Here is a 72089-nt window from a genome sequence, read left to right as displayed (position 1 = left end):
TTACAATAGTCAATTCATTTTTTGGCTTCAGGGTTGTTGCCCTCGAAAAATCCCCGTGGGGCATTTCCCCTTGACCCCACCTTGTACTATGATAGGAAGTGCACTTGGGGTGCTACCCCAAGACCCTGCAAGGGGCACTGCCCCCAAACCCCCATAGTAATAATCTGGGGAGAAACCACACTAATTAAAATGAGAGAAATCAACCTTCGAGTCTAATTAGGCTTCACATCACAACAGTCTATACCTTCTTATTATGAGTATCCTTTGCATACCAATCTTGCTTTATTTCTTACAACCTCATCTTGTTTCTGAAAACCCATTTAGTTCCTATAACATTCTTGTCTTTAGGTCTAGGAATAAATTCCCATGTCTCATTCTTCACAATTTGATCAAATTCTTTCTTCATTGCTTGAATCCACTGATCATCCCTACATGCCTCATCTGTACTCTTTGTTTCAACTTGACAAATCAAACACAATTCTTCATGTACTTTATTTCTTGTCATAAATCATTTTTCTTTGTTTCCAATAATTTGATTTTTAGGGTGATTCTTTGTCAAAATCTTGTTAGATGTAGGCATTACTATCTCAACTCTTACTTCTTCTCTAAGCTCAAATCTTGGTTCTTCTCTCTATTCAACAACATGAACATCATTCTACAAATCACTGTTAGTCTTAAAGAAAACTTCAACATTTTCTATAACAAGTTTAGGATTATCTTCTTCTTCATCAGATTTATAATCTAACATTATTTCTTTAATTCTAAACTTTTCGTTCACTTTTACATTTACACACTCAATAATAGTTTTAGCTATCTAATTAAAACACCTATAATCTTTTATTTTCAATGAATCACCAAGGAACATACCTCAATCACTTCTTTCATCAAAATTACCAATATCATCATCTCCTTTTATGTAATACTTAGTTCCAAAAAAATTTAAATACTTTGTTGAGGGTGCATGTCAAAACCATAATTTATAAGGGGATTTGTTTGTACCTTTTATGATTTTTACTTTGTTCATTGTGTTGTGTTTACTTCTTCTCTCCAAAATTTCTTTGATAGATCATTCTCAAATATCATGGCTCTTCTCGCTTCTATTACAGAATTATTTCTTCTTTCAGCAATCTCATTTTTCTCAGGAGTCTTAGGTGTTGATAGTTGTCTCTTGATGACATTCACTTCACAAATAGAGTTAAACTCACTCCAGGTAAACTCTCCACCTATATCTAATCTCAAACATTTTATTTTTAGTCCAGATTCATTCTCAACTCTATTCTTAAACAACTTAAGCTTTTTAAATGCCTCAGACTTTTCTTTAAGAAATTCTACCCACATCATCCTAGTGAAATCATCAAAAAAAATCATCAGGTACCTTTCACTTTATAATCCTCTTGTTCAGGTAGGGCCACTCAAATATGTATGAACAATCTCCAATTTCACTGTGGTAATGAACTTCTTGCTAGAAAATAAAACTTTCTTATGCTTATCCATGAAACATTCTTTACACATAATGTTAGTAGGATTCACAATTTTAGGTAAATATTTGACAGAAAATTTACTACTACCCTTCACAATATTATCAAAGTTTATATGAAAAAATATTGTATGGTGTAGCCAACTGTTATCCACCTTTTCAACTAAAAATGTCATCTTTATACAATTAAATTGAAAAACTTTACCTCTGGATTTTGTACCAGTGTCAATCAACTTACCATATTTATCCTTGTAATGCATGTATTTTTTGTGAATTATAATTTATAACCTTTATCAACCAACTATCCAACACTCAATTGGTTATGCTTTAATCCATCAACATTATAGACATCAACAATAGTATTATTTCCATCAAGAGTAATAGATCATATTCCCTTAATATGACAAGTTGCATTGTTACCAAGTCTAACATTCCCTCCATCATGACTACTAAACTTAAAAAACTTATTCATGTCTCCACTCATATGATGCAAACAACCACTATCTATAAACCAATCATATTTCTTTTCAACTTGCAAAACTATGGATTTCTCTACTCTGACTTCTTTTTCAAGATTTTCTTCTTATATAACTACAAATCCTAATTCATCATCACTTTCAATCTGAACTCTTTCTTTAGACTCATCATCTTCATTTACACAAAAAAAATCTCTAGGCCTTCTAGACTTGAAATTCTTCTTATACTTTTTCTCTCTTTTAGGACACTTAGGAGCATAATGACCAAATTCATTTCAATTCCAACATTTAAAGATTTTCTTAGCATCTAGTTTTATTCTTACAAGTAGGGAAATTCCTTCTTCAATTATTCTATCCTCTTCAGATCTAGATCTGTTGTTGCTAGCATAGTCTCCACTAGTACTTGCACTTCTTGATAAAGAAGGGTTAACATTTAATGCACTAAAAGTTATTTCCACTCTAGAAAAATCTCTATAGTGTATCAAGCTCACTTCTGTTGCTTCCAATCTTCCAAGTAGAGTCTCTCTGGTAAACTTCTCAGTGCAGGGTATCACTAACTCAATCATCTACGTCATTTTCTTGAATGTTGGAGTCAAATTTTTCAAGATCTTCCAAATAATTGTATCTTCAATTTTAGATCTATTGCAAGACGTAATTCTTGCAACAATTTTTGATATTCTACCAATACAACTTCTTACAAATTCACCTTCCATCATTTTAGCATCTTGAAACAACATATCCAATTATGTAATTTGATTCTTTTAGCATGCATATCACCTTCAAATGTAGCTTCTACGGCTTTCCAAATTCTATGAGATGTTTCTAAGGATTTTATTTGACTGTATTTGTTCTCAAGAAGAGCCAAAAATAATGCTTTTCTGGCAAGCATATTGCACATAAATAGATCTCGTTTAGCTTCACTGCAAGCCTCAAGTTTTCTTTCTTCCACAATATGCTTTCCATTTTTTTCATCAGTCAATAGCCTAGACCCATACATAGAAAATGATTCTTCATCTTCTCCTTCCAGTTGTCATAGTTAACTCCATCGAATTTAGGAATTTCTTTTTTGAAGTGACTTGTCATTGATCTCCTTAAGTTGTTAAGATTTTCCTTCAAGAACATGATGCTCTAATACCAATTGTTATAAATTAAAGTAAACCAAGATAAGTGAGAGGGGGGTGAATTAGTTATCCAACTATTAAAACATTTATCAACCTTATTAATCCTTAACTATGTGAACAATATTACTAGCAACCATAAGAAGATACACATACACAATAACACCAAATATCTTAACTAGGGAAACCCTTGATCGAAGAGGAAACCCTACTAGGGATGGTACTCACAAAATGATGTACTAATATAGAAGCTCCTTGTAAGTGGATGGACTCTGTTAGAAGCTAGTGAAATACATTTATTACATATCATTCCCTATTAGGAGATTTTGAATCCATGTTAGGAGATTTCAACCCTATTAGGAGTTGTAGAAGGCAAAAGGACCCACTGCCCAAATAGATTCAGAGGCAAGACCACCAAATACATTGTCCAACTAATCTCTATATTATTCCTTGCAGAATAATAGAAATAAATAATCTTGAACTCCTTTTTCCTCTTGACTCGAGTGATCCTCTTCTAATCTCAATACCATATCTTTGAACTTTGCATCCAATTAATCCCTTGGATCGCTTGTGCACATTTACCAACTTCGCATATCACTTGTACAATTTTCACTTGCATAATCATTCGCTCACCTCATTTCTTGCACATGTAACCACAAGGAAAAGAACCTTCCTTTATACCATATCCTCAAAATAATTCCTTGAGTCATCCTTAAGGCTTTCCCAACGATTTATAATAGGACCTCATTAAGATATTACAATCATTTTATAATTATACAACATTGTCGAATCATAGTCTTTAAAACTTCTCACGCATGTGATATTTAACCTTGCACACTTGCTAATTTCATCATCAAGTCTTCTACTATCACTATCTAACTTCACTTATCATGATTTATTCTTGTTAAGATATGCAATCCAAACATCATAAACCACTTATCGGGTACTTTGTTTGCACATTATCCTATGTAATTCAAGAATAACTCTCACATGTCTTCAACTCTCTGTATGTGCACTTGTCCACTTCATCAAGACATAGTGTAGAACATATCCTTAACTACGCACAATCTCATCATCAATACATAGTTTATATGACCTTTTTCTCTATCTTCTACTCTTCTTGTTGACATCAATGACAAACATAGTCATGAATGCAACATGTCAATCATGCTAACCACCTCTCCAATGCTTAGGATACTCCCCTAAAGGAATACCATCAGTATTCATGCTAACAATAATTAGTGAGACAAATAATCCGTCAAGTCCCCAAGGGATTGATCCTTTGCTAACTCTTAGATCATAATAAGATATAAATCATTGATTGAAAGAAGCAAAGAGAGAAGGGGTGTGATTAATTCTCTAATGAGAGATGTGCATCCATTGTGAATCACATTAATAAAAAAATTGTGTTACATGTGTATGGTACTTATCATGTTATTCTTGAATGTGTTTCCTATATATGAGATTTAGAAAATTCTTATGTGTTACCCATATATTAGATTTAGCATATGTGTATGGATATATTACCCATGTATGGAACTTAGCAAGTTATTATGTGTTACCCACACACAAGATGTAGCATATGTGTGTGAAAAGGAGAGAGAGAGACTCCATGTCAAGGATGTTCACTTCCTAAATTGAAGGTGTGCATGGACAATTCATTCTTAAGGATTGTGCATAATCCATAAAGGGATTCACGAGATTTGTGTAAAAAGAAACAGATGAAGTAGAAATGCATAGATTTGAGGATAACATAGGAAGAATACCAAGAATCCATGGACAAAGTACCCTAAGCCATACTTATAATATGTATTTACTACCTGATGATTGAAAGAAGAATGAGAAGAATGTATGCCCCCATACTAAATTCATCGTTAACACTTTAACAAAAATAATAGCTTTAATGAAGTATACGTACATCTATTGAGAGATGTTTCCACTAGGAAATTCCCTCAAGGGAAGATAAATCACTAAAAATGAGCACATAACATATATAGAAAGCACAAATAGATCTACTAATTATGGATCAATATGGTCATATGATAACATGTAAATATTATATCAAGTATGAAGTATCACCATTCCCCAATGGAAGTAGAGCTACAACACAATGGAAGAAAGACATGTAAGAGTTACAAAGAAGAGTATTTTTAGATCACCATCATGGAGACCAAATATAATTGGTGATACCATGTTGAAAATCTAAGAAGACAACACAAGGATGCAGGTAAGAACATTGGCACATATACCACATAACATATAAAAACATATAGAAGAAGTGAGATACAAATAGAAGAATGATATGACATTTTACTTTCTTTATCACCTTGTATCAATGGAGAAACAAAGGTGATCTAAATGAATCTAAACAAACATATAGCAAACACAAGTATGGGAGAAACATATCAGAACATGAAAATATGCAAAAATATACTATGTTAGAGAACTCACTCAAGTGCATTTCCCTCCTCCCTTATCTCAATCAATAGTATGTGGAGAAGGTGGATAACTTGAAATATGAGCATCATCTGACATAGTAGGAACAATAGACAAGTCTAAAGGACTCCCTTGAGGGTCACTATGCTCAAGACTAGATATAAGTGTAAGTTGCATACAAAGCATGTTAGGAAAATCAACATCAAGATCAATAATCTTATGCTCATCATCATCTAATGTATCATCTTCATCAAGATTAATATCAATAGAATCCAAAATATGAATATCACATTCATCTATCTCATTAGTATGATTAACGTCATCTACATACATAAGCTAATGAGATTCATGCATATGAGATTTAGCACAAGCCTAGTGATTATTTTATGGTCATGAGTATGTCAATTACACTTAGTCTTACCAAAAAATTGTTGAGAAGAAGAAGGATTAACAACCATAGATTATTTACCATCCTTATATGGGTTAATAGGAGAAACAACAATAGGTTGAGAACTAGGAGGAACTACACTAGAAGTAGGAACCAGACTAGAAGGAGGATTAGAGAGGTATGGAATGGGTTACAATTAGACATGGTATTAGAAATACGATTAGGGTTAGCATTATGATTAGAGTTAGGAAGACAATAAGTTAGTTATTAAGGTGTTAGGTAGGATTATATTTAGGGTTAGGGTTTGAAAGAGGGGTTACAAGTAGGGTTTTAGAAAGAGTTACAATTAGAACCAACATTATGAATATGGTTAGGATTACAAATGGGATTAGTGTTATGGCTATAATTATTCTTAGGATTATTATTTAGGTTTAGACTCAAAGGTATGGTTAGGCTTAGGAATTGTGATTCAGAAAAGGGTTACATTTAGGAGTATGGTTATGACTAGAGTAAGACTTCTTATTACGAGTAGGTTTAGGGTTAGGATTGGGAATAGATATAGGATAAGTGAATGGTTAGACATATGATTAAGTTAGTACCAAGATTTATCATTGAGATATGGTTATATATAGAGTTATAGTTAGGGGCACACTTAAAACAGGACAACTATTAAGATTAGAATTAATGTTACACTTAGGATTAGACTATGGGTTAGGATTTTTAACTTAGATAAATGAAGGGTTGGGAATAAGATTAGGATTAATAATGATTGCATTAGAGTTAGATTTAGGGTTTAAAAGTTACGATTAGGGAAATATTTACATTTAGTAGTAGGGTTAGGGTAAGGGTTAGGCTTAGGATTAGGGTTGGGAACTATTATTAGAAAAAGGGTTGCATTTAGTATTATGGTTAGGGTTAGAGTTAGCCTTATTATTAGGATTATGGATAGGGTTATAGTAATTATTAGGATAAGTAAAGTGTTAGACATAGAATTAGGGTTAGTACAAATATTACGAATTGATTTAGGGTTATATATAAAGTTATGGTTACAAACACACTTATGATAGGGCAGTTGTTAGGATTATAATTAGCAGTTGTTAGGATTATAATTAGTGTTGCACTAATCCTTAATATGCTATTATAAAACCTATGATTAGTGTTAATGTTATTGTTACACGTAAGATTGGTCTTAGGGGAGCTATTAGGTTTCATTATTCTTATTATAATCTCAGCCAAAAGGCCTTTAGAAGCATCTATATCAACAAGAATATGTATATAGGTAGAATGAAACATATCTGAAGACTCTAAATCCACCATTAATAAATCATCTAAAGCCTCTCCAAATTCCACAAGAACATAATCTAGCCAAAGATGAAGAGTAAGGTTAGAAAGACATACCCAGATATACATTTTGCAAAACAATTCAGTGGAAGGGTTAAAATCCTTGTGTTAAGGTTTAACTATCAAATAGAAACAATTTTCCCATATAAAGAAATGATCACATAGGATAGCTGTGAAGAATTAAAGGTGACTGAATAGTGTAGTGAATATTTATTTTAGATTAGTCATAGTGAGGTGATCAGATGTTGGAAAGAGAATATATATGTTATTAGCAATCGATGCAAATTGAAGGATTAAGGTATTGTTACATTCTAATCAGTGTATCAGGTGAATCTCTTAATAGAGTGGTCCTAATAGACCTATTATAAATCTCCTAACAGAGTACTCACTTAATTATGAAGTTAAATTCTTTTGTAAAGGTAGACTTAACAAGCTTATATGCTTTTAACAGAGAATATCCCTCATAAGGTAGATCATCAAAAGTGATCAAATTATAGCTCTAACAGGCACTTTTTTACTGCAATAGTGAATATTTTGTGGGTTGCTAGGATTAACCTCAGATAGAAATAATAGTTACATGCAAATATAACCAATATTAAAAAATAATAGATCGCACAAAAGAGAACAAAAGACACCAAGATTTAACATGGTTCACCCAATCCCTAGGCTACATCCACCAACAGCAAGTCCAATATTATTATTATCTAACAATTACAATCCACAATCCCTTACATCGCAATACCACTACAAGAAGCTATAATATCACCATTACATTATGAAATCCCTAACCCTAACCCTTTTTATACAATTTTTTTTTGCTTACAAAATTACGGTTAGAATAGGTCGTCCAATGGGAAAAATAGCAGTTGACGCCTTTTACAATATAAGGTCATTTTTGGCTTCAGGGGCACTGCCCCCAAAAACCCTTGTGGGGGTGTTGCCCCTCAACCCCACCTTGTACTATGACAGGGAGCACACTTGAGGTGCTGCCCCTGGACCCCACAGGGGCACTACCCCTTGACCCCATCGTAGGGGCGCTGCCTCCAAACTGTAGTAACAAAGTGCCTATTATATCAGTGAGTTGTGAAGGACTAAAGGCGACCAAGTAGTGTAGTGAGGAGTTATTTTAGATCAGTCACAGTGAGGTGATCAAATATTGGAAAGAGAAGATTTGTTATCAGCAATCAATACAAACTGAAGGATCGAGGTATTCTTACATTCTAATTCATGTATCAGGTGAATCTCTTAATAGGGTGGTCCTTATTGACCTATTTTAAATCTCCTAATAGAGTACTCACTTAATTCTGAAGTTAAATCATTTTGTAAAGGTAGACTTAACAGCCTTATACGCTTTTAACAAAGTAGACCCCTCATAGGGTAGATCATCAAAAGTGATTAATTGTAGCCCCAATAGGTACTTTGTTACTATAGTAATGAAGATTTTGTGGGTGTCATCCCAACTACCATTTTACCTTCACCTTGGAGGGTTTCTGTGTTACCAAATTTTGTGTCAAGTATTATTTACTTTTCTTTTCTTTTTTGTTCATGATAGTAGATATTACATTCATTATTGTTGGATTTGAGTAAATATACAAATCAAATCCATGAAGCCCAAGAATAACTGCATGCAGAAAACCTATCACAGAGAAGAAAAAGACAAGAAGAGGCAAGGGTTTGATCTGAAAACATAAAAATTGTATATTCAAAAGAAGAAGATATTATTCAAGAGATCAATCCTTATAAAAGGAGATTGAAACCCAAAAAGGGTAACCTAATAAGTTACAAAGGGTAACCTAAAGGTGAAACCTATTTAATAATTATTAAATAGAGAAAGCTAAAAAATGCATAAAGCGAAATCTTAAAAAGGGAGAAAAAGTAATTTAATAAATTAAATTAAATTATCATTTTTCTCTAACACCTCCCCTTAAGATGAGCAACAATGCAGCTACAAACAATGTCAAAAGCAAACTTGGGTCTCGGCAACAAGGCCTAATGAGGTACCCAATCACAAAAAAATCTATGTGAAACGGAGAAATAGAGAAAACCCAGTGGGAAAAACTCTACTCCAAAAAAAGATAGCAGAAAACCTAGTGAAGGACTATGGAAGCCTCCAACTAGAGGAATGTTCTAGAAAATAGGAACAAAGAGTGATCATGAAGAAAACCACTAAAGCATGAAGAAGCCGCAACTCTATCAAAAAGACATTGCTGATCTATAGAACCTCCTCTGAAAATGAAAAGAAGAGTATCTATATGGTAGATGATCCATCTCACCGAAATGCATAGGTATCCAACCACTGTAATTGCTTAGTACATAGGATCAAATACTAAATACATAGCTCACTCCAATGAACCAAGGAAGCATTAGGAACAATAGAAGAACCCCCCCCCCCTAATGCACACTAGGGTGAGGTGATAGGCAACTAAGAAAGTGGGCCAAAAAATCTCCTGCAAAACATAAAGAACCAGGCACATCAAGAGTGGGGTATAGACACCTATAAAGGCACATGTCACCGACACATCATGTGGCTAATGTCATGGAAGAGACACTCACTTGACAAAGGAAGAGGTCACTAAATGGCTATCAACTATCCTCCCATGGCACTTTATAATATAGTCCAAGTACAACAAATCACAATGATGAAAAGGATCCCAAAAAGCAAGGAGCAACACTTTATATCAGTGTGTTTGCATAAAAATGCTTACAAATGATATCAACGATGATCAGAAAGGAAAAAAATGCTTATACAAAAGATAGTACAGCCCACAAGAAGAGATCCCATGCCATGAAAAAGATCCCCGGACCTGAAACAACCAAGATATCCACCATAGAGAAAAAAAACCAAAAACATGATAGAAAGAGCATGGAGAAAAATCTAGAAGAAATTACATCATTTCTTAAAAGTAGACAAAACCAACTTTCCAAAAATATAACATTTTCAAAAAATGGAGATGGGACGCTCAAGATATGCTCTCCGGAGTGAAAAATTGAACATCTAGCTTTGACTGCCAAAACAAGCAACCAAACTGCATCAAAACTCAAAACTCCTACACCAATGTCTTTGTCTCAAAACTAGCTTTCTGACACATTTTTTGGATCAAAAAAAGGTGTTTGTATGCTCTAGTTACGGCAAAAAATAGACAGGGCCTCTAGAAATGCATTAAAAAAAATTATTATTTTTAAAAAAATAATAATTAAAAAAACTCAAAAAAATGAGCCACCAATAGGGCTAGACGCAAGCAGACGTCAGTGGCAGAGTCGCTGGTGGCGGTGGTGGGTAGGTGGCACCGCTGGCAACAGCCACACATGGGAGGCGGTAGTGAAGCTATAGTGGCCACCAAGCTGCAGTGGTCTATGGGACTGCCAGCAATTTACCACAGCCGCTAGCGATCTCAGTGATCATTGGCGATTTTCTTAAACTGCAAAGGTAAAAAATTGTTTTTAAATTTTTTTGCATTTTTTTATGATTTTTTCACCTCAAACTACGTGTAGAGGCTGTACGGCCTTAGAGGGAAAAAAAATTTCCTCCCAGATCAACGTTGTCCAAAATGGACAAATTTTATATGGAAACAAGAGTTTTGACGCCTTCTAAATCCATCTGTCCGTTTGGCCTCAAACTGCTCCAAAAATTGGTGACCCCCTATTTTCTCAAGAAATGCCTAAAAAATACCTGATTTATTCTGTCAAACCCTCGTTCTTTCTTTTTTTTCAAATATTGAACAAGCTACAACAAATTTGGCTCTGATACCATGTTGGATTTGAACAAATATGCAAATCAAATCCACGAAGCCCAACAATAACTACATGCAGAAAACCTGTCACGGAGAAGAAAAATACAAGAAGAGACAAGGGTTTGATCTAAAAACATGAAAATTGTATATTCAGAAGAAGAAGAGATTAGTTAAGAAATCAATCTTTATAAAAGGAGATTGAAACCCAAAAAAGGTAACCTAATAAGTTACAAAGGATAACCTAAAGGTGAAAGCTATGTAATAAGTTATAAAGGATAACCTAAAGGTGAAAGCTATTTAATAATTATTAAATAGAGAAAGCTAAAAAATGCATAAAGTGAAATCTTAAGAAGGGAGAAAAGGTAATTTAATAATTAAAATTAAATTATCATTTTTCTCTAACACCCCCTTTTAAGATGAATAACAATGCAACTACAAACAATGTTGAAAGCAAACTTGGGTCCTAGCAATAAGCCTGATGAGGTACCCAATCACAAAAAAATCTCTATGAAATGGAAAAATATAGAAAATCTAATGGGAAAAACTCTACTCCAAAAAGAGATAGCATAAAGCCTAGTGAAGGACTGTAGAAGCCTCCAACTAGAGGAATGTTCTAAAAAATAAGAACAAAGAGTGATCATGAAGAAAACCACTGAAGCATGAAGAAGTTGCAACTCTATCAAAAAGAAACTGATGATCTATAGAACCTCCTCTAAAAATTAAAACAAGAGTATCTATATGGTAGATGATCCATCTCACCGAAATGCATAGGTATTTAACCACTGCAATCACCTAGTACATAGGATCAAATACTAAATACATAGCTCACTCCAAAAAACCAAGGAAGCATTCGGAACAACTGAAGAACCCCCCCCCCCTTATACACACCAGGGTGAGGTGACAGGCAACTAAGAAAGTGGGCCAACAAATCTCCTGCAAAACATAAAGAACTAGGCACATCGAGAGTGGGTTACAGACACCTATAAAGGCACGTTTCATTGACACATCATGGGGTTAATGTCATGGAAGAGACACTCACTTGACAAAGGAAGAGGGCACTAAATGGCTATCAACTATCCCCCCATGGGATTTTATAATATAGTGCGAGTACAATAAATCACAATGATGAAAAGGATCCTGAAAAGTAAGGAGTAGCACTTTATCTCAATGTGTTTGCATAAAAATGCTTACAAATGATATCAACAATGATTAGAAAGGGAAAAAAGCTGATACAAAAGATAGTATAGCCCAAAAGAAGAGATCTCATGCCATGAAAGTGATCCCCAAACTTGAAACAGCCAAGATATCGACCATAGAGCACAAAAACCAAAAACATGATAGAAAGAGCATGGACTAGGATCTAGAAGAAATTACATCATTTCTGAAAAGTAGATGTAATGTCCCCTTTTTAGCATTCATAGCATGATGTTTTCGTTAGCCTATTTCCCCACGGTCTTGTAGGCTAACCAAGACATCAAAAGGGCTTAGAGGCCATTTGGCCTAGATAGTTTCAGTTGCAGGTCTTTCTGAGGGGTTTTGAGGCAACTTTGGGCATACTTACTATTTATAGTAAGTCATCTTGGGCATGGGTGGACATCCAGTGGTAGCGGTATGTCGATGGTAATTGTTTAAAATTGGCAAGAAGACTTGTTTATCATTGATAAGATTTTTTTTGCATTGATAAAGCTATTTTATAAAGTTAAATTTAAATATTTAACTTTATTAATACATTGACTATAGTTTGTGGGAAATATTTAAATTAAAAGAGTCTCTTTTATTTTATAACACATTGGAGGCATAAGTTACATAAAGGGAGTTATGTTTTATCCCACATTGAGAAAATGAAGGATGGAGCTCTTGTGAGAACACTATAAAAGAAATGGAAGAGCTTCTTTTAAGCATGGTTGGAAATATCAAAGAAATTAGAGAATTTTCTAGAGGTTATGTCTCAATAGTTTGAAGGACGAAATCCCTTCAAGCTAAAAATCTTGACGCCATTGAAAGATATGGTCTTGAGATTCAACAGGGTAGCAATCCGAAAAAGCAGAAATAAAAAAGCAATCTGAAAAAGCGGAACCGAAAAAGAAGGCAGAAAAAATGGAATCAAAAAAGCAAGCGAAAAAAGCGGAACTGAAAAAGCAAGCGAAAAAAGCAGAATCGAAAAAGCAGGCGAAAAAAGCGGAACCAAAAAAGCAGGCCGAAAAAGCAGTTCGAAAAAGTAAAGCAGAAGGGGTAGCATTGAAGGAAAATTATTACAGCCATCTACAACTAGGTTCCCTTGTTAGTATTATTTTTTTTAGGGTATTATAAGTTTTAGCTGTAAGTGTGCATTATACCAGCATTTTCATTTTGGTAATCCATGTAAATGCAAAAGTCTTGGCCATATTTCATGATCATTGTATTAGAAATTTGATTGCAATCAAAAGATAATAGTTTCTAGTGTCATTTAAGCAATTCAATCTCATTATTTATTAGCTAGATAGTTTGCATACCAACTGTTTGCAAAAATGCCAGTTGGCTGTAGGTGTTCTTTTCTCATGCTTAGATCATAATATATGCACTGAATATTGTCAAAACTAGGAGCACACTCATGTTAGGTCATTGTGTAGTTCATTTTAATCTTCTATCACTAGATTCTCATTGATGCAAATTTGAAAAAGTCATTTAAAGCAAGCTAAAATACTATATCAGTCATATGTCTCTTGCATGTGAATTGTTTGACAAAATTCTTTAAGCCTTCAATCAGCATCTTTGAGAGCAGATTTGAGGAGGGTTATTACAGTGGTATCAGAGCTTGCTTGCAAAGTGTTTGACAAAATGTCAAACAACTAAAGTATAAAGATTTTTGGTGTTTGAAGAAGTTATAACCTGTTGGGGTCATTACAGTGGTATCAGAGCTATAAGTCTTGCCATCCTGTGGAGGTCTTATAGGGAATTTGGATTAGCCAGAGAGAGAAATTTTTTTGACAAAATGAATGCCGGTCTAGATCAGGGAAAGGAAAGATTCTTACACTTATTAGACACCTTAGCACAGGGACAGTGATCAGTAGAGCAAAGAGCACAGGAACAGAGTCAGAGATTTGAGCTTATGATGCAGGTGATGGCTCGTCAAATGGGGTTGAATGCTAATGTGGTTGGAGGAAATAATCAGAATGGTAATAATCAGGATGGGGCAATAATGGAGGTGAACAAGTTGAGAACAATTTCGGTCATGCACTCCAACAAACTAGGACAGTGAGTTCAAGGCCCATGGTTCCAACATTTCCTCCTAGAGCTCTAGAGTAGCCCGTACCAGAGCCCCAAATCACTGATACACAGGACCAGTTGAGGAGAGATTGGGAAGCCAGAGGTCTAGATTTTATAGCTGCAATTACCTTTAGGGAGTATATAGATGTGCGGATGAAGCATATGCCACGTGGACATGACAAGAACCAGAGCTATGAGCTACGGAAGAAAGTAGGGAAACTTCAGTTACCATATTATGATGGCTCGGGGAAGTCTACAGCAAGAGCTTGGGTTCAAAAGCTTGACACATATTTTCAAATGAACCCTATGCCTGAGGAAGAAGCTATTAAGTATGCAAAAATTCACCTGGATGGGTTAGCACACAAGTGGTGGCATCATGGTATGGTCACTATGGGTCATGTACACATTACCTCCTATGTGGAGTTTAAGGAGAGACTGACTGAATGTTTTGATAGGCCTAAGGATCGTACCTTCCCTATGATAGGCAGAAATTTGTATGAGGAGTTTTAAAAACATGCTGATTCAATACAGGGAGACATTAGCACATCTTCAGGTAATGGTTTATTTGCATCATCTTCACAGGTAGAAGGGGTGACAGACGTTGTGCAAGTTGAGTCAGAAAGTGATATCACAGGCACACCGGATTGTGCGATTGACACAGATAGTGATTCCAGTACAGTTGGGCTAGATGAAGTTACAGCAGTTGAGGATACTATCATGTTTGAGGATAGTACAATTGATCAAAAAGTGAGCATTCATGACTTTGCAAAAAATGAGTATCAAGCACAGTTGGATGCTTCTTCACATGAGATAGAGGAGAGACAGAAAGGAGTCACAATAGGTTCTTCTTGTGACGACTTACAACAGATCAAGGAAGATGCAGTGAAGAAGGAGGAGAAGGAGGTTGACTGGCTTTTTCATGAGCTGGAGGATACTCAAAATTCCTTGGTGTGTACTTGGTTGGCTCTCCAAGATTCTAAGAGACACGTGGACGAGCTTTGTCTTGAGGTGATTTCAGTTTGGGAGTTAGCGCATATAGCAGGGACTCAGTTTTCTTTTACAGTGGAGTCACATGATGATGATATGAGTATGTCTAGCATTCACACTCTGGATTCAAAGATTGTAGACAGGTGCGTGAAGTCAGTTGGTATTGTTCACATTACTCAAGTGAGAAGTTTACTTGAATTGCCAGCTAATTTTCGTTCATGGATTAGATGTTGGGATCCTTCTCTTAGTACTTGGGATCATTTTGACCAGAGATATCTATCATTCCTTGGTAGTAGTATCTATTGCACCATCATGGACTTGATTAGTAGTTTTCCAGGTGTAGTTCTCATCCATGTCAGCAACTTGTTTGATGCTGGATTTAGTTTTTACACACCTGTGTTGGGCATTGTTCATAAATCCAGTCAACCATTCTTGTTGGAATGGGTTGATGATCTCTCAGATATGATAGAGTCTACAGAAGAGTCCCAAGATCTGAGTATTACAAATGATAGCTATTTTGAGGTTACTCCTTTGGATAGTGTACTAAGGATAGAGTATAGAAGTTTGACCAGTCGGCACAATCATGTGTCTAGTTAGCTGAGAGTTGGCGAGCGAGACATTTCTATCACTTGCGAGCATTTCGATGCTACTCATCAGTTGTTAGCAATTTATGGATGGGGTTCTCCTACTAGTGATGAGCAGGGAGGCAATTATCTTTCCTTGACAGAGATCCACTCTTTATGGGAGGCTATTCGAATTTTGAGACAAAATTATATGCAGTTGTTAGCCGACAAAGATTATCTTATGGAGTGGGGGAGTACAGCATACGATGCATTATTGGCCAAGGAAGATGAGGTGAGTGAGCTTACTCAGCAGCTCGAGGTGACTTCTGAGATTCTTGAGAGTACACAGTTGGCTTTCGAGGAGTCACAGTTTCATTTAGCTAAGGTGACCATGGAGTTAGAGCGACTTCAGTCTTTACCAGATTCTGTACAATCATGGACTGTGGTGTCTAGTGATCCACAGATGTCCATGGTTGAGGTTGATAGAGGTAGTGGAGATGAGGATATATCTGTCCATGACACTACTATTGGCATATTTGGTCCATTTCCACTGGAGGCAGGTTCAACTGAGTTGGGCGCTGCAGCTAAGCATTGTGATATGTTTTTGGAGGGCACAGAGACTAGTGATGTTGTTGTTGATTTTGCACTCTTGGCTATATCATCCTCTGACTTAGTTGATGATCAGTCATAGTTGGTCATATCACATCTGCAAGATGAGTCTTTGACTAAGATTGGTTCTTTTTACTGGCATTATACTAAAGGATATGTTCATCAATTTTCTTTTGATCCATGTGTTGGGGAGTTGATGGCAAACAGGTTTGGACTGGGCTCTCATTTTTGCTATCTACCATCTAATGACTATTCACCATCAGCAGTGCATGGGTGTTATGGTTATGAGACAGTGGTCGATAATCTGCAGAGTTGTGTTAACTACAGCAGATGTACAGTGTGTGGATTCTCTGTATTTGGTGCAGTTTCATGTGGTAGTGGTCACTATTGTAGCAGAGTTGGAGTGTGCATTGCACATAACACGGTGGGTTGTGTGGATGGTGTTTATTATGTTGACAGTTTGGGTGATCTACTCTACTTGAGGTCTAATATTTTGAGAGTTTGTGCCTCATGGGTTCCTGACTGTGGTAGTAGTGGATTTGGAGTTCAGTTGCACTGTGATTAATGATTCATTTATGGATTCCTCTTGGTTAATGTTCACAGGTTGTTGTAGGAGCCTATGTTGACTGATAGCACTATAGTTCATGACTACATTTGGGATCCAGGTGGATTGATTGGGTTGTTGTTCGACCATTGCTTGGAGACAAGCAATTTTGGGAAGGGAAAACTATAATGTCCCCTTTTTAGAATTCATAGCATGATGTTGTCATTAGCCTATTTCCCCACGGTCCTGTAGGCTAACTAGGACATCAAAAGGGCTTAGAGGCCATTTGGCCTAGATAGTTTCAATTGCAAGTCTTTCTGAAGGGTTTTGAGGCAACTTTGAGCATACTTACTATTTATAGTAAGTCATCTTGGGCATGGGTGGACATCCAGTGGCAGTAGTATGTCGATGGTAATTGTTTAAAGTCGGCAAGAAGACTTTTTTATCATTGATAAGATTTGTTTTGCATTGATAAAGCTATTTTATAAAGTTAAATTTAAATATTTAACTTTATTAATACATAGACTATAGTTTGTGAAAAATATTTAAATTAAAAGAGTCCCTTTTATTTTATAACACATTGGAGACATAAGTTACATAAAGGGAGTTATGTTTTATCCCACATTGAGAAAACAAAGGATGGAGCTCTTGTGAGAACACTATAAAAGAAATGGAAGAGCTTCTTTTAAGCATGGTTGGAAATATCAAAGAAATTGAAGAATTTTTTGGAGGTTATATCTCAATAGTTTGAAGGATGAAACCCCTTCAAGCTAAAAATCTTGACGCCATTGAAAGATATGGTCTTGAGATTCAATAGGGTAGCAATCCGAAAAAGCAGTCCGAAAAAGAAGAACCGAAAAAGCAGGCAAAAAAAGTGGAATCAAAAAAGCAAGTGGAAAAAGAAAAACTAAAAAAGCAGGCGAAAAAAGTAGAATCGAAAAAGCAAGCGAAAAAAGCGAAATCGAAAAAGTAGGCCGAAAAAGCAGTTCGAAAAAGTAAAGCAGAAAGGGCAGCATTGAAGGAAAATTATTACAGCAATCTACAACCAGGTTCCCTTGTTAGTATTTTTTTTTTTAGGGTATTATAAGTTTCAGTTGTAAGTGTGCATTATACCAGCATTTTCATTTTGGTAATCCATGTAAATGCCAAAGTCTTGGCCATATTTCATGATCATTGTATTAGAAATTTGATTGCAATCAAAAGATAATAGTTGCTGGTGTCATTTAAGCAAATCAATCTCATTATTTATCAACTAGATAGTTTGCATACCAATTGTTTGCAAAAATGCCAGTTGGATGTAGGTGTTCTTTTCTCATGCTTAGATCATAATATATGCACTAAATATTGTCAAAACTAGGAGCACACTCATGTTAGGTCATTGTGTAGTTCATTGTAATCTTCTATCACTAGATTCTCATTGATGCAAATTGGAAAAAGTCATTTAAAGCAAGCTAAAATACTATATCAGTCATATGTCTCTTGCATGTGAATTGTTTGACAAAATTCTTTGAGCCTTCAATCAGCATTTTTGAGAGCAGATTTGAGGAGGGTTATTACAGTGGTATCAGAGCTTGCTTGCAAAGTGTTTGATGAAATGTCAAACAACTGAAGTATAAAGATTTTTGGTGTTTGAAGAAGTTATAACCTGTTGGGGTCATTACAGTAGATAGAACCATCTTTCCAAAAATATAATGTTTTAAAAAAATGGAGATGGGATGCTCAAGATATGCCCTCCAGAGTGAAAAATTGAACATCTAGCTTTGACTGCCAAAATAGGCAACAAAACTACATCAAAGCCCAAAAAATTATACACCAATCTCTTCATCTTAGAACCAACTTTCCAACGCATTTTTTGGATCAAAAAAATACGTTTGTATGCTCCAGTTATAGAAAAAAAAAGACAAGGCCTCTGGAAAAGCATTAAAAATTTAATTTTTTTTTTTTAATAATTTAAAAACTCAAAAAAATGCACCACCCGTGGGGCGGAGGTGAAGCGGAGGTGGGTGGCAGAACCACTAGTAGTAGTGGCAAGCAACAGCACCGCTGGTGGTAGTCGCACGCAAGAGACGGCAATGGAGCCGCAACGGCCTACGGGACTATCGACGATTTACAGTAGCCACTAGCGGTCTCGGTGATCGTTGGCAATTCTCTTAAAATGCAGTGGTAAAAAATTACTTTTTTATTTTTATGCAATTTTTTATTATTTTTCCACCTCAGACTGCGTGTAGAGGTTGTACGACCTTGCTAGGCAAAAAAAATTTGCCTCTCGGATCAACATTGTCCAAAATGGACAAATTTTATATGGAAACAAGGGTTTTGACACCTTCTAAAGCCATCCATCCATTTGGCCTCAAACTGCTCCAAAAAATGGTGACCCCCTATTTTCTTAGGAAATGCCCGAAAAACACCAAATCTGTTCTGTCAATCCCTCGTTCTTTCTTTTTCTTCAAATATCGAACAAGCTACAGTAGATCTAGCTCTAATATCATGTTGGATTTGCACAAATATGCAAATCAAATCCATGAAGCCCAAGAGTAACTACATGTAGAAAACCTGTCACAGAAAAGAAAAAGACAAGAAGAGGCAAGGGTTTGAATTGAAAACTTGAAAATTGTATATTCACAAGAAGAAGAAGAAGAGATTATATTCAAGAGATCAATCCTTATAAAAAAAGATTGAAACCCAAAAAGGGTAACCTAAAGGTGAAAGCTATTTAATAATTATTAAATAGAGAAAGCTGAAAAATGCATAAAGCAAAATCTTAAGAAGGGAGAAAAGGTAATTTAATAAATGAAATTAAATTATCCTTTTTCTCTAACAATTATTACATGTTATTATATGGTGTTGTATGATTAAGGTTAATGAGGAGTTGGTGAATTATGTTGAGTATGGTTTATGTTTAAAGTGGTAAAAAAATTTAGAGATTCTGAGCAAGGTGAGTCATCAAAGCATGGAGAACAAAGGAATGGGAAACCAAAGAAAAAGAAGCCTACATGTTATCACTATGGAAAACTAGGTCATAAATCAAATGTTGGAAACTTATAATTAGAACAGCTATTGTTTTGTCATTGATGTCAAATCTATTGATGAGACATATTGCTACCTAATCTAAATGTCATACCTATTTGATTGATGAAGAGGATTTGAGAAATTGTTCATAACAAAAGAACCTAGAGGAAAGGTTGAGATGTGTAAAGAAAGCTACAATGGACATTTGATTAGATATACTTTGATAAAGCAAAGTGATTATTTATGTCAAGAAAGTTAAGCCAAGCCGAGAAATAGAGTAAATGGTAAAGGATTGTAGAGTGATGCTAGTTAGTGTCAATCGAGCCACAGTTAGTGCCGAAAAAATATAATGTTAACTAAGCATTGGTATCAACCGAGCAAGATAGTCGATGTCGAGCCAGAAATTTTTACAACGTCTAATTTTTAAGTGATGAATATGTGTTAGAACTTAGTGATTATCGAGTATACTATTGAAAATGAATTTGAGAAAATTATGATTCCCATCTGACTTAGTTGATTTCTTGGGAGTTGTAAACTATTTTGAAGATAAGATTGATGAGTTGGATCATTAAATTCAAGGCAAGGATTAGGTAAAGACCTAACAGAAAAATTCCAGAGAAGTTTTTATAAGAAGATCAAGAAGATGGATAGATACAATGAATTGATTTGAACCTGATCATAAACCCTAAGATCTACGGTGATTGTGGAAAATGGTAAAGAAAGAATCTTCTATTTAAAGAGGTATAGAGTTGAACAAATTATTAAGAAGTGCAAGTATATGCAAGAGGCACATACAAATAGAGGTGGATTAGAAATGCACAAGTGTGTGAGTGAATGTGAAGCTAAAGGAGAAAGCTTGTAGAGATGTTGTTGATAGTGATAAGTGAAATCTAAGAAAGAAGGCTTAAGTGTTTTTAAAGTGGAAGATTGATTTCTTGAAGGGTTTTCAAGTGAATCAAGAATACAAATGATAGTGGAGAGCTTATCAGTGAATCAACACCTGAACCAAACGGAGATCTAAACTTGCAAAGTGAGTTGTAATCATACAGATTGAAACCCTACTATTTTTTTTCTAATCATTGTAAATAGTTTGTACTAAAATCCTTTTAATAGAGGTTGACCTAACAGTCATTTTGGAAGACTTAACAGTTTGTGTAAATCCTTTAACAAGGTGACATTCTAAATGGAATGATCAAAGTCCTCTCACAAGGCCACTCCTAACAAGGTAATTAAATCCTCTAATAACAAGGATGGCTACTAATAGAGCTCACTTCAAAAGAGTGAAAATTGGTGACATGTTGTTGGTGGTTTTTCCCAAATTGGGTTTCCATGCTGCTAGTGGTTTTTCCCAAATTGGGTTTCCATGTAAAAATCCTAGTGTCAAATCTATGTTGAATGCTTTATATGTTTTAAATTTTATATTAAAAAAATGTGTTATATTTGGAACAGTAAATATTGTCTATAGTAGATACCGAGTAATAGTAGAGACTGAGCAACAATAAAAAAAGCAGAACAGTAAGATTTTTATTGTTTAAAAATTCAAACAGTACTTAAGGACCTTGAGTAACTGATTCACCACCCCCCCTCAGTTATTCTAAACACTTTTAACATCAAATGTCTTTATGACCAAAACTAGTAAGTCCAATCCTACACCTAATTTTAATGGGAACTACTTTAATTGCAACAAGTATGGACACCAAGCATATGAGTGTAGATCAAAGATGAGTAAGACATTGGTTACATCTAGATTTGAAGGATATTGCTACACATGTCAAAAGTATGGTCACAAGGCACAAGACTATAGATCTTATGCAAAACATAGATGGACATGTAAGAGTTAAGGCAATACAACTAGGCAAGGTAATGTAATAAATTAGGATTATAATGCTTGGATCACTTGTTAGTTATGTGGAAGATATGGACATCTTTTTTCATTCCGTCTTAGCCCTCTGTGTCGCTCTAACCCTCGAGCTCTTTCCTGTGCCGGTGGTTTCAGCCTTGGGTCTTCCATCTTGATGTCTTGTTTTTTATTATTATCCTCATTTATTTATTTATGATTTGTTTTTTATCTCTTTGTGCTTGTTGTCTTTAATCTGGGTTGGTTCCAGTGTTGTGTTTGCACTCATGGCATATTTACGCATTTTCTTTTAGTAGCATTTTTAGTTTTTAGGTTCGATCTATTTATTTAGGTTTTTTTTTTTTTTTTTTTTTTTTTTTTTTTGCTCCTGAGCTTATTTTTATTTATTTTGTGTTTAGCTTCTTTGTTTTGGTATTAGGGCCTTTCTAATGTTTCTCTTCTTGTTTTTTCTCTTGGGGATTTAAAGAATATTTTTTGGCTTGTTCGATTTTATTTAGCTATAGTTGTATATAAGTTCTTAATTTTTGCACATGTTTTTATTTATTTATTTTTTGTTCTTTTATATATTTATGTATGGGATTGAGCCTTCTTTATTTTTATTATTATTAATTTAATATTTAATAATTTTTTAAGTCCTAATTTTTGTATTTTCAACCTCTTATAGTTATTTATTCTTTTTCATAATCGTGTGCTTCCTCCCTTTTTCACGCTGATCCTTAATTTTTTAATTTTTTATTTATCTACTTTTATTTATTTTTTAATTTTTATTCAGTTATTTATTTTTGATCATTTTTTTAATGCATATTAAAATTTCCTTTACATCTATACACATTATCTGCATTTTTTCATTTGATTGGTTATTCTGTACCGGTTCTCTTGGTGGTTATGTCTTTTTTTTGGTCCTCTTGGTCTTTGTGCCCCTCTCCCCCCCCCCTCTCCTTTTAGGACTGCTTGTGGTGTCCTGGTCTGCACATTCCATATTCTGATGTTCTCTTGTCCTGATGATGGATCATGTAGTATGATCCGAAACGTTGATGCTAAAAAAACTCACACAATCTAATCCAGAAACATTGCTCACATACTAATGGATTGTGGAAATCTGATTATGTTAATAGATATGGACATATTTCAAAAAATTGTGCAAGAACACATTTAAGAGGAAGATTTGGAAATTGGAAGAACTTTGGTCCAATATGCTTTCATTGTTAGGTTGGTCACCTGAGTAGATATTGTAGGAACCGAGCACTAGCACCCAATAATGAAGAGAACAATGGAAACTTAAAAGTTAGTGTTGAAGAAGTAAGAAGCCAAATGAATCAAACTTGAAATAAGAGATCTAAAGGAAGAAGCAATTGTGATCACCCAATCCAATAGATCAAGTGATTCCAGCATCACAAACTAAAATAAAGAATTAAGTATGGAACTATATTTCAAACTATCAAATTATACATTATTTCCTAAGATTGAAAGTGTAAAAGTCCAAATGAGCATAAGACTAGATGCATAAGGACATATTTGTAGTATCAAATGAGTGAATGTGTTTGGATACCGAGTTGCAAAGTCAGTAATGGTTAAGTGTCAATATTGAAGATTGAGCAGTGTTAGGCAGCCAAGTAAATTGTTTAACAATGACCGAGTCATGGTTTTGGCCGAATGAAAATTTAAGTGTAACTATCAAGTTTTGAAGTTATGACCAAGAGAACCTATAATGCACCTACTCTGGGTATGGAACATTAATGAGGCCCTAAAATTACATTTTTGACCTATATAAAAAAATTTATCATTCATTTTGATCACATTACATTCGAAATGTCAAGAGAAAATTAAGATTAAGCTATTTGTGTGTGTGGTTAAGCGAGTTTGAGAAGATCTTAGTGTGTGTCGTCAACATTGGAAGCAGATTTGTGAGCAATTGTGTTGAAGTTGAATGATGTAGAATTTCACAAGATCAAACCCTAATCGATATTATGGCATCCACTTCATCACTTGCAAAGAATAAGATGGAATCTGTTAGATTGTGGTGACTGATTAGGAAAGTACTATACATACTATATAAATTCTTTGGAGCTTGGGGCATCGCCCTGAAAAAAAATTGGGCCCTGTTTTATCGAGATTTTGGGCCGACATGTAATTATTAATTATAACCCTAAAGTGGAAAAAATACTTGTATAGAAGAGCTTAGGGTTAGGGATTGTTATATAGTTGTGATGCAAAATTGGTTCTTGCGGCGATATTGAGCTGTAAGGGATTACGGATTGTAATTAGGTTATAATGATTGGATCGTAATCATATCAAACTTGTTGTTTGGTGGATGTAGCCTAGGGATTGGGTGAACCATGTTAAATCTTGGTGTCTTGTGTTCTTTTCTGTGTAATCTATTATTTTTTGTTATTGGTTATATTTGCATGTAATTGTTATTTTTGTCCGTGATTTAATCCTAACAGAATCAAAGGTTAGTAATCTTAAATTGGTTAGAAATGAAGTATGTAAGCCACCAAAATTCAAGGCATATCATGAGATTGAAAAAAATGGAGATTCTTCTGGAGCCCTATCCTCAATCCCACCAAGAGTTATTTTGACCATGATGTGCGATCATGCTACATGTGTAAGATTGGAGAGGTTAGAGATTTTGAATTAAGAAGTGCATATGAGAAGTTATGTGTAAATGGAAGATTGAAGGATGAACACAAGCATATTGTCAACAAAGGGCTTACACATGCCTTGAACTTCCCTAGAGTCTTCAAGATTGATTGGATTAAGGTTGTGTTGAGCTGAGTTCACGATATGAAGGTATGGTTGGAAGGAGAACTTTTTGAGATCATGAGGTAGATTATTCATCATGTCACTAGCTATCATGTTACAAATAAGGTTAAAACCATTTGATGCTAGAGAAAGGAGGCTATTGAGACTAACACATTGGCAAAGTGGAATAAATGTGGAATGGCAATTTCAACCATTAAAGATGTAGAGATTGATTTTGCAGTCTGGGTTATTACACATTAAGTTTTATCAATCTAATTGACTGGACAGCATTCCCTATGTGTTTGTGGATGTTGTGTGGAATATTGTGAAGAAAGACCATAGTTATGATCTTTTTGACTTACAATTGAAGCAGTTCGCCGAGTGCGTTGCATAAAAATGTAACCAAGGAATAAACATCAAGTAACTAATGCACATTCCTACATTATCATGCAAAACCTCAAAATATGAAAGAAGACATGTAAATGAACAACAAAATAGCACTATGCAAACCTCATGAAACCATCAAGTGTAGATGATTTCATTGCTCATGGGATGTGGTTGCTCACAAATCCAGCAGCATAACAATGAGGTAGAAGGTACTTGTTTGAAATGAGGAGATGGCTCTTCTTTTATAGGAAAATGGATGTAACGAACGGCTAAGATTGAATGCAAGATGGATGGCTAGGATCTCTCAGGATCAATGAGGTGTCCATGAGGTGGAGGCCAAGTAGACTCCATGTGGATTAGGGTTTTGACCATTCAAATGGAGGAAAATGCTCACACATGTGTGAGCAACCTTTGATGTGACATGTCAATGACAGGTGTAAGAGGTGTGTAAGATCATGTTTCCTCACACATGTGTGAGACACCTTTGAAAGTGATGGGTCAATGACATGTGTAAGAGGGTTGGAGGCTCAAGGTTTCTCACACATGTGTGAGACACCTTGGTTCACATGTGAAGGGGGACAAGGTTGTAAGAGATGTAAGAGTCACATGTCACATGTGACTAGGGTTTGCTAATCCTTTGATTAGGATTGTGCAAATGATTAAGGATGTGATGAGATGAGGAACTAAGATTAATTAGTGGATAAGTAGATTGACCTAGGTTAGAAGGATGGGTTAGGTTAGGGAAGTGAGGTTAGGTGAGGGTTAAATTTAGGAGCCATGTGCTCAAATAGGATTAAATTTAATATTTAATTCCAAGAGGGATTAGGAAAGGATTAATTAAGTAAACAAAGTACTTAATTAAAGGGGATGGGTTAGGATTTAAATAAACTTTAGTTTGTTTAAATCAAGAAAAGGTGAACATAATTAAATAAATGTAAAATTTATTTAATTAAAGGTAAGGGAATTAAATAAATAATAAATATTTATTTAATTGGTCAAGACACGTGATTTGGACAATTTTAGGTGTCTACACCGAGAAACTAGAGAGCATCAAGAAGGCAAAGAATAGTATGTGTAAATTTAATTCTCTACTTATTTGTATTTTCTTGTATGTTCAAAATGATTTCTCCACAATAGGAAATGTTACTTGGAGCAAAAAGAAACCAGTCACATAGCAGATAAATGAGTTTATCAATCAATTAGGTGATAAATTTGAAAAAATCATGGATGAATATTTTGAGGAGTTTAAACAAAAGATGAAGAATAGGATAAGGATCCCCAAATCTTTAGTTGATAAGTAATATGATGACATTTGTCTCTTCGTGGACATAGACATGATATATACATAGGGAATTATTCCAAGGATTGCATTGTTAAGACCATTAACATATGAAATCAACATTGATAAGGTTGTAGTAGCTATTACAGCTTTATTGGATGAACCAATTGACAAAGATGTTGTGTCATTTAGTAGATATGAGACTACTAAGATAAATTTCATAGTATAGATTAATGCTCCCCAGATAAATAAGAAGAGGAAAGGCATGACAAAGAGTTTGGAGAGAGCACTTGGAGAAGGAGAAAACCCTTAAAGAAGCAAAGGAGAAGGGTTATAATGTTAAAGGATGATGATGAAGAAGAAGAAAAGACTGAATCAGATGATACCAGTTAATTTAGAATTGCAGTGCATAAGTCACCCCAAAAAATTTATGAATTTTGTGAGAATATCAGGGGGAGTGTAGGTATGGAAGGATTTAAATATATAAATTATGATAAATTGGATACAACAAATAAGGCCAAGGTTGAAGAAGCAGTTCTTGATATGATGGTAAATTTTAATTATACACCATTGAAATTAGGTAACTTGGTGCCTAATAAATCGTATGGGAAGATAGATGAAATATGGCATATGCACTAAAGATTAGGAGACAAATTAGAGAAGGCACACTTGTCAATACTATTCCTGAGTTGAGCAAGAAACAAATTTCCAAAGCTATGAGTGAGTACAACAAAAAATGTGTTCCCAAAAGAAGAGCATTCTTGATTTTGAAGAAGAAAATAGGAAATTTAGTGGAAGAGAGTAAAATCATATGGGAAAAAATCTATGGACTAATGATAGATAGTGAGACGAAAGGTGGGAATGAGAAATCTTAGCCTAAAAAGGTAGATTTTGATAATATAGAGGATATCTATAATGATCCAATAGACACAATCAATATGGTTTGACAAAATGAAGGACAAACTGACACAGTTGTAATTGAAGATGAACTAGAGGTTAGCCCAGCTAAGGATGTGACATGTGAAGAAAATGTCATGGTTGAACCTGAAAGTGAGAGTGAAGGTCATGTGTTGACCAAGCTAGAGAAGGGGGAAGATCCAACATCCTATTCATCTCATGAAATCTTGTTGAATCCAAGTCCTATAGTAGAACAAGTCAAAGGCTCCTACTATTTCACTTACTTTGGATGTTATTCAAGGTGATGTAAATGTGAGTCAAGCCAAGCAATAGAGTCACCTAGCTAATGAAAGTAATAGCACCCAAGGACAAGAACATAAAGATGAGGTCAAAGAGGGCAATATTAATGATGGTGAGGAGTGAAAAGAGTAAAGATGACAAAGAAGATCATTCTTCTACTAGTGAAAGACCAATTTTCTCAAGACCTCTGAGTGAGGGAGAAAAGGAGGTTGGACAACATATTTCTACCAATGAACTCAAAATTGATGATAGCAAGGAAAAGAAGAATGTATTTGAATAAAAAATTGCTAAGGAGAATAAGCCTATAGAGAAAAAGTCAAATTTTGAGCCTCAAAAGGTTGAGGAGATTAAAGAGGAGACAGAAAGGAAAAATCTAGAAGTCCATACACAAGGACTACAAAAAAACATTGTCGAGTTCCAAAATTCCAAATTCCAAATGAAAGAAATTGAAGAGAAAGATGAAGCAGTCTCTACATGCCATGAAGGGTAAACTAGTTACTCTTGATTAAGATATTGTGGTTCCTAATTGGGACACATCTAAATTTGAGGACACTTGGTAGTTTGCTAGACAAAAATGCTAAGCAAGAGAAGATGAGGAAAGAGCATCAACAGAGACAAGTATTATATGATATTAAGGATATATTTCTTGAGATAGTTGTTGTAGATAACCTAGATGAAGAGGCCCCCATAATAGAATAGTTGATCAAGATATTTGAGAGACTTAATGACTCTGACATAGACACTCAAGAAAAATTCATGCAGTGGTCAGAAAAGAAGTATGAGAATAGAGTATTGGAGAAAGTTGCAACTGAAATTGCAATTAAAAAGGTTGAACTCTCCACTCTTGTTACTAATTTGGAGTAGTTGGTGCAAAATGCAAACACATTGTTTGCCACAATATGTAATCTCCCATCAATTACAAAAGAAATTAGGGAGAAGATGGATAAGATTGATGCAAATCTACTAAAGAGCGGTAAAGACTTAAACATGGATCCAACTTCCAATTCAGTATATTTTTCTAAGATTACATTTTTGCAGGGAAAACAATCAAAATTATTGCATGAGGAACACAAAATCAAATCAAAGATCACTTCTATTCAAGCATTGTTATTACCTCTTTTGGAGGTAATGCAAAGGCATTTGCAAGTTGCCAAGGACCTTATTCAGAGTCAACAATTATCTATAGCTGACAATGTGTTAGATCTAGCCACCAGACTAAAGATAGAGAGACAAGTTCTTGAGACACTCTTGAGAGCGATTGGGACAAAATAATGGCTATTGTCTTGAGATTACACCACCCATTTTTTAATGAATTTGGTATAATCCCTTGTCTGGAATTGAATGTCACTACTCGACTCAAGTGACAAAAACAAGGGGGAAATGTTTATATGATATAGTATGAAGATCTTGAAAGGAGGAAATGTAAATCCTATGTATATTATGACTGAAATACAAGGAGGAGTGGAGTAATAAGGAGACAAAGTTTATTGATCTTATTGATCTAGTGTTGAACAAAAAGATGTTGGAAAATATTTTGAAAATGACCAAGCTACAAGTATGGAGTACACTCTAAGGGAGAGCAAAAAATTTGAAGATTTTTGCTATATCATATTTTGAACATGATAAGTGTTTTTACCACTAATGCCAAAGGGGTATATTGTTGAACCTAAATGCAATCTTGGTATTGTATATTAGTGAAAAACACTTACTCATTTACAAGGCAAAGTTGGTCATTCAACACTACGACCAAGCCACAATGAAGGTCGAGCTAAAAAGAGAAGAATTGCTGCAGTAATGAAGATTTTGTGGGTGTTACCCAACCGCAGTTTTACCTTCACCTTGGAGGATTTTTGTGTTACCAAATTTTGTGTCAATTTTTATTTACTTGTTTATGTATTTTGTTCATGCTATCATATGTTAGATTTGTTATTACATTATGTTGCACGATTAAGGTTAATGAGGAGTTGGTGAATTATGTTGAGTATGGTTTATATTTTAAGTGGTAAAAGTTGTTAGAGATTTTGATTCACCCTTGCCCACCCCACCTCCCCTTCCCCTCAGCATCTCACTTTCCCATTAGGATTCCAACAATTATATAGAGCCTAATCAAACTCAAGGGTTAATTTTTCCCACTTCCTTTGGCATAGTTTCCCCCTTGATCTCTTCTACATGGGTTTGGGGACAATGCCCCCTTGATAGGGGTCAAGGGGAAACACATCTTGTGGGATCTAGGGACAAAGTCTTTAAACCTTGGGGTCCCCACATATACTAGCCCTAGTTTTATATCATGCGACATGTGCAGTGGATGTCATGTGTTTGGATGTATTTAGTCATACTTTTTTGTACATATGTATTCTTGTATGGGGTCGTGTATTAGAGATTTCATTATAGATGTGGACATTGTACTCAAGATTAAATCTAATTAATAAAAATTTCATAAATGTGATTTAACATTAAGAAACCCTTGAGAAATGGAAACTACATTCGTATTGCTTTAGGTAAATGTGATATGAAATATTACATTGCTTCTGTATTGTCTTTGATTAAGGAAAATAGGTTTTAAAGGGTGCCTATATTATTATTGCTTCTGTATTGTTATCTTGATGTTGCATAGTTGTTTACTAAACGTAGTAGTATATATAGGTTAATTTCTTGTGGGTTCCCTAGCAAGGTGTTACAATTTGTATGCAAGTTTTCTGTGAGGGTTCGTGAGCTTTGAAGGATCGAATTATCGACCTTTGAAATAGGTTCACTCCTCCCCATCTCATCCTTTATATTTTATGTATAATATTTTGTATCATCTTATTAATCACTTTGTTCTTCCAATTTATATCTATTTAGCATTTGTATATTATCATTGTGTTATTGTCCTTTCATTCCAGATCCTAGTTGTTGGTTTCAAGTTTTGTTATTATGCCTTTTGTCTTTTTAGTTTATCATCTTGTTATTTAGTTTTTATATTTTGGTTGTACCTATCCATATGAGACACCAACCCAGTGTGCTAGGGTCAAACATTCATGCAATAGTCCTTGGAGCACATTATATGAGAAAGTAAGCTTGTGGGGCTCAGGACTTGTTCATTTTAGTTAGCTCTTTCACTTCCTATAATTAGAACATTTTTATTTATTTTTTTCTCTAGTAATAAATATATAACTCACACTTTGTTAACTAAATCACATTTTAACATCTACACATAAAATGTTCAAACAACCACACTCAGCCACAATAAAGTAGCCAAGAAAAACTCTTTATCTTTTGTATAATCTCCTTAGCACTCCTATCTAGAAATGTGAGGTGGTGCAAGGAGGTAGTGCATCCCTCAAGATTTTAATCAGACTATGTATATTTTCTTCCCCACAATAGCATAGATTTTCTATGCGCCTTGTTGTTCTTGTATAGTAACTCCAAGAACTTTTTGAAAGCTCATCTTAGTGTAAAATCAACCTCATTCAAATCTCCTTTTTGGTGTTTTGGTCTGTAAAATAAAATGTTGAATGATAAACCCTAGCAATATTGGGAGCTCAAAACTAGTGATTCAAAGATAACATATGGATATGTATTTAGCCAAGGTTTAAAAGGAAAATTGCAATGTGATTTAATATATTTGGAAAAAAATGATAAGAATAGAATAACCAATAGTTGTGATAGAGAATTTTTTTTTGATGGCTTTAGTATTGCTCCCTTAAGATTTGTAGTGAATAGCTAGTTGAGGAAGTGTGAGTTGTAAATAGAGAATTCTCTGGAGTTTCAATGCTTATAGTGAACATGTTGTTGTAATTATGAATATTTGAGTAGAGCTTCAACTCAAATTGATAAAATGAGAATCAATTGCTTGAGAAGGTGAAAGCTCGTCAAAATATATGAGAAGAGACTCTTTTTCCATACAAGTGAAAGGAGGTGTTACTGTGAGAGTTGGAACCTTTATTTGACCCAAATGGGTATCCAGAAATGAAAACACATAAAACAGAAACTAAGTCTAAGTACTTCTTTTTTTTTGGGTGACACGGGATTGCCCTTATACCCTTGGATGCTCCTGCATCAGACACTCAGGGTAGATTGAAAAGTGACCCTGTCACTTTATGAATGGTAGAGGAAATTCCAAATGGGAAACCTCAACTACTGAAATCTAGGTTGAGTCCTCTATCGGCCGTCCTTTCCACTTGACCAAATACTCTTCATACTGCCTATTTTTGGTACTTCTACCCACACGATGATCTAGAATGTCTTCTATCTCCTCCTTCTTAGAAGTAGGAATTGGACATTGCTCTAACACCAACTCCTCATCTGCACCATCATCATGATATTCTGTTAAGTCTACAATGTTGAAAATAGGAGAAATGTGAACACCATCTGGTAGCTCCACCGCATATGCATTTCCTGAGTCATGTTTCTTCAGAATTTTGCAGGGGCCAAATTTCTTCATTTTCAGCTTGTTGTAAGTACTGGCTGGAAATCTTTCTTTTCGTAAGTGTACCATGAGTAGATCCCCTACTTGGAATTCCTTATGTCTTCTCCTTTGATCAGCCCTAGCTCTATACTCTTGATTCATCTTGGTAATGTGTGCTTGAACCTCCTCATGTAGACGCTTGATATGTTCAGCAAATTCTTCAGCTTCAGCACTTGTCCTCTCCCCTTGCTCTATCTTCCTCAATTCTAGTGCAGTCCTTGGGCTACTTCCATATACAATTTGGAAAGGTGATTTTCTAGTACTCCTATTTATAGAGTTATTGTAAGAAAACTCTGCTTGTGGTAGAATCAAATCCAATCCCTTTGGCTTATCCCCAACTAAACATCTCAGCAAATTGCCCAGACTTCTGTTTACCACTTCTGTTTGGCCGTCAGTCTGTGGCTGATGTGTGAAACTGAATTTCAAGTCTGTTCTCAACTTCTTCCACAACGTCCTCCAAAAATACCCCACAAATATAGTATCTCTGTTAGAAACTATACTCCTTGGAAGACCATGTAGTCTTACCACCTCTCTGAAAAACAAGTCTGCAATATGGACAACATCATGAGTTTTGTGGCATGGAATGAAATGTGCCATTTTGGAGAACCTATCAACCACCAAAAATACTGAGTCATTACCGCGTTGTGTCCTTGGCAATCCAAGAACAAAATCAATATTTATGTCCTCCCACGGCCTTGATGGAACAGGCAATAGCTGATATAGTCCAGTATTGTGACTAAATCCCTTGGCAACTTGACAAACCTGGCAATTCTGTACAAACTTCTTCACATCTTGTGAAATTTGAGGCCAAAAATAATGTTCTCTAAGAATGGAAATGGTCTTATCTCGACCAAAATGTCCTACCATCCTTCTGCGGTTTTTCTCCTTAATCAGATTTTCCCTCATGGAACTCCTTGGAATGCACAATTGACTACCCTTGAACAACATGCTATCCTGAATCAAATAGTCTAACCACTTGGTTCTATCTACAGCAACAGGCTCTTTACAAGCTTTCCATGCTTCAGTAAAATTAGGATCCTCGGGGTACAAATTCTTGAGTTCATCAAACCCAACTACTTCGACCTGCATTACTGTAAGCAACAACTGTCTCCTACTTAGTGCATCTGCAACCCTGTTAGATTTTCCACTTCTATGCTTCAACACAAATGTATAACTCTGCAAGAACTCTACCCACTTCATATGCCTCTGATTCAATTTACCTTGCCTATTTAGGTACTGTAATGCCTGATGATCAGTATACAAAACAAATTCCTTTGGCAATAAATAATTCCTCCATTTCTTTAAGGCCTGAACTATTGCATAGAACTCTTGGGCATAAACATAATACTTCTTCTTTGCATCATTCAATTTTTCACTAAAATATGCAATAGGCTTACCTTCTTGGCTTAATACAGCCCCAATAGCGCTGCCACTAGCATCACAATCCACCTGGAACACCTTTCTAAAATCTGGAAGTGCCAACACACGTTGTTCTGTCACCTTCTTCTTTAGTAATTCAAAACTTCTCGTAGCTACTGCAGTCCATTTGAACTCTTTTCTATCCCCTCTAATTGTGTCAGTTAGGGGTGCACATATGCCACTAAAACTCTTAATAAACTTCCTGTAAAAACTAACTAGACCATGAAATGATCTTACCTCAGTAGCAGACCTTGGAGTAGGGCATTCCAAGATGGCTTTTACCTTCTCTGGATCCATTTTGAGACCTTCAGGTGATATAACAAACCCCAAATAGACTAACTCCCTTTTTGCAAAGATACACTTCTTCAAATTAATTAACAGTTTCTCTTCCCTTAACCTTTCAAGGACACTACGAATATGCAATAAATGTTCTTCCAAAGTCTTGCTGAAAATTAAAATATCATCCAAATAGACAATAACAAATTTTTCCAAGAACTTAAGTACCTCATTTATAAGCCGCATGAAGGTGCTTGGGGCGTTTGTCAATCCAAAGGGCATGACTAACCACTCATAAAGACCCTCCTTGGTCTTGAAGGTTGTTTTCCACTCATCTCCTTCTCGTATCTGTATCTGATGATAGCCACTCTTGAGATCTATCTTTGTGAAGTACTAAGCTCCACTCAAGCAGTCCATAAGATCATCCATCCTTGGCAAAGGAAACCGGTATTTGATGGTTATCCTATTTTTAGCTCAAGAATCTGTACACATCCTCCGCTCTCCATCCTTCTTTGGTACCAATACTGCAGGTACTGCACATGTACTTAGGCTCTCCCGAATCAAGCCCTTCCTCAACAACTCCTGAACCTGTCTGTTTAGCTCCTCTTTTTCAGTAGGAGTCATCCTGTGAGCAGCCTTGTTAGGAAAACTTGCTCCTGGAATCAGATCTATCTGATGACTGATTTGCCTTACTGGTGGTAATCCTTTTGGAACATTATCAAAGATAATATCTCCAAATTAACCTAGTAAATCTGAAACTTCAAGTGGTATTTCACTACTACTTTCTTTATCTTTCCTAGGAATCAAAGCATAGCACATACGCTGATGTTTCATTCCATCTAAAAACTTCCTTCCATCAACAAGACAAATCTTAGCACTGCTACATACCTTTTCACCTTCCTTTTTCATGGGCTTCAGTTTGTGGCAAACTCCATCCTTTGTTAGAGAATATGTGTTTGCATGACCATCATGTACTGCATGTCTATCAAACTGCCATGGTCTACCCAACAATAGATGGCAAACATCCATTGGAATAACATCACAGAGAACTTCATCATGGTAACTCCCAATTTTGAATTTCACGAGACATTGTTCACTTACCAGGACCTTATGATCATCTTTCACCCAAGCAATCCGATAGGGCTAAGGATGTCTCTCCCTCTTGAGCTTCATTTTAGAGACCATCTCTTTTGATACCAAGTTATCAGTGCTACCACCATCAATGATCACGTCACAACATTTATCCTTACACTTGCATCTGGTACGGAACAAACTCCTCCTTTGTCCTGGTTCAATCTCACCACTTAGTAGGACCCTTTCATTCACCGAGGTCTCTCCTCTTTCTGCATCCTCTGAATGTGATAATTGTGCATCCTCATCCACATGAGCAACCCTAGCTTGGCCCTCAGTTCTCCTATCTGTCCTTCCTTGTCGTTGAGGGCATTCAAAGGCACGATGACCTTCTTCATTACAATGGAAACAGGTACCACAGAAGCCTCCTCTTCCTTGTCCACGTCCTCTACCTCTTCCTCTCTGATTTCCAAAGTCTTGATCACGGGAGCAGTTGAAACCCTCATTCCTCTGGTTCCTGCTAGTACCCACATCTTCATTTTTCTTTTGAGTTTCATTTCGACCTCCAGATGACCTACCGCTTCCCCTTACTCCTTGACCACGCCCTCTTTTTCTCCCTTCAAACCTCTTATTCAGCTTCTCTTCAACTCGTAGGGCAAACTGGCATGCCTCTTCAACGCTGGTCATTCTTACCAGACTTAATTCCTCCTGGATGCTAGGTTGCAACCCACTGATATAACGAGAAACCTTCTCCTTATTTTCTTCTGCATGCCCTGCTCTAATCAAAAGTCGATAAAACTCCTCTGTATATTCTTGGACTGATCTTCCTGCTTGCTTTAGCTCATGCATCTTCTTAAACAAATCAAGCTCATAGTCCACAGGAATGAACTGCTTCTTCAATTTGTCCACCATGCGATCCCACCTTGTGATCTTCTCCTTTCCTCTTCTGTTTCTTTCCAATTGAACCTCTTGCCACCAGATTTTGGCATGGCCTTTCAGTTTGGCCTTTGCAAACTTAACCCTATCTGGGTCCCTGATATCCTCATACTCAAAGTATTATTCCAGTTCATTGATCCAGTCGATCAGCTCATCTGGTTTTAGATTTCCTGAAAATACACCCACATCAATTGTAGGTCTTTTCCCAAATTTAGTAATGGCCCTAAAAAGCCTTTCCTCTACCTGATTCAGAACTTCCCCGTCAAATTTCCCTTCTGGTCCAATTTCTTCTTCTTCATTGTCATCCTCACTCTCGTCACCTGTGACAACATTTGTTCCTCTACGGAGCTCCTCCTACAATGCTTGTACCCACCTTTGAAGGGCTCTAACCTCGTCAGGATTAATAGCTCCGGCCCTTCCACCACGCTCTCTTCGTGGAGGCATCTTCTTAACTCAAACCCACAACCACACAGTCCTGGTGCAAACTACCTCACAGTCGGCGCTCTGTCTACACACTCAGGGAAACCTGGCTCTGATACCACTTGATAGGGACACAACCCAAGCACAGAATGGACACAACAGGGAAAGGGAAATTGTATTAACTGTGAAAATAAGCTAGTACATTCAGTACAGAGAAAATAGACTTCATAACATGCCTTATGGGCTTACAATAACATAAATCTGGAGATAATTTCTCCTTTTAGTACCTCCTCTCAAACTCCACTCCGAACTGCTTTTTACAATGCCAGAAATGTCCTTAAATAGACCCCGGAGGGTTAAGGACTAGGAATACATTCTAGAAAGTGCTAGTAGGCATCCACCGACCAAGTAGAAGGCTCCAGAAGCCGCGTTAGAAGTTGGTACAAATCTAGAAAAATCCAAAAAGGGTAACCGAACTTTCGAGAGGCATAACTTTTGAACGGTAGCTCCAATTGACGAACTGTTTACATTTTCGGAAAGCTCTCGAAGCGCTCTATAGCCCTATGGACGAGCTTAGCTCGTCCCTCATTTTTTGGCCCTTTTTGAGTTCATTTAATGCCCCTAACCTGACTTTGAAGCATTCTTAGGAGGTCTCCAAAACTCGAAAAACTGCGATAACTTTCAAATCGACCTGATTCTTTTTCTAGAATGCTCTAAATTACAATTACATTCATCTAGCCAATTTACACCTCCTAGTTCACCAAAATGGTGGCTCAATTACATACTCCTATTTTTTCGGCATTTACACATATCCCAAGGTGTTCAAATACTCTATCCTAGAACATTGATAGTGGAACTATGAGAGTTGAAACTTTTATTTGACCCAAATGGGTATCCAGAAATGAAAACACATGAAACAGAAACTAAGTCTAAGTACATTTTTTTTTTTGGGTGATACAGGATTGCCCTTATACCTCTAGATGCTCCTACATCAACACCATACAAAATTCTACATATGATATTATAATCCAAGATAATTTTGTGGATTTTCAAAATGCAAGTTTGTAACACTTGCAAGATGTAAGTGTATAATTAGCAATTTTTGACATGACATGATGGTGGATTGCAACACTATAGAATATGAATTGTGTTAACCAAGAAATACTGCATTGCAAAATTTTGAGATTTGATAATGCATAATAGGAATTTGAAAATGTTTCCAAGTTTTATCACCAATTGATACAGTTAATAACATTTTCAATATTTGACAACTAGTTTGAGGTCCTCATGAAGTAGAATTAATTAGTATTTATGAATTCATTTATCAATTAATTAGAATTCATTATAACAATTAAATTCAAAAATATTGAGAAGAGGATTAGTTTAGGGGCATTTTTGCCAATCAATAGGATTAGTGCACATAATAATTGACTTGAAAATAGGGATTAAGGTTGACACTTCAGAGAAAAATGTGTAATGGGGAGAAATCAAGGGAGTTCACATTTTCAATTGATGATAGGAGTTGAGATAGAAACCATAATTAAACAATAATGTTAGAAGCTCACAGGACTACTTTGCCTATTTTGGTTAGAATCCATTGCTCAACTTTTCAAGGAGCTATTTGTTGAGATGGTAGCCCCATAACTACTTACGGCATTTTCGCTTATTTTAAGGATAAATATTAAATTTAATTTTTCAATCCAATAAATTTTAACAAACTTGTATTTTTTAATAATTATTATTTTTCACTTTGTTTATTCTATAGGAGTAATGAGCACTACACATTATGGAGACATTGCTCCTTTAGTCAACTTGCCAAGTTCAGAAAAACAAGTGTGGCCAATGATTACATCCATCAACTCCAAACTTGGTATTTACGTGATATCATAGAGCAAAAAAATTGAAGGAATTATCCTATGAGGTTAAATTAACCACATCAAATATGACGCTTGCTTTTTTGTCCACGTCAAATATGAGATACACATTCTACGAAGTCCTATATCTCAAACAAGGCTTAATTATTAGTTTTTGACAAATAGATCGGAGGAATGTTTAGAAAGGGAGCTTGGAGGGTCCTATAGCATCATTTCATCAACCTATGGGATTGATGTCTCATTTAATTGAAAAGAAAATGGAAAAAAGGAGGATGTGTTTTAGGAGGATGTGTTTTAACTATAATAGAAAATATAATAAAGGACATAATGCCCTAAGAATCGAAAGATGTTCGTAATCTATCTCTTGATAAGAGGAGATAATTTCCACAAGTAGTCAAATTGTGATATGCTATCAAGATTTAACTTTGTGATATTGAGTCAAACTCATCGACCCATGTTTCATGAGTAATGATTCAACATGGATTCAACTCTCATGAGAATAAATGGAAAACACTTTGCACTCATTGGATCTAGATGATGCTCACAGGGGTGAAGCACTAGGACTTCCCGAGAGGTCACTCATCCCAATACTACCAGCCTGAGCACGCTTAACTACAGAATTTCTCCATGGTTAAACCCAAAGCTTGCAACCCTATTTGCAAAACCTTCACCAAGTGTTGTGCCTTGTGAACCATTCATTAGAAAGCCCCTTAAGGTCATCAATTGATAAGAGGAGATAATTTCCATAGCAAGTCAAATTGTGATATTGCAATCAAGATTTAACTGCGTGATTTTGAGTCAAAACCATTGACCCATGTTTCATGAGTAGTGATTCAACATGAATCCATCTCTCATGAGAATAAATGGAACACTTAGCACTCATTGGATCTAAGTGAAGCACCAGGACTTCCCGAGAGGTCACCCATCCCAATACTACTCCAGCCTGAGCGTGCTTAACTATGGAGTTTCCTCCATGGTTAAACCCAACGCTTGCAACCCCATTTGCAAAACCTTCACCAAGTGTTGTGCCTCATGAACCATTCATTACATGCACAATTTAGTAATAGTAAACCATAAAGTAAAAAAATAGAAGATTTACTATGAGAATTTAGTAGTAGTAACCTATAAAGTCAAAAGGTAGAAGATTTACTATGAGAAACACACTAGATTGTCCTATTTTTGCATATCAATGCCTAGAGAAAATATTTTTTTGGTTGTCCAATGTTTCACCACAACATGAAAAAAAAATGAATTTTCAAACCATACATTTTTACTTGGGTAGAAAATTGGATCTAAGAGGGGATGGCATGTAAAGATTTCATGTCTATTACATTGGCTTGCACCAAATACAAAATTTACTAAATACTATATGTATAAAGGTGTGGCTCAATTGTTATCATTGGAAAAGTTACCATTTTATAACTTTCAAAATAAGCTAATTCCTTCGACAAAATGCTAATATAAGAATAAGTTTATTGTAAAACATCTCTTACGATAATGGTGTGAAGACCTCTTCCACTACAAGGTCCAAAACAGTCTGAAATAGACTATAAAAAACTAATATACATCTAAGTGGAAACTTATGGCACACTTCTTCAAAACAATCATTAAAAATAGTTAAAGCTCAAAGCTTAACCACTAAGGAATTGTGAATAATTGTCCTCGTTCGTAACTTTGAAAACAACAAGCCTATAAACACTGAAAATTACAAGTACATAAACATTTGTATGAAGAAATGTACCAAAATCAATCGACCTAGTGCTGCTTGTAAAATATTATATGTTTCCAAGTTCAAATTTTTGAAAGAAGAAAAGTGTGCCCCTTCCTTTATAGAGCTTCAATGAAAGGATAAGTGTTCACAATGCTGTCAGCATATGGAATTGTGAATTCCAAACCACCTATGAATATAGCTTCTTGAATTTGTAACCTATCATAATGTTTACTGTTATAAAATTAAATAATTTGTTCTTATTTATATTAAATAATGTGTTCTTATTTATATTAAATAATTTTTTATATTGATAGCATAAGATTAAATTATTAACTTGGACTGTAAATATTATACTTATACTAAATAAAGAATTTAAAGTTAAGCCTATAAAATAAAAAGGTAGCGAAGGAAAAATAAAATGTGACAACAATATGACCTAAAATCCCCAAGGCGTCAAGAACATGATAAAAGTAACTACTCTATGCTAAAGACTATTACTCTCAATAGAGACCAAATGATGGATCATAAATTCATTTATTGACTTTCTATTTCGCATTGTGCAACATGCAATTGTCTCCGTCGTTTGCTTTGGAGCATTGCCAACAATGGCCATTTAAAGTACATTTGAAATGCATTGAAAAGCAAAGCAAACAGCAGCAGAAACAAGTGAAAGTTTTCAAAATGTAAGGTAAGAAGAAAAGGACATTGAGTAAATTGGGCCACAGAAATGAGCTAGCCGTGTATTCCCAAAAACCATTTACCCAAATGAAAAAGAGAAACACCCAAATTGTAACTGTTGAAGAACACTGCACTCGCCAATACTAAAGTCAGCACACTCAAATTACTAAAACCTTGGAAAATGGTTAATTCCAATGGCACACTACAAAGACTGGATACCCTAGAAACAATTAATTTGGGCAGTAATTTTTCTACCGTGGATGCCTGGGGCAAAACAATGATGTAAAATTTCTGTCTGAGTATCTGACCTTTGGATGAATTGGTATTTTTTTTAAATAACATAAAGGTTTTTCATTAACATTTGTTGGAAGAACGAAGACACAATTTACTGATCAAGAAACAAAAATTTTAACACGCTAACTACTCTTCCTAAACACCCTAACAAAAAGTTCTGCAGAAGATGGAACCAGGAATCAGAAAACATTGTCATTAAGTCATTTTGGTGAACTTATTGCTATAACATTTATCCCAGACTAAGAATGAGTAATAGGGCAAGAATGTTGATGTTACAACGAGTGCACCAAAAATAAATGAATCACATAAATGGTGGTTAAATATTCAATTGGATGAATTCTAGTACAACTAAAACCTAATTATGGCAATGTAGCAAATATGCAAAACTTTTGAAAAAATACCAAGAATTTCACACACAAAGGTCGCTTCATTCCCTAAATAAAGTAGGAATTTAACATTGATTCAAATATTGTATTGCTTGTGGTGCTAATTTGCTAACTCAAAGAGGAAGAAAGCCCACCGAGAAATATATACATAGTTGATCAAAACAAGGTTGGTTCATAAAGCATTTGTACATTAGACAAACAAAACATGGATCAACTTCATCTAAATAGTTCCTATAGAATGTTATGCCATCTCTTACAAGTTACAACGTGAAAAACAGCTACACCACATAAAATTGCATGTAGTCAATGGACATTCTTTTAACTTCTTCTGTCTAAACAAGATTTTTTTGACTCCGATCAATACCACCAAAAGCATGTAAAATTTGTCTAACATTTGTTTAAATTAGAAAGCAGTACTAAATCACCCACTGCCACCAAAGGTTGAATTTTCAATATTCCAAATGATCAATGGAAGCTTTCTAGGTCCTTGAACGTCTTATCGGCGATCGGCTGTACCATAAGATTGATTAGAGTTATTCTGTCTACAAATTAAAGTGATTAAGCATACAACATTTCAATATACTTTAAATCATAGCAATCAAAAGGTTTGACTTCAGTAATATGGTGTTCCATCAGATAAACTGATAGTGAATACTAGAAATACTTCAAGTAAATGAAATTGTAATCTTCTGTAAGATTTATTCATACCTTCGATAACGATCATAAACAGGACTGTAGACCCTATCGTTCACAGGACCACGATATCTATCATAAACAGGGCTTGGAGCCCTTCCATAATCAGGACTCATCCTTCCCATCCGCCTGCCATATACAGGACTATCAGATCGACCATACCCTGGACTTCCCCTCTCTGCCCGCCTTCCATAGATTCCCCGCCCTCGTGGGCTTTCACGTTGATTAAATCTGTCATCATCACTATCATCCCGTATAGCATATTCAACCGAGATAACACGGTCAAACACTTTGCTGCACAAACCAAATACTGACCGAATAAGCTACTGTGCAAGATAAGAATCCACAAATATTTTATTTACTTAATAAATTTTTAATCATAAGAAAGCTGTTACAGATTCCAGCAATCCCATGAGAGATACAGTTTAGAGTTTTGTGGTCTTCTGGATTTGATTGTGTATATAATTTTTGTAATAAATCCAGAAGACTACAAAACCCTGAACTTTGATGGATTGTGGAAATCTATTTACACTAAGATACAGTTTAGTTGTAATAAAGAATCGGGCCATATACCAACAAAACATTTTGTTCTCCTTAGATACACAAGATAAGAAGTGTAAGAGTACTCAAATAAGCTACGTGAACCATCCTATTATATTAAGCTCTATAGATTACTCCTAAATTAAGACCAAAGGAAAGTATCCCCTTAAAATGAACTGTGTAAATTAATTGGGCAAGGAGTGGATCCTATAAAATCCGTAGTTACATGGAGTATCCTAAAGGAGAACATAGGGATGACATTCCAGAATGGGCAACCAATGGCCTAAGTTTGGGGACGGGGGACAGTGGTGGGATGCAACAGTGAAATATATATACTACTTACAAAAATAGTAATAAAAGATTTAAAATAATTACAACTGAAACTTTGCCAGGCTAGTAGAACTTAGAAACTACTAAAAGTTGAAGTGAAGATTAACAATTTAACATTAAACAATGAAAATCTCAAATTTGAAATTTATATTCCATATTTCATTATGATGATTACAATGAATACAATGCTAATCACAAATGTTGAAAATAACAAAATGGAGGTGAGTGGGGCCTCTAATCATCCCCAAACTCTTCTTTTGTTCCTCCGCAACCCTCTTGCACTTCACTCACTCTTTCACCTTGCAGTTGCAGCTCCCGCTCTCACACTCACACTATCAGCTTCTTGCTGATTTATTTTTACAAGTTGTAAAATAAGGATTTGTGGATGTCTTTTGGGATTGTGGGGTTTAGGTGGAGCCCATAAGCCATTAGAGTTTGGTCTTGGGTGAACAGGTTGAAAAAAAATAGATTTATTTAAAAAGTTGTTTTTGGCTATTCAGACGTGCCTGACTCCCTGTTGTCCCTGACACAGCTGGAAGACTCCTAGGAGTACCCCAGGTGTCTCAGGGATGTACCAACGAGATTTTGATGTGGCCGACATTGATAAGTAGGAGATAATTTCCACAGCTAGTCAAATTATAAGTGGCAGACATTTTTTGGGGGAAACATGCCCCTGTGGAAGAAGAACAAGCATTCAATTCATTGTGACATTCATAAGACAATTTGGTCAATAAGAGTTCATACAAGAATTCTAAAACCAGAGTCTTTCGTTGCACAATATTTTACTTGCCATACCTCATGTGTGTACACTCCAAGGCCTTTGTTGCTTCTTCTTGTGTTTCATATTGGACAAATGCAAAATTTCTTCTGATCCGTACGTGCATCAGTTTACCATATGGCTCAAAATGTCTCTCAAGATCGCGAACCTTTGTGGTGTAGGGATCAAAATTGATTACAAACAACGTCCTTGTCGGTTTTGTATTTCCAGCTCGCACACCACCCTCTCGATGTCGAATTCCACGATCTCCCTGCAAAACAAAATACATCTTTTTAGCAAAATCCATATTATTCTTGCCAAAACCAATGAAGATATGAACATATGATTAAGAAAAATTGATATCAATAGAAAAATAATACACTGCATTCTGGAAAGATAAAATTAATTCAACAATGCCAGCATGTCTACTGTAGCACCAAAGGATTCTAATTTATCCTGTGATAGAACTAGAAAAACACACTGGTGAACAGCCTCTAAGCAAATGTCCACAAAAACATACTGGTGAATGACTTCTACGAGGATGTGCACAGAACAATTCAAGGCTTGCATGCAAGATAAGGGAATATCAACATTTATAATTGATTCAACCACTAACTGACGAGTTGTACGTCATTGGCTTGGGTGCAAGCAATGTATGCGCTCCCTTTTGCATGTCCATCTATGATGTCAAAAAATTCCAGTGCAACTCTAGAGGAACCAATGCAAGTATCATGCATGTAACTTCAACTGTTCACTTCCTAATTTACCCTCAAGCCAAGCAGGGATCTATGGAATGCTGTGACTAACACATGGAGCATTCAAATGAGATAAAGCACCAACAACATCACCAAATACAGAGAAAGTGACCAGAATAATACAATCGGGCTATCATCTTGATGACATCACAAATAGAGAACAAATGAACAAAATAATATAATTGAGTTATTGTCCGTCAACATCAAAAAATATAGAGAAAGTGAATAAAATAATACATTTGTTTTATTTTCTTGACCAGAATAATTCAACCTGTGCTCTTAACAAAACCCACATTGAATAGGTAACCATTAAATCTCACACAAGACCGTAAATGGTCCTACCAGATAAATGTTTTGTACTTGTATCAGGCTATCAACAAGCACAATCTTAAAAAATAGGTTGACAGTTAATAACCTTTGGAAGATGAATTTTTTAGATAATCATCATTCATAGAAAGTTTAGCAGTCAATATATGTTCAAACTTTCAATACTTGCAACCACCTAGCAATCTCACTACAAAATTCAACAAACATACAAATCTTAACTATTTCTATATCACCAATGGTTCCAGTATTTTCTTACCAAGCCATGTCAAGGACCTTATGAAGAAAGAGCTGAAAAGAACATAATATGATGGAAACTGCTGACTGCAATGAAATGTCTGAATGATGAAGCCAACTGATCTCACTGTACACTGTTTTTGCAAGTCAGGTCTGTCAGCCCAAGGAAAGTTTGTAGCTGCATCCTTTGGGCCTAGGAATGATTTCAATTTTGTTTTTGACTATAAACCAATGTGCTCAATTTTCAACTTATGCTAGATTGTAGTATTCAGAGAGGCAGCTTCTGTTAATAAAATTCAAGTTCTGTGAGGTACAAGGCAGTGTCATTGCTTAGTTCTATTGCAAGATCATATCATATCATTAACATGATAAGTTTGAAAATATAAAATTCAAAAAAACAAATTTGCAAGATTTTAATTTTTCACATCACAGTACACAGGTATCATCCATGCAGCAAAGTTCAGGAATATATTTTACATGACATCCTATATATATTTGTATAAATTTAGAATATTACCCTTGCCCATTCCACAGAGAGACGACGCCTTTGCCGACCAAATTCTCTTTGGTCAAGCCCTCGAATAGCAGCATCCGCATCACGCTCGTCGTCCATGTAGACAAAAGCAAAACCTGCAAAATCAAAGGATATAATAATGTCCACAAAGTTACGATTTCATTTATATCATCATTGAGAGTGTGGACTATTCAGTGGATAGCATCCACATATCTACAAAAAGCATGCAACACGTACTACTCATCTGCTAAAAGGTATGCTGCACAAAAGTATGTCAGGCACAGGCTTTGCATGTTGAACTAAATAGTGTCAAAATCTAATCCAAGCAATGTAAAATCATTGCTGAGAAAGAGCCTTCACCAGCTATACAAGTCTAGTCAGAATGGTGATGAATAATGGAATCTTCTGCGTCTTTCCTGAAAGCTGAAAACTTGGACAAGATGGTCATGACGGGGGCAAAAAGTTATGATCTGAGGGAAATACAGAATGCCAATTTGAAATTGTTGGATGTAACAAGAAGCTGACGTTCTGGCAAAATGATATCCTTGCAATGAAAAGATATGTTCACATGAATTCGGAAGCCACATTGACCATGAATGCTTTTAGATAATCCTGCGCCAAAAAAAGACTTGAGTAGAGATATTTACCCTAAAAGTGCAACACTGCTAATCTTTAGTCTTCACTGTAGTCCTTGAAGCAGAAGGATATTTATAAATTATCTTACCATGATACTCAAAACCAAAATCAACAGATTATTTTCAAGCATGAAAATAATCAATGTGTTACTCCTCAAGCTTTAAGGAAACTATTAAAGAAAAACACAGTGCATTTGCATCATTGTCAGCAGATCAATTTCTCTCCACCGTGATTTCTGCAACTTCCAGGCCCTAATTTCACTCTCTTTACACAAATATTCTTATACAACTTGCACAAAAAAATAACTGAATGAAACAAGCTATGCTTCATATAACAAGAGTAGGAGATTTATCTCTTCAGTAATGCAAGAAGCAGAGAGAGAGAGTGTGACATCCAGTCAATATATTCAACTTTGGCATGGTAACACCAATCCATAAGACAATAAACATCAAGATTAGCACATACACGTAACATGATTACCATTAGATCAGAAATGCATTTTATGGTCTGCTTTCATGTGCCATGGCTCGATCTTAGACAGACAGAATAAAATGAGCAGGTGAGGATAACCATTGGACAATTGTAACAGAAGCCTAAACTAGCATTCTGCATTCTGGGCCATCTTACCAGCAGGCGTATTCTCTCATGATGATAATTATCCAAACAAACACCATCAACTCCAACTTACCATTGCAACAACTCCGAACAGGCCTCTATTCATTAATTCTACAAGCAATATAAAGTACTAAAAACTATCTAAACCTAAAAGGTTAAAGGAGGATTAAAAGAGAGATTGTGAGAGGTGGTTCACAATTTTCTTGAAACTAGACCATCTAAGCTGATTATTATACACCTATGGCATAGAACAATCAATTCTACCATACAAATTGTGTATACAAACATTCCAAAGGAAACAAAAAACTTTTTGATACCAATGGCTCTAAGCAAGAACCTCCTAGACTACAGCTAGAATTCCAAATTCTTATCACAATTAAATGGTGGAGAAATACTTGAGGACATCCTATTCACATTTGAAATTTATTATCCTAAGATCTTTAAGCTATTTTTTACAGTATACTTCTACAAACATAAGATGATTACACAACTGACTAATTCAATGCTACTCCTACAGTTACAAACAAACAATTTATTAGTAAATATATTTAAGTAAGAATATACAGTCAGAAAATCCATTTTGCATGTAAAAATATAGAAACTTTTGAAGTCCCTGTCTCAATCGAGTAAGCTAAATCATCAGTTTAAAAAATGTCAAAGAAATGTTACCTGACTTCATATCTACCCGTTCAACTCTCCCATATCTGGAGAAAACGCGCTCTAGCTCTGACTGACGTGTATCATACTCAAAGTTACCGACGAAAATTGGCCGCATTTTGAATTCCTACTCTTCAGAGCTAATGCACACCTACTGCTCTGGATAGCTGACACTGGAAAACAACAAAATAAAAACATAAGCCCAAGCTTAAACCAATAAAACTGCTATCACACTGACCATGGGCACTGTGATAAATAAGCGCATAAAAATGAATTTACCATGCAGTAAAGTAACAGAAATTTGCTATTAGAGCTACTAAATTTCCACAATCCATAGGACTGCTATACACAGTTTCTGGATTAGATTGTGTCTAAAAAAATTTGCCACCAGCGTTTCGAATCACACTGGGATCCATCATCAGGATGCAAGAATTTGCTATGCTCTCTAGACAAATGATTGTAACTAAACAGAAGAAATGCTGGGTTTAACACATGCACAACAGATGATCATTGTTTAGTAACTGCATCCATTCAACCAGCTAGAAATAGAAGATACCAAATTATAAATCGTAAACCATAAATCCTTTAAAGTAAAAAAATTGCACCATCTTTAAATGTACACTAGGTTTCTAGTTTAGCAATGGATGACTTTGTTGGTGAACAGATTGTTCTTTCCTTTTACTCTTTGGATGCCCAATATTTGTGAACAACTGATTATAACAGTTGGAAAGTTGTTACTAAGTGACTGACTTCCCTCTGAATTCTTAGGTACAGCTCCCTTTTGTATTTGTAATTTGCAATGAATTATGTTTTATTCCTAACTCTAAAATGGGGTATGTTTTTAACCTGAGGAACAGGAAAGGTAAACCAAGTTAGGCCTAAACAGGAACTAACTTAGGCAAAGATTCGGATTTTAGGATTAGTCAAATTTGTGGATTCACACATCTTATAAACCCGCAAAGTTTAACAATTCAGTAATGAATACTATCTACAAATAAACTGATATCAACAAGATCCTAGTTCTAAGAATGGAAAAGACTTAACTTGAAAGAAAGCATGGAAAAGGATCTGTCTTGAACTTCCAATAACAATACTATTATCTTCAATTCGTTGTTTTGAAATAGGGGAATAAAACTTTGTTCATTCCTTTGATTCAATTCAGACCAAAAGAGAAAACATAAAACTAATACAGAAATGATTGACACAAAATACCCTCAAATTGTCTCTGCAACATCAAGTATTTCACACCAAAAATCAGCCGACCTATTATTAATCTTTCAATTCAATACATATAGGATTCTGAGATGACCGTTACAAAATGGGACTCAAATCGGTTCATCTCCTCAAAATTGACAAATGGCAAGGAGCCAATTGTCAGTTACAATCATTACATCAAAATGTGAAAGGGTGGGATATGAATCACTTCGCCTTCTTTCCTTTTTCTGACTTTGCCTAATAGGCCTTGGCGGCGACAATGATTGGAATCAACTCCTCGTGACTATGAACATGGACGTTAGTGTATCTCAAGAGCCACTTGGAATGCTCTCTAGCTAAATCTTTGACGGCATTCAACTGCTCCTGTATTTCCTCCATAGCCATGTGTATGCACCCGCCAAGTTTCTGGAGCTCGGACACTCTATTCTGGTGATCAGAAGATATATCCGTCAAGCCATCTAGATAACTGGAGAAGTTCTTTTGCATGATGGCCACTCTAATTATCCCTTTTCCTTGTCCACTAGCCTGGGAATATGTATGTAGGCCTCTTAATAATTCATAGTCTCTGACTTGATCCTTTTTCACTTTAGCTTCCATTTCCTTCAGTCCTTCTGTTGCTGCTAGGATCATTTCAGATTTGAATTGCATGCTCTGTAAGACTGTAACCATTCAAATAAAGGCTTGTCTCCTCTAGGCAGAATCTTTACCTCCACAGCTTCCTTAGCCTTCATATGAATAAACATCTTCAGTAAAGAAATGCAATCTTCACTCTTGACTTTCTCTGCTGCTAGGGTAGCTCAGTTAGCTGAGATATTATCCTTCTCTGTTTCGAGCCTCGATATTGCATTGTCGATTTGCTCTATGATTGCAAGTCCCTCAAACTTGAGTTTTCCACTCCATTCTCTACCAATCTATCTAAAGTGCTTGTCTTCTTGTAACTGAGAGATGAGAGCTTGAACATCAGTAGCAGTAGGATCACTAGTGATTGAAATTCCTGGGATGCTCGTTAACGGGGTGACTAACTACCTGATGAAACCATTAAGCTCATGAATCTCCGCCTTCATTCTGACTTTTGCTAGCTTAAGGCTTTCGAGTTGTCCCTCTATCACATCATTTGTTGACTTCCACAGGCCCACCTTAGTATCATGTCTTACTTCTCCGAGATCAACAAAATGCAGGGTGAAATCATCCGCGGACATGTCTTCAATTCTGCCTTCTTTAGTGGGCTTGCCAATCTCCATAGTCTGATGCCCTGTGTCACGATCTTGTCCAAGAATTGACAAGGTCTTCTGCTGCTTGACTTTACTCAACACTGATCCAGAGCAGATAGCCAAAGATAAAGTCTCTTTATTAGGAACTCCCTCTTTTTTTCTCTTCCTTTTTCTATCTAAGGTGTCCTCAAGATGATCTTGTCCAAGAATTGACAAGGTCTTCTGCTTCTTGACTTTATTCAACACTGATCCAGAGCGGATAGCCAAAGATAAAGTCTCTTAATTAGCAACTCCCTCTTCTTTTCTCTTCCTTTTTCTATCCAAGGTGTCCTTAAGCCACAATTCAATGCCAATCACCTTGGATGCAATCTCAAGTGTGTCTATACTGAACATCTTTCTTTTGATAAGTAGGAGATAATTTCCACAACAAGTCAAATTGTGAAATTGCTATCAGGATTTAACCGTGTGATTTTGAGTCAAACTCATTGACCCATATTTCATAAGTAGTGATTCAACATGAATCCATCTCTCATGAGAATAAATGGAACACTTAGCATTCATTGGATCTAGGTGATGCTCACAAGGGTGAAGCACCTAGAGAGATCACCCATTCCAGTACTACTCCAGCCTGAGTGCGCTTAACTACGGAGTTTCCTCCATAGTTAAACCCAAAGCTTGCAACCCCATTTAGCAGGCCAAAAGAGATTAATTCGCATGGGGCGACTGGGGGGATATAGGAGAAGTCCTCCCTCCCACCCAACCTCTAGTAGGTTGACTAATGGCAGGCGAGAAAGAATAGTAGGGGTGGCCCTATTATTATATTCTTCCCCTCCCCTTACCCCCAACTAATAAGTTGTTGGGCTAGAGAAAGGTAGATGGCTGCCCTACCCCCTACTATTGAAAGGGGCCCTACTATCTATAGTCGGGCATGTTACGTATTGAATCGCCCCCTACCCCCTACGAGTCGATGCCGTTTGTTTGAATAATTCTTTTGCAACAAGATGTGGGACAAAGAGAGTATAACTGAGTTGAGGAGGGCAAACTGGCCTACTATTCTATGGGCAGTTTCAATCTAAGATTCTATAAGTAATATCCCCTCAATAACAATGAGTTCTCATTTTCTAGCCTCCCCCCACCCATGTTACATATTGATAACGGGAACGCCTATTCAACAACCGAGGACACAATAGATCTTTTATAAATTCATTCTAGCTCTTATTTCAGCTTATAATGACAGTCTTTCATTACCAACAGGAACCACTCACTGCTGCCCTTATCGAGACTCTTTCCTCAACGGAGTTTGTGTCCATGGCGTAGGGGAATCTCCGAAAATTTCCACTACACGGCCAAATAGGATAGATAGGGCACTCCAAACCATTCTTCAATATCCAGCAAAGAGGAACAGAACAATAGCTTCACCTACTTAAACTCCACTTAAGAACTCGAAACACTACACTATGCTTATCTAATTATCTAGATATCCAGGCAACATTGCGGCTCATTACTGGGAGAAGGTTTATTGGCTACAAAACATTGAGCTTCCCACTCTAAATCATTATGTCTAAAGTTGTAAGCAACGTACTCAGAACCCTTCTTCCTATATATGCAATTAGAGTGTCTTCTATTTAAGAGATGAAATGTTATCCAAATAGCAATATAACTTTGGATGCTCTAGTTGGAAGACTAACAGCTTTTGAGTTGGATAACTATGATAACTATGTTCCTAGTTCCAAAGGTATTGAGTCTGCATTTCAAGCCAAACTCTCACTCAAGAAAAAGAAAAAAAATCAAAGGCTAATAAATCAGGAAGTGAAGGAGAAATAGAAGAAAGTTCTAACAGTGATCTTGAAGTTGTTGGAGCCCTACTTGCAAAGAAATATTCCAAAGGCAAATGAAGTAGTTTCTAGACTTGTGAAAATAACTACAAGAATATGATCTTACAAGTGAAACCCTCACTATTGAAGAGGCTAGAGACTACTTCAACTATTTGATGTAATTCCCGCTAGTCAAGGTTCAATATTTTTTTATCAAAACCAACAAAGATTATTACAGATCGACACTAAGACATCTTGTCTCTTGTACAGTCATGATGTAGTCTTTGTGAACAACGAGGACCATTCATGACTGTTTCTCATGTTCCTGGTCCAGTAGATCAGCCTATGATGGCTCATGATTTGGGAGTTCAGCTTCCATTAGGTCCACCTGATGGGAGTGCTCAAACAACTCCTATAGCTCTAATTCTACTAGTAATTCTTGTACAGACACCTATAGTTTCTCCTACAAGATCACCCTAATTTGTAGATGCTTCGCCTCAGTTTGATCCAAATTCTTTTAAGGAACCTGAGCATAGAGCATCTCCTGATGCTGATGTTGGTGCTTTTCCTCGCATGCGTAAGTGGTGGGCTAAGACACTTGTTGATCTTCGAGATGATGAGCTCATCAACGACATAACTGCTCGGAAAAAGAGCAAACCTACATAGTTAGTTGATTTTTCTCTTATCACCAACATTCACAGATTGTTCAAACCAGAGTAACGAGACTCACGTGTGTTTGCAGGGGGTCTCTTTATCATTCGAGGAGACAATTGGTTCTTTGGGATATGTTCTACATCCATCCTTGCTAGATCTGAACTTGTTCTTTTCAGCAGTGTTGGAAGGGGTGACCGTCAATATCGACACAAGGACAGTCGAGCAATTTTCAGAGACACCATTCATCTTCAGGATTCTTTCTACACATTGGGGAAGCATCTCATATGTACCTATGACATTGTTTCTTCCTAAAGGGAGGAACATTATCCAGCAGTCATGGATCAGCTTCTACATTCATCTTGGAGCAGCTATCACTGATGGACATTCTACATTTTGGGGGAGGGGGGAGCTACCTTGTCTCCTTTCTTCTTTTTCTTCTCTCTTATGGGGGGGGGGGGGGGGGGGGGGGGAACTTTTCCTCTTATGGGGTTTTGTCCTTCTCATACTTCTCTATTGTATATACATGATGTATGTTGTAATGGGGGGGGTCTTAATTACTCCATCCATCCATGCATCTTGTTTTTTCATCTCTCTTTTTGGGTGAGGGTTTTTTCCATGAGGTTTTCCCTCTTTTTCCGTTTTCAAAGAGATTGCATTGCATTTGTACATGGGTATCTAACATGGCCTAGTAGTCGGGACCCATCATGCATTTTCATTATAGCTTTTGTAAGCTTACGTGCATTCCCCTAAGTTGCACTCAAGGGGGGGTGTTAGTGTAAATAATTAATTTTTATTACACTTGAGTTTATTTAGGTTAATGCATTATTTTGTTATTTATTAGTTAGAGACCTAGGAGTATGTGTACTCATATGAGTTGTCTTATTGACAACACAAGAGTTAGCAACTCTAATTTAGCACATGATGTCTACAACGCAGGAGTTTGCATATTTATCTGAGTTGTCATGTAGACAACACAGTTGTTCGCACTCTAATTAAGCACATGGTGTCTACAACATCTTTTTACATGACACACCTATGTAAGCTTATCCTCTCATCATCCCACTAACTTCTGTGCTCAATGGAGGATAATCCACTCTTAGTGGACATGTGCTTAGTTGTGAGACTTATCACTTTGTTGACTCCTAGTCATTCTAAAGGCCTTTATATACAGGCTCTTCTAGTGTGTATGTACATCAATTCAATTTCATATTGTTATTCTGATCAAACTTTATTAGTCCATATTGTGCCAGTGCTTGAGCTTCTTGATCTTGGTGTGATTTTGCCCTAAGGCAAATTCTTACATGGTATCAGAGCTATACCAAAATCTTACAAAGGGCAAGTCCGATAGAGATTCGCCTACCCTAAAGGGACCTAGACCTAGACTCAAACCAGACTGAAACTACTCTCCTTTCATTAAAATACAAGAACTCACTTTGTCAATTGGTTAGAGAACGAAAAGTGGGGCAACAAACTTCACTAGATAATTCTGCTACTCACAAATAAGAGCCATTCTTGGGGCTATTAGAACCCAATAAGAGCCAATTGTAGATAGAAAAAGACCCATATTACCTTAACTATAAATAAAAGGTTAGATAATACATTATCATGTTTACAATTGTACATCAAAATATCAGCAAGTAGGATGCACCAAATTGAAATTCTTTAAACCATTAACAATTTCACAGCAAATTATGCTTGGCAGAATCTTAATAATTATAATGCCTTTTAATTTGAGTAAGAACAATGCCATAGTATGCATATATAGATAGCATCCAATGGGAGTATCACTAGAACATAGACAATTATTGATACAGCTGATGCATACCCACTTCTTGGCAGAAATAATTAAAAACAAATTCACTACTGTTTAAACATTATTAGGATTGAAACCTACAAGCAGCACTTATCACAATAATACATTGTGCAAACCTCAATGGGAAGATGAAACAATATAAAACCTACATGGGAGAAAAAGAAGGATGGAAGCAGTGCTCTACGGGGATTTTACAAGGATGTTTCCCTGCGGTTCCTATGACATCCCAAGAATCTGGCACTTGGTGGAAACCCCTTCTATCCATCTTCGTTTTATAGTTTGAGGGTAATGTCCCCTAAACATCCTAACATTCCTTGGCCATCCCAAGGGCTTCAAGGTGTCCCCACATCCATTGCAATAAAAATAACAAAATGAAATAAAACATAACCTAATAAAAATAAAACATTAAAAAGGGAGCCTATCAAAGCTTCACAATCAGGAAAATGAAAGAAGCCTTTTTCAAAACATGCCCAATTTTGTGTTGCATTCGACCAAAGAAACGAGGAAAAAAAACTATTATACCAGGTTCGGCCCCCTAGGCCTTCTGGACCAGCCCAAGTTTGAACCAGTGCATGGTCCTAATCTGGTCCAACCAGGGTCTGGTTGGATGGCTGCTCGGTTTAACCAAGCATGCCACCGTACGAACCCAGGCAGACCCAAGCAGACTTGGGCAGACTCCAGTGAAACCAAGGTGTGCCCACGGTCAACTTCAACGACAAGACCCTTTTTTGGAAAATTTAATTTATTTTTCACATTCACAGCAATTAAAAGTGGAATCTAAAGGACTTATGTTGGTTTTAAACTTTCATTTGGCGTGCAAATAGGTTATTAACTCTTGAGGTGGAGCAAATAGGCAGCAAGAGTTTGGTTGTGCAAGGAGGAGCTGGAAGATTGATCCTTGGATCTTGAAAGTGGTTATGCTTTATTCCTACACCTTTGCAAGACGCTTATATGCAACTGGACTGCCTTTTAGTATTGGTTGCTCTCCAAACTAGAAGAAAATGTTGAAAAGTGTTAATGAAGCTCCGAGAGGGTATAAGGGCCCCAGATATGACAAAGTACAGACCATGTTGTTGGATAGAGAAGACAAGGGAGTTAAAGATGCACTAAAGCCTGTAAGGGGTTCATGGATTGAGACAGAGGTATCAATTGTTTCAAATGGGTGGAAAGACGCAAGAAATTGTCCCTTCATCAATGTCACAACAGTGTCCTCTAAAGGGACAATGTTTTGAAATCCATAGATTGTGAGAGGCAAGTTAAAGATAGGTCATTTATTGTTAATATTCTCATCACTGTAATTGAACAAATGGGATCTAGAAACGTTGTCCAAGTTATAATGGGCAATGAAAGAATTGTATGGCTGCTAGTTTGTTAGTTGAAGAGAAATATCAGCATATCTTTTGGACACCTTGTGCGGTTCATCACTCAATCTTATGCTACAAAAGATTGAGAACAAAATTGGGTGAATAAAGAGGTGTATGCAGAGGCTAAGGACACCCAAAACCACCACATGACTTAAGGAATTTTCAAATTATTGTCACATTTAAATCTATTGAAGGTAATTGAACTTGAATGTAGTAATTTAATTTAAAATTAAATTAAAATGGTATTTTACATTTTCTGGTTTTAATAATTTGATTGTGTGATGGGTATTCTTTTTTAAAGTTTGCCTCTAATAGTTGTATTTTTTTGCTCTAATTTCATTTATAGGTTGCTAAAACCCATTTTACTTTTGCACCAAACTCAATCGTCTTGAGACGACTTGTGAAAGCAAAAGTGGCACTTTGCAATACGGTGATCAACAATAATTGTTATGTATGGAGGCAAAGCAACACTGAGAGGGCAACATAAATTTTACAAAGGATATTGGATGACTCATGGTAGGAAAATGTAGAGTATCTCCTCAAGTTCATCGAGCCCATTACAAGCATGCTTCACTACATTCACTACATTGACATGGATAGACCTTGCCTTGAAGAGGTGTATGATAGCATGGACTGAATGCTTGAGAAGATAAAAGCAAATCTTAAATGAAAAGGTGAAAGATCTTGAGGAGACCTTCAAACAATTACAAGCACTTGTTGTAGACCGATGCAACAAGATGACATACTCCTCTACATTTACTTGCCCACACATTGACACCAAAATATAAGAGCACCCAATATTTTGATATACCCCCAAGGCTAGCACTATTTAGAGATTTAGAAATCCCTGACGGGTATAAAGATTCAGAAGTGCTTGATGCGTATAGGGATTTAGAATTGCCTCATGGGTATAGCGATTTAGAAGTGTCTGATGGGTACAAGGCAGCATTTGAAAAACTCTTTCCTAATGATGATGTGCACGATTTGATTACATATGAGTTCATGGATTTTGCAAATACAAGAGATCTAAGTAATGATGCTCTTCATCATCAATTTAGGAAGGATGCTCATAATTGGTGGTACCTCCATGGCCAACGATTCTGATTGCTACAGGCCCTTGCAATCAAAGTTATATCACAAGGTAAGCTTTATCTTAAAACAATAAGTTTAATAATTTTTCATGAGTTGCTAATAAATTTTATTTTATAAAATCAAAATTGTTAACTATGTCTTCATGAATTGCTAATAATTTTTCCGTATTAATAGTTGTATTTTAATTGTTAAATTTGTCTTCATGAGTTCCTAGTAATTTTTCTTTTATAAGATTAATAATTTTATTTTAACTGTTTACTTTGTCTTGTCTTCATAAAGTGCTAGTTAATCTGCATCAGAAAGAAACTGGAGCACATATTCTTTCATCCACTCAATAAAGAGCAATAGGTTGCAATAAAAAAGAGCAGATAACTTAGTATGTCCACTCCAACTTCGGTCTCATCTCGCACAAGCATAAAGAATACTAAGAAAGGGAGAAGGTGTGGGATTCAAAAGCAGAGCATTTCGACTTGAATGCTTCCACTTCTCAGCTTGCAATTGCTAAATTGGAAAACTTTGACACTGTTAATGTTATTAGCAGCTGATCCCATTGGCCTTCACACTACTTGTGAATCAACTAATGCCAATGAAGAATAAGATGATTTCATGTCAGAGTTTATCCAGGATTATTAAAAAGAATGATACACTCTCCTTTTTCCATTGAGAAAGAAAAAAAGGGATGACGGAATGATTAATAAATTCCCATATTTAAGGTCAAAGAGAAGAGCTATAGTAGAATATAGAACCGTGTCCCTTAATTTTTCCAAGTACCTCCAAGAGACCCTAGGGATTCCCATTGCTCCTCTCTAGGGTCTTGGAGGGTGTACTATAGTTATACCACTTCCTCTAATTTATTCATTATTTTCAGAGTCTTCTTCGCTACTAAGGGATGATGAAGAAGAAGGTAATGATTATAAATCCATTGATTGAAACCTGAAACAACAATACTTTAACTTGATGTTATGATTTATCATTTGACATTTAAACATTTTTATGTTTTACTTCAAGAATATGATGGTATGATCATGATGCTATGACTACAAGTTTGTGGTGTTTTTTGTCGTTTATATGATATTATGTGACATTCTAATCTTCACGCGTGCTTACAGGCTGCATAAATATAGATATACATAAATTTTACATGTTTTTGTGCTAATGAACCCAAACCCTGTTTCAAAATTTTGTCATACCTGCAACTGGATCTTCAAAACTGAACCCGAACCCGAACCCGAACCCAGGAAAAAAAAAGGAGAAGAAAATAAAGAGGAAGAGAAAAGGAGTAATTTCAAAGATATCAAATGGATGATGACTAATATATGAATTTATCAATCAATGTAGCTCTATAGATGCAGCATATCTATTGTTGGCCTCTTAAAATTAATCATGCTTCATATTATTTTTGACACCAAGAGTCTATCAAATAGATACTAGAATCAATGAATTCTTGATGTACTTATTCTTGAAAATTTAAACTTCTTTTAAATTATGTATATTATTTTCAACATTTTTTACTTTTAATTCAAAACATTATAATAGTTGTCCATTTGCATTAGTTGAGTCATTATGATGCAGAACATACAACAACAAAAGGTAGACTTATAATAGATCATACAAGCTGACAAATAGTGAATTGTCACTCAAAATTTTACTGGCTAGGCCGCTAGAGAGACAAGTTGAAATAACAAAAATACTAATAGTATTCAAAGATATCCAGTGTAATAGTAATGATTTATTTCATGGTAAGCACTGGAAGTTTCCTAATGGGAACTTTTTAGTAGTAAATCTTCAAAGTATTTAATTGTGGCTACTATATTCAAGTTTTTTAGAGAAAGGATAGCATGACATGCTAGCATATACAATAAATTATGCAGAACTACCATATCAAATTCTGAGTTTAACATAGTACAACAGTGAGAACAAGCTGCCTAAATTATAGTAAATGCGCAGTTTAAACCCCAAGGGAACCCCTTCACAACCAGAAATATGTGAAAGAAAGAGGAAGCAATAGATACAGCGTGAACCAGCAGCTGAAACGGAAAGAATTTGAATTGAACTGTAAAAGTGTGTTCATAGCTGCTTAAAAATTAGCATTCACCCAATCTTTAAAAAATTTGATGAATGATAGGCTATTTCAACGACTGAGGCAATAAAAGAACAGAAATTATGTTTGACCTATTCTGTGGTAACAGCAATGGAGACGCACACAAGCATAATCAGGGTTCAAATCTCCATTACCAAATATCCATGGCTCCAGTAGACATGTCAGATTGCTGGAATGCAACTGTTGTCTGGAATTTTGAGCTTGACCCACATTTATATATTATTTTCTTAATATGGTCCATCATTACAGCCACAATGCTTCACCCACGAATTTTAGAAATAAACAAAATAAAATAACAAAAATTCCGGATCACATAACTAAAATTCCCCTTCAAATATAAACTTCTCTTTAAGATAAGTCATCATCATTTAATTAAGTTACCTTTCAAATATTTTTTATTACATTATAATTAAAAATAATAATGCTATTCTTGTTTGAATTTCCTCGAGATAAAGTCTTACCGAATGCATTGACCAAACACACTTAAAGAGGTCAAATCTGGATGATACGCTAAACACAATATGACATGATACTCTAAACGAATTTTGGCTGAGTAGAAACCCCCACTCTGATAACATTTAATTAAAGAAGTCCAACTATTTATGCGATAACGATTGTTGATTGACCTTATAACAAAATGCTAAATCCCATAAATGACAGCAAATCACAAGGCCTATAACTCAAATATTGGCAGGAAATAGTTACTAGAAATCCGCAAAAAAACCAGAAAACCCTCCAGAATAAATGAAAAAACGGACTCACCATGAATATATAAAACATAGGGAATTCCGAAGAAAGTGCAAACGATGTATTGTAAACCCTAACGATTCAAAGCAAACGCGAGTTCCCAAACCAAGAGAAAAATTTAGATGTAAGGGAAAAACGTCTGGAACAACTGAACAAACCTCTGACCATAGTTTAAATTCCTTACCCATTTGTTTTAAAATCCCCATTGCGATCAACCTAACGCATGTAACGATATGATGTAAAGTCAATATCCATAAAAAAAAACAATTCAAAACCTTGCCTGGAAGCCTCCTTTCTCGCGTGATGATACGTCCAGTAATGTCAATTCTATTGCGGGAGCGTAATATACACAGGCGGTCATAACACACATCTTCTAAAAAAAGCCAGATGACTATATTGCGCGTATTTATTATAGGTTTTCCAGTTGAAACGAGTTGTACCGTGTTTTCTTCACGGATAGTGTGCTGAGCTCCCTTTGGGAATTCGTATAGTTGCCATATTTTCTATTTTATTTTGTGTTAGTTTTTTTTAAGGGAGTGTTTCTTCTCTATTGGGGATTTTATCATTACAAAGTCACATTATTTAGCAAATCACTTTCAATTTTTTTCCCTTCTTAAAGTCTTATTTGGAAATTTTAAATCAATTCTAAGTCTTATCTAGAAATTTTAAATCAATTCTATTTTTTTGTGGCAGCTTACTTGGCAATCATCTATTTATAACTAAGATTTCAAGTCCACATCATCAATTATAATGCCTCTTTAATGTATTTTTTGGTAAGATGTCCAAAATAGTCTAAAATAAAAAGTGAGATCGGCGGTCATACAAAAAGGGTACCCATACTTGCACAGTTGATGTGGCATCATTTCATTGGTTACTCTCACAGGTGAGGGTACATTTCACTCAATTATGGATAGTCATCATTGTACTTACAACTTTAAAGTCACAATGATCGGTGCAGTATTGTTAAAAAAAGGATATTAATTCAATAAATCTGGATCTTAAATCAATAAGTGTGGGCATCCAATCAATGATACTATCACATCTATTGGAACACGTTTAGGTATTGGATCCTTTCCCCTATGAAAGTATGAGCTTAGGCTAAAATATTTTTGGTTGAGAGTGAGAGACTACGAGTTACCTATTCCACTGAGCTTCATCATTTATGATGTTGGAGCCTTGCACTAAGCAAGACTTGATCATGGTGGGCTCATTAAGAACCATTCAACTTCCCAAAAAACTAAGGTTTCATTAACTTAGAGAGAGTATTTTAGAATGCAATTGTTGTCTAAAATTAATAAGTCAAAAATTAATTATGCAAACTTAGTGACATGTTTAGGTTAATTTCACCCATATTCCCTAACAAGACGTTATATAAATAGATTCAAGACAAAAGAGCGATACAAAAGTGGCAGCAACAATTTAAAGTTCTCATATTCTTGGTTGACACCTCATTTTTTACCCCTAACTTAATAATTTAAGGCAGACTAAATAAATTTGGGTGTTTTAACAAACAATAACTAAAATACATCCGCATATGAAAATTATCTCGCACATCAAAAAGTAAACTCTTGGTCAATAATTATCATATGAATGAACTTCATTGACCATATTCTCAAAAGATATTTCTAACCAAAATCTCATAGAATAAGGTTTGAAACATCAAATGATAGTTTACATAGATTTTCCCTATATTCTCTTATAAAATATAATAGATTGTTGAACCCTTAGATCTGCAATTTAATAACTTTTTAAAAGAGACAAAAAGCAAACATCAAATAACAAAAATATATTTAATGGATACATCCCCTCAAGCTAATTAAATATTAAATATTGGGGTTAAAATTGTGGACACCAAAAATAGTCTCTTCACACTTATATTTTAATATCTCTTGAAGAACTATAGTTAATTATTAATTAATTAATTATATTTTCTATGTTTTTTTTTTTTTTTTTTTTTTTTGGATCAATAAATGGCAAAATCCTTAATTTTATTTATTAATATAAGTTTTTTACATATCCACTGTTCAAAAGGGCACTGGTAGGAAAGAATGGGGAAGAAAACCTCCAGTCTTGCCTGGGACAATGTCCTTTATTTTACATGTATCTTAGGGGCATACCCCAACAATTACATCATGCTTTAATCCTTCTCAGGATATTGATCCTTTTAAATTATCAATTTAAACCATTTATCATACAATTTACAAATATGGTAGTTTCCAAGGGATTTCATGAGCCACTGTTATAAAAGGGCGAGTACCAAGAAGATTATCTTTGACAATTGCTGCTTAGCTTGCTTTTTACTTGTTTGCTTCAACACAAAACCAAACAAGAGATACTTCCAAAGAGAGGGAATTAGTATTGTTAGTACTCAATATAATGTTTTGGTTAATTCCTCATGATAATATCACAATCATTCGATTTTGGGACATTTTATATTTATTATTTTTGTATGAATTAATTAATCATCCAGGCTTCAAATTGAGATCCATTAGATGTTACTGGATCAGAGAAAGAGGTACCAATTTATATTGGAAATTTGTAATTACTTCACATCCTATATTTATCAGAACATCTGTTTATCTATGTTGACACTCATATATACATGCTTACTCGTACTGACATATATATATCAATGCCCCACATATAATTACATATGTTCCTCTTTTATAGACTGCAAAGTTATTACCAAGTCCTTACCATTTTGTTATACATTGAAAACCATATCAAGTAATGACTAAGTACTGAGAGAAGGGCTAGATGGTAATAACAAATAAAGACAAGGAAGGGCTAGTATAAGCTGAGAGTGAATTTTCACAGACATAACATTATTGTCCACATAGAAACCTTCCTACAATTACTGACAGCGTGAAAGTAAAATAGGGAGTGAAAAAAAACTTATGCAGGAAACAAGATGATAAGCAACTTGGTCATAATATGCCTCATTGGTTCAGATAAAGACATAATATTAGAGTCAATTAATCATACTGTGTTATATTTATCCCATAAGATAGTTTTCCTATAATATGGAGCAGAGAAAGTTTCCACAAAAGAGAATTGACCAGCTCCTGCATATACTATTAAACTGTATAGATTTATCCATATTCATATATTTAAACCCTATTTCCATTAGCCTTTGTTCTACAGAGTTTCAAAGAGTTGTTACTTATGGAAAGCTACTACATTTAATCAAAATTTGCTCTTATCTAACCTGTTCTAAGATATTCAAATTGCGAGAGCAAACAAAATTACTCTGTTTCTATAGTTTTCTCTGTGAACACCATGATAACTTCTGAAATATCCATTGGATCCTCTGACTGGAAGTTGGGGGGAAACACATATGTTGTTCTGGCTTTACTGGATTTGTCCAAATTGGGAGTGCAAAAGGAGAGTGAAGGAAGATTATCAAAATCTGAACCCGGTTCTATGTAAGCTCTGGTGGATGTGAGATAATTAAGAAGCCATTCCTGGCTATTATCTTCAAGGATTCCTCTCCATCGCAACAAAAAGTGGATGCTTGCCTCCATGTTTGCCCACTCCTTGTTGAAGGTGGGAGGGTCGCGGATAAGGATAACAGGGCGAGTGGGGTGTAAAGTGGTATCAAGAATTCCTGGGGGTAGGGCCATGTAAAGTTCAGGGAGAGGAATGTGATTTTTGTTATCAATACTCATTATTGCCTCTTCTAACCCTATTAGCCATACAGGATTGAAAATATTGTAACATAGACGAATAGTATCCCATTTATCAATTTTGGCCCTTATCATGCAGCCTATGAACAATCCTATAATATCACAATTTGTTTTCCATGTATATTCATACCTGAAAATGCCTTCTCCAATTGCCCTACTAATTGCAACTCTTGTCATGTCATCAACTGGATTAAGGATCCGAGTCCATCGTTCCGGTGTTATATTCCCCCTAAAAGCCATAGTTTGATTTTCATTTGCATGATACAAGCTGATGAATGCTTCCATTGTTTTAGCTAAGGTGAGGTGGAAAAAATAGGGGATGAAGATTCAGCTAAGTATAGAGGGCCGATGGTTCTAGAGAATTTGAGGAGCTTCTAGAAGTTCTAGAAGGTTCCATTCAAGCTTCCTAAGAATTCAAATGCCTAGTTTTGCTCTATTTGTTAAGAAGTTCCAAATGTTCAATGTTATTCGAAGGGTTAAAATGAAATAACCTTATACAAATCTTTATTCTTGAATTTATTTGTTCTGAATACAATATGCCATCCCTTCCATTTAAAGTTATTATTTTAGCGGGTAAGGACTAATCTATGGTTTAAGTGTTTTAACGTAAGGGGCATGAGGATCTATTTACTCCAGACCATATTTATATTTTCATATAGCCTGCTATACATAAATATAATAATTTATCTATATATAATTACCTTATATGTGTTAGAATTCTTTAGAATAACTGAGAGGGGGGGGGGGGGGGGGGGGGGGGTGAATCAGTTATCCAAGGTCCAAATGCCCTATTAATACTTTTTCACTACTTTTAATGAATTCGTACACTTTTCATCCATCCAAACTTTAAATCAACCATATTAGCAAGTTACAGCAAATCAACATGCAAGATCAACACATGACACAATGATTTACGTGGAAACCCAATTTGGGAAAAACCACCAGTAACATGCTACTTGATTCTCACTCTTCTGAAGTGATGCCCTGTTAAAAGCCTGCCCTGTTAAAGGCTTACAACACACTGTTAAATGTGACCTTGTTAAAGGATTTCACCAAACTGTTAGGAATGGGCCTGGTTAAAGGACTTTAGAACATTCACTTGGAATGTCACCCTGTTAAAGGATTTATCTCATCGCTATTAAACCAACCTAAGTCCATAGGATTTAAACTTTATTGTTACAATTGCTAGAAAGTAACGATAATGGTCTTTTGATCTAATATAACTTACAACATACTTTGCAAATTTCAGATCAAGCTTTCATTTCAATCCTAATGCTTGGCTTCAATCACTTCAGCTCTGACTACTTGACTTCTTCTCAAGCTTCGTCTCCTTGAGTCTTCTAACTCATTGTACCAATGCATCCATATCAGGGGTCTTCTTACTGAAACAGAGTCAGTATGCTCTCTTATCTCCTTTGCACCTCCTTTAGCATTTCATGCTTTCATGCTTGACCGCCTCTCTCTCTTACTATCTTTTCCATGAACTTATGTCTCCTTAAATAGAAATCTGATTTGCCTTTGCTGCTCATTTCTCCCTCTCCAATTTTAGGGTTTTGAATGGATTAGGTAGGATACAATGTATCTACCTCATATCTTGTTCTTATCTTCAAACTTCGTCAGTTGTATCCTTAAAATGTTTTACATGGTGTTTTGTGCCACCAGCTCATCATTCTTATCTTCCATTTTAATTCACAAACTTCTAGATAACAACCTTGTTAGCTTAGATCTGGCGAATCTTCGATTTTCAAAATAATGCAGCAACTCGGCATTATTGATTTGCTGGTGCTCGGCATCTCTGTGTTACTCGGCACCTTTCTTTGCTCAGCACTTGATATCACTCGGCACTTGAAGTTTACTCGGTACTTGAACTTGCTCGGCACTTGAAGTTTACTCGGCACTTACTAGGAATTTGCTCGACACATGAAGTTTACTCGGCACTTACTAGGAATTTTCTTGGCACATACTAGCTTTCTTGGCTCCTTCTCTCTAATGAACTTAGTTGAGCTTTACAAATGTCTTAGCTAAAACCTTACATCTTTGATATGTTTCAGTGTGCCCATTCTCTGTATCTTATAGTATGTCATCAAATACACTTTTTCATCAATGGCTTAGTTGATCCTTGTACTTCATTACAACATCATAACTTCAACCTTTCTCTAGGTGTTCTAGTTACATCTTATTGATTGCCTCCTCCTTGTCAATCAACTAATTGATAGTATTTGGATCACTAAAGCAATTGTCATTCCTACAAGTAGCAAGTCTGACATCAATGACAAAACAATGATTGAGAACATTCTTTACCAGTTCCATATATCATTCCAACAACTTTTCTTATGATCATTTCAATCATTTTCAACAATCTCCCTCTTTGGCATTGATGGCAAACCAAAATCAATTGATCAACTTAGTTACCACCAAGATTGTATACGTTGTCTGCTATATTTCTTTGCTATTGCATCTTTTACTACTGATCTCATATATCTCCCTCTTTCATATATATTTCCCTCTTGCTTTATATTGATCAGGTTTCACATTTCTCCCTCTTTGACATAAATGCCAAAGATGTAGCATCTTTATTATCATGCAAAATATGAGCTTTGGCTTCTTGTTGTTTTCTCCCTCTGTCATCATGCTTGTGATTGATTTGGAGTTTCTGCTCCTGCTATCATCCTCTGCATCACTCTTCTAATATTTCAATGATTTGTTTCTGTTGATGCAAGGCAACATCCTTGTTGGTTTAAACTGCTTGAGTTAGGGGTATTACCCCCAACTTGCCTCTAAGATATTCATAAGCATCCTTGGGCAATGGTTTGGTGAAGATATCTGCAATTTGTTCCTTTGTGTGAATGTATTCCAACTTCACTTGTTTGTCTTCTACCAATTCTCTAACATAATGATACTTGATTGCGATATGCTTGGTTTTTGCATGCATCACTGAATTTTTGGATATGTTTATAGCACTTGTATTATCACAATATAATATCACAGGTTTTGTTACCTCTTCTTTCATTCCTTTCAATAGATGTGTGAGCCATACAATGTTTGTGCAATTGACTGCAGCTGCTACATATTCTAACTCTGCAGTGGACTAGGATGTACATGTTTGTTTCTTGCTAGTCTAGGTAACTAGCCTTTTGCCTAGAAATAATGCACCTCCACTTGTGCTTTTTCTATCATCAATGTTGCCTCCCCAGTCTGTATCTGTGTATGCATTGAGCTCAAATTTTTCATTATTTTTGTAGTATAGACCAAAGTTATCAGTTCCTTTAAGATATCTCATTATTCTTTTTACTGCTATGAGATGATTTTCTTTGGGATTAGTAGAGAATCTGGCTACTATTCCAACTACTAATGCTATGTATTGTCTACTATGTATAACATATTGTAGTTTTCCAATCATGGATTTGTACATTGTTTGATTGACTTCAGTTGATTCATCATTTTTGGACAGCTTATTTCCTGTTGCCATTGGTGTGCTGACTGGTTTGGATTCCTCTAATCCAAACGTTTTAAGAATCTCTTTGATGTACTTTGATTGTGTCACAAATATACCATGTTTGAGTTGATGTACTTGCAATCCAACAAAGAATTTGATTTCTCCAAACATAGACATCTCAAATTCATGTTTCATTTTTTCAGCAAAGCCTTTGCAAAGCACTTCCTTTCCACCAAACACTATGTCATCCACAAAGATTTCAGATACAATAATGTCTTTACCTTCTTCTACTTTGATGTACATGTTGTTGTTATCATCAGTTCTTTCAAATCCAATTTGCACTAGATACTTGTGAAGTCTCTCATACCATGCTCTAGGTGCTTGTTTCAAACCATAGAGTGCTTTATGTAGCTTACACACCATATCTCTATTGTTTTCATCAACAAATCCTTCTGGTTGTTCAATGTAGACTTCTTTTTCTAGTGTACCATTTAAGAAAGCAGATTTTACATCCATCTGATAGACTTTAAAATCTTTGTAGGCAGCATATGCAAGTAAAGTTCTTACTCCTTCCATTCTAGCAACAGGGGAAAATGTTTCCCCATAGTCTATTCCTTCTTCTTGAGCATAACCCTTGCATACTAGTCTAGCTTTGTTTCTGGTAATCTCACCATTCTCATCTAGCTTGTTTCTGAATACCCACTTGGTGCCAATCACATTCTTGTCAACTGGTCTGGGAACCAGACTCCAAGTTTTATTTTTCTTTATTTGATCAATTTCTTCTTCCATAGCTTTGTACTAGTCATCATCTTGTAATGCACCATATACTATCATGGGTTCAGATTTGCTGATCAGACATGATTCATGTCTTAGTCTGTTCCTTGTCATTGGTCTTGCATTTTTGTCACCAATTATCTGTTCAGCAGGGTGATGTCTTTTTACATATTTGGATAATCTTGGCTCTGTCCTTGTTTCCATGTTTGATCTTTCGAATTCAGGATCACTATGCACTTCGTTGTCAGGTTGTTCTTCATCATGTGTATTATCTTTAGAATTAGATTGTGCATTTTCTTCATTTTGCAACTCGGCTTCTGAATGCAACTCGGCATTCACTGGTTGTGAGTCGGCTGAAACTGAAACTTGTTGTTGAGTTTCAATTTGATTGACATCATCCTCATCAACAGTCATTCCTTCATAAGAATACACAAAGGTTTTGTACTCTTCCATTTTCTTTGGTACTTCAGCTTGGACTTCTTTGTGCTCGTCAAAATTTACATTTGCACTTTTCACAATTTTGTTAGTGTTAATATTCAAACACTTATATGCCTTACTTCTAGTGGAGTAACCAAGAAATATACCTTCATCACTTTTTGCATCAAATTTTCCATTTCTAGCATCTTTAAGGATAAAACATTTGCAACCAAATACTTTGAAGTGTTTTACATTGGGTGAATGACCATACCATAATTCAAAAGGTGTTGTATATGTACCTTTCTTAACTTGTACTCGGTTCAGTGTATGAACAACTACACTTATAGCTTCTCTCCAGTATTTTAGAGCAACAGTCTTTTCCATCATTAGTGTTCTGGCACAGTCAATCACAAATTTGTTTCTTCTTTCAGCAATTCCATTTTGTGGGCGAGTTCTAGGAGCTAACGTTTGTCTTTTGATTCCTTTATCATTACAGAATATCTCGAATTCATTTGATGTGAATTCACCACCTCTGTCTAATCTTAGGCATTTCAAGCTTTTTCTTGTTTCCTTTTCAACTCTAGCCACATACCACTTAAACATTTGAAAAGCATCAGATTTTTGCTTTAAGAACATAACAGTCATCATCCTAGAATAGTCATCAACAAACAACATTATGTATTTATCTCCTCTATAGCTTTGTACTTCCATTGGACCACATAAGTCAGTATGAACTAATTCAAGTACTTCTTTAGATGTATAGTTTTTGCTCTTGAAACTTGACTTAGTCATCTTTCCTAACTAACATTGTTTGCACATAATATTATCAAGCTTCTTCAATTTTGGTAAACCTCTGACTTTCTTCATTTTACTAATCTTGACCAGATTGTCAAAGTTGACATGACATAATCTTCTATGCCATAACCATTCATCATCAAATTTTGCAATAAAACAAGAAACATCATCCATATCAAGGTAAAACAGATTACTCCTTGTTTGATGTCCTTTTCCTATCAGTTTACCATCAGTATTATAGATTTTTGCAGTTTATTTTCCAAATTCCACTTTGCATCCTATATTGCCTAACTGTGAGACACTTAGTAAATTGTATTTTAATCCTTCAACATAGTATGCATTATCAAATGAAATTTGTTCTGTGAGCTTAATGGAACCTTTTCCTTTGATTTGACATGGAGCATCATTACCAAATCTAACACTATTTCCATCATACTGAGTAAAGTTAACAAACTTACTTTTATCTCCTATCATGTGATGTGAGCATCCACTGTCTATGATCCACCTGTCATTCTTGTTCATACATGTTACCAGTGTTGTGGGTTCTTCTTCATCGGATTGATCCTTCATGGCTACATAAACAACTTCATCATCAGAATTTTCTTCAATAATATAACACTTCTTACCTTTTTCTTTGTAATCTCTCTTGTCATCATCTCTTCTAAATTTGTTTTTGTTGCCTTCCTTGTAATCCTTTTTCTATGAACACCTGGCTACAATATGACCTACTTCATTGCAATTGAAACAAATGATAGGCATCTTATCTTTGAATTTTCCTTTACCTCTGTGAAATCTTCTAGCAAGCAATGCTTCCAATTGTTCCACATCTTCCTCATCAGTGCTGCTGTCACTCGATACATACTTCATTTTTCTTCCTTTCTTTGATTTCACATGTTCAACATCTTTTAGTGATAACTTGGCCTTAAAGGCAGATTCAACATTCTCTAGTCTGTAGTTGTCAAAATTAGATAACTCAAATGCAATGAGTCTACCTATTATACCTTCAAAACTTAGATTGTTTCCTGGTATACATCTTAGCTCTTGTATTGTTGATACTCTAATAGCATAGATAGGAAGCAAGGTTCTTAAGAACTTACTATTAATAGTATCTTCATCCAATTGACCACTCAAGCATCTTATTGCACTTACCACTTCCTTTATTCTTGCACCATACTGAGCAGCGTTCTCATTTTCCTCCATTTTCATGTCATCAAACTTTCCTCTGAGACTTTCTCTTTTTGCTCTTTGTACATTTTGATCTCCTTCATAGATGTCTGATAGGGCTTTCCACATTTTGAATGCAGTATCACATCCTTTGATATCATCAAATTCAGCATAGCTAAGTGCAGAGGCAATTTCCAACATTGTCTGATTGTGCTCTTGCTTGTTTTTCATATCTTCTACAGTAGGAGCACCTGTTGGATCTACATGTTCAGTGACAATTGAATTTTGGGCATAATCTCCTATGGATCCAAGATGTAGCTTCATCAAGCTTTGTCATGCAACAAAGTTGTCTTTATTGAGCTTGGGAACTTCTCTCTTAGGCATTTTGATCTTTTCTACTTATAGTTCCTTTAAACTGAGTCAGCAGTAAGGCTCTGATACCAATTGTTAGAATTCTTTAGAATAACTGAGAGGGGGGGGGGGGTGAATCAGTTATCCAAGGTCCAAATGCCCTATTAATATTTTTTCACTACTTTTAATGAATCCATACACTTTTCATCCATCAAACTTTAAATCAACCATATTAGCAAGTTACAGTAAATCAACATGCAAAGATAAAACATGCAAGATCAACACATGACACAATGATTTATGTGGAAACCCAATTTGGGAAAAACCACCAGTAACATGCTACTTGATTCTCACTCTTCTGAAGTGATGCCCTGTTAAAGGCTTACAACACACTGTTAAATGTGATCTTGTTAGAGGATTTCACCAAACTGTTAGGAATGGGCCTGGTTAAAGGACTTTAGAACATTCGCTTGGAATGTCACCCTGTAAAGGATTTATCTCATGGCTATTAAACCAACCTAAGTCCATAGGATTTAAACTTTACTGTTACAATTGCTAGAAAGTAATGATAATGGTCTTTTGATCTGATATAACTTACAACATACTTTGCAGATTTCAGATCACGCTTTTAGTTCAATCCTAATGCTTGGCTTCAATCACTTCAGCTCTGACTGCTTGACTTCTTCTCAAGCTTCGTCTCCTTGAGTCTTCTAAATCATTGTACCAATGCATCCATATCAGGGGTCTTCTTACTGAAACAGAGTCACTATGCTCTCTTATCTCCTTAGCACCTCCTTCAGCATTTCATGCTTTCTTGCTTGACCGCCTCTCTTTCTTACTATCTTTTCCATGAACTTATGTCTCCTTAAATAGAAATCTAATTTACCTTTGCCGCTTATTTCTCCCTCTCCAATTTTAGGGTTTCGAATGGATTAGGTAGGAGACAATGTATCTACCTCATATCTTGTTCTTATCTTCAAACTTCATCAGTTGTATCCTTAAAACGTTTTACATGGTGTTCTGTGCCACCAACTCATCATTCTTATCTTCCATTTTAATTCACAAACTTCTAGATAACAACCTTGTTAGCTTAGATCTGGCGAATCTTCGATTTTTAAAATAATGTAGCAACTCGACATTATTGATTTACTGGTGCTCGACATCTCTGTGTTACTCGGCACTATTGGTTTTACTGGTGCTCGGCATCTCTGTGTTACTCGACACCTTTCTCTGCTCGACACTTGATATCACTCAGCACTTGAACTTGCTCGGCACTTGAAGTTTACTCGGCACTTGAACTTGCTCGGCACTTGAAGTTTACTCGGCACTTACTAAAAATTTACTCGGCACATGAAGTTTACTCGACACTTACTAGGAATTTTCTCGGCAAATACTAGCTTGCTCGGCTCCTTCTCTCTAATGAACTTAGTTGAGCTTTACAAATGTCTTAGCTAAAACCTTACATCTTTGATATGTTTTAGTGTGCCCATTCTCTGTATCTTATAGTATGTCATCAAATACACTTTTTCATCAATGGCTTAGTTGATCCTTGTACTTCATTACAACATCATAGCTTCAACCTTTCTCTAGGTGTTCTAGTTACATCTTATTGATTACCTCCTCCTTGTCAATCAACTAATTGATAGTATTTGGATCACTAAAGCAATTGTCATTCCTGCAAATAGCAAGTTTGACATCAATGACAAAACAATGATTGAGAACATTCTTTACCAGTTCCATATATCATTCCAACAAATTTTCTTATGATCATTTCAATCATTTCCAACAATATGAATCTATGCTTATATGTCCTGAAGTACATGGAACTTGAGTATTTCTATTAGGGTTCTTAAAAATATTAATTTGTTAGTTTATTATTTGATTAAGTAAATAGATGTCATTGCCATTCGCTCCTTCATTAGCCAACTTATCAGCCTCACAATTTCCTTCACGGTGGATATGTTGAATAATAACTTCTTCTATTTTGTCTAATTTTTTATTTACTTCTTCTAATTTAGAGTTGATTTTCCAATTCGGAGAAAATCTTTTCCTTACGGCATTTAGGATGATTTGTGAATCTCCTTCAATTATTAATTTTTTAATTTTATGTTTGTTACAGTATGAAAGTCCTTCATTTACTGCTTCTAACTCTACCAAGTTATTGGTTGTAATACCTAGGGGTTTTGTTTTTTTGACAAGCCATTGTCCTAGGTGATCTCTTAGGTTAAACCCTATTCCAGATACCCCTAGGTTTTCACAGGAGGCTCCATCAAAATTAAGTTTTTTCCACCCTTGAGGGGGTGGTTCCCATTTGCATTCTTTGCGTGCTAAGGTATTCTTAGAATTGTAATATAATGAAGGATTAATTAACTGAGGCCAGTGTTTTTTAATTTTTGCATCCCAAGTTGTAAAAGTGCCTTCCTGTTTAGGAGTAATTATTTAAGACTTCAGTTATGGCTATTTCCATTTTATTGACGAATTGAGAGATTGACATTTC

At 35.6% G+C, this 72089-nt stretch overlaps 1 protein-coding gene across 3 annotated transcripts; it reads right to left on the bottom strand.

Annotated features, from left to right (window-relative positions):
• Nucleotides 1-40944: 40944 nt before the first annotated feature.
• LOC149532133 (serine/arginine-rich splicing factor RS31-like) lies at nt 40945-59344 on the bottom strand. 3 transcript variants are annotated; one of them, XM_089811596.1, is made up of 6 exons: nt 59245-59344; nt 46971-47131; nt 45054-45166; nt 43259-43491; nt 41609-41887; nt 40945-41410 (listed from the first exon to the last, which is right to left on the bottom strand). In XM_089811596.1, exons 2-6 carry the CDS (start codon nt 47074-47076, stop codon nt 41380-41382), a joined length of 762 nt encoding a protein of 253 aa, XP_089667722.1. In that variant the 5' UTR covers nt 47077-47131; nt 59245-59344; the 3' UTR covers nt 40945-41379. The 3 variants fall into 3 exon arrangements, with proteins under 3 accessions (XP_089667722.1, XP_089667721.1, XP_089667723.1); XM_089811595.1 differs by having other exon boundaries at nt 59250-59344; XM_089811597.1 differs by lacking the exons at nt 46971-47131; nt 59245-59344 and adding an exon at nt 45411-45781.
• Nucleotides 59345-72089: the final 12745 nt, after the last annotated feature.

This window comes from Cupressus sempervirens, chromosome 11 (assembly GCF_028749045.1).
Source record: "Cupressus sempervirens isolate cs-2001-9-10 chromosome 11, ASM2874904v1, whole genome shotgun sequence".
Taxonomy (NCBI): domain Eukaryota; kingdom Viridiplantae; phylum Streptophyta; class Pinopsida; order Cupressales; family Cupressaceae; genus Cupressus; species Cupressus sempervirens.
The sequence above is the reverse complement of the archived record's forward strand: the minus strand, read 5'-3'. Positions and strand labels throughout refer to the sequence as shown.

What these genes read in the sequence shown, in the direction of transcription:
- LOC149532133 (XM_089811596.1), bottom strand. Translation starts at nt 47,076, where the DNA reads ATGCGGCCAATTTTCGTCGGTAACTTTGAGTATGATACACGTCAGTCA. An exon ending in TCTCTGTGGAATGGGCAAGG is followed by an intron (nt 43,492 to 45,053) that starts GTAATATTCTAA and finishes TTTGTTTTGCAG; the next exon opens with GGAGATCGTGGAATTCGACA. An exon ending in GTTTATGATCGTTATCGAAG is followed by an intron (nt 41,411 to 41,608) that starts GTATGAATAAAT and finishes CTTATGGTACAG; the next exon opens with CCGATCGCCGATAAGACGTT.